Genomic DNA, 72,089 nt, shown 5'->3' with positions numbered 1-72,089 from the left:
ACTAGATTATAATTATGTAAACAAACAACAGGGAAATGTGATTTCAAAAAAATATTTTCTGTATTTTCTATATCTCCTCTATGTAGTGTCTTTCTGAATGAGGATAGTCATTGTACTCTAAATGCAAGTAACCACACATGCCAGAGTAAGTTATTGTCATTGCCAGTGGTTCTGGTGTAAGTTGCCAAACTCCCTAATGTACCTGTCATTAAGTGCACTCATGTGTCCCGTCCCCATGGTCACCACCAGTGGCTGGTGACAGTCTGTCTTCACTAAAAACAAAAGCCACTGCAGGACTTTCGGTTCCTCTGGAGCGGAAAATATCAGACCGCTAATCCATGATGACAAGAAGCTGGGGCTGGATTAATGTAATGTTTGTAAAAACAGCATCTCTTCCAGTGTCGTGTTGGTATTGGAGTTCTCACGTTCAGTCTCACAAAATATCTGTATCAGCAATTTGTCAGAGGTCTCCTTTTCCCAAGCACGCTCACTCACCCTGACTTTCATTAGTGAGATAAATGAGTGAGGAGAAATGTGCCAAACATTGGCAGTAGTAATCGCAAGAATAATCATTGCCCAAGTGCAGATCGCTTATCCAGAGCGACTTCCAGCACAATACAACATAAGTGCATCCATTCAATTTAAACGAGCAACAGTGTCAGACCAGGCTAACAACACTCCCGGAGCAGTGAGTGTGAGCACTTCAAATGAGTCTTACCTGGAAAGTGGAATGGAAGGGGTTTCTCTCTCCACTGTATTTAAAAGTTTATATACAGCCAGCTCTGAGTGTGGAGGGTCCTGAGCTGTGAGGTGCAGTGCAGTCAGGGCAGTGTGGCTCTCTCGGGTCTACCCAGTGCGTGAGGGAGAGGGTTTCTCCACTGGAGTGGGTCCACGCTCTCTGCCTCCACACTGCCCCTCTGGGCAGCACTCCTCAGCAAGCCCCATCCCCGCGGAGAAGCCCAGCGTGGTGTAGCGTGTGGGGTCGTCCCGCGTCACTGACACAGTCGCTCTCCCTCTGGAGACCCAAACGCCGCTCTGTCCTGCGCTCTACCAGCTCCTGCCTCTGCCGTTTCCCCTCTCTGGTCCTGGCACACGTCCCCTCTTTACTGGGTTTTGTTTTTCCAAGAGGACGAAAAGTGGAGTGGAGAGGGGGGGAAAAAAAAACTTGCCTCCCCCCCTTTTCTGAATGGATTTCCCTGGCCGCTCTCACTCTCTCTCCCCTCCCTGCTCTTGTGGCTGTCCAGCCGAGTGCTCTTTATTGATTCTGATTTCTCCAGGCGCGCTGGCTCTCCAGCTCTCTGGCTTGGAGCACAAACGCTGTGTGTGTGTAATGTGTTGTGGCCTGGCTTTCATTAAAAGCCTTCAGTGCAGCGGGGGCTCACAGCGCTCCAAGTCTCTGGCGTGCTGCCTACTCCCTGCGGTCTGCCTTTCACTAGGCGAGCTGGCTGTGTGTGTGTGTGTGTATGTGTGTGTGTACTTCTGTGTACATGTGTGCGTGTACGTGTGTGTGTTTGTGAGTGTGTGTATGTGTGTGTGTGTGTGTGTGTGTTTTTGTATATGTGAGTGCGTGTGTGTAAGCGTGTGTGCATATGCGTGTCTGTGTTTATGTGTTTCTATAACATGGATATTGCTAATGTGGAGATTGCTAGGGATGTTTGTCTCAAAATTTGTTTTTGCACTTGCCAATAATTGAAATCACATGTCAGAACAATCCTGTAAGTATAATGTCCTGTCCTGTTTGTGTTCCATGGTCCAGCATGGTTTATAGAATTTGAATGGTATGTTCATATTAACAGTGAGGAGTTTTCATCCTCTGCATTTCTAACTGAGGATTCCTTGTTTGAATCCTTGGAGGAATCCCTCTGTTATATCCTTTGGCAAAGTCCTGAACCTGCACTACTTCAGTAAATATCTAGGCCTGTTAGTGGGGCACTATATGAAAGTCTAAGCTGTGTGATTCACTTTGGATCAAGGCACATTAAACTCACATAACGGATAGCATCAGTTGCTCAGGAGGGGCCTCACAAGATGGTCATGTGTTATTCTGGAGATCCTTTTGCGTCATCTCAGAAGGCCGTGGCAGGCCCCTGAGCTCAGAATCAGTGCAACGTAAAGCGGTTTGAGAAGCACTGATCTCACATCTTGTAAAAGCTGCTCGCTGTTCATTTTCCACTCACTTACCACTGTAATGGTGGCAATAATGAGCAGCTGTAAAATGCTTCCCCACTGGCACTACCCGTCACCAGCACCGGCTGTTCACCCTGCCCCGGAGACAGTGCAGTGGAAATTGGAACGGATTCAACGCGGGGCAGTGTATTGATAGCTGTGACAGCACTGTCCTATGATCACCATGCTGTGAACTTCGGCAACCTCTGAGCCGTGCTGCCAAACTCAGGAACCCCCACACAGCCGCACGTGTGGACAGCTGAAGATGTATCCCCGCTATGACCTGAACAGGAGAGGATAGGTGAGCAAGCAGAGGCGCACTAGGGGGGTTTGTGGGGCTCTGCAGCGCGGTGAGTTTATGTTCAGCAAACTAACACCCCACTCCACAGCTGCTCTGTAAAATGATTGATGGAGCAGCTAATACTGTGGACACATTAGCGTGGATTCTGCTCAGTGTGAAATTACTTTGACTCTTTTCTGAGTTTTACACGCTCATAACAGTACCCTTATTCTCCAGTGTTGTTCATCTTTGAAGATTTTTGACCTTCTAGAATTTTTTTTTCAGCTTTCAAGGTTTCAAGTAGACAATAATGATGGCTCATTAGACCTCATACAGTAAACGCTCCTTCTCAGTGTTGCATAGGAACACAATATTCCACCTTATGGAGACAGGTTTGGGGCAATTTGATGCCAAAATTGTGTAGCAAGTACAAGATAGTAGAGGAGCCATATCATATAACAGTTATATGACTTGTCCCCATTGGATTTTTTTCTCATTGCCAAAGTATTTTATCCATTTTTTACAACACTTTTTTTTGCCACCAGATCTAATTCGTATAATGCCTCCCATTTTGTAACACACCCTTCAAAAAAGGCTGGCTTTTCATTTTTCGTGTTATGCTGTTTAGAACAGTAACAACATTTAGTTAATAAATAGCTGTTAGCTAAACTCAAATGGCCGAACAAAGCAAAATGCATCTTTGAGAGAACAGGCTGTCTTCTGTTAGGCCTCATGGAGCTCTGCCTCATGGAGGCAAGATGAGCCAGCCAAAGACAATGACTGTCATTGATCCATACTTTTGCTGGACTTAGATTTCTTCAGTTGTGAGTAAAAGCCTTATTGTACACAGAGAATAATAATTTTATTGTACAAGCAGGGATTCAGGCCGCAGATGAAGTGCGTCTTGCTGATTCGTCCGTCCCTATTACAGAGTGCGATTTTTCCGACTGGACATCCCACAGATTGTGGACTGAGCGACTTCCTGGGAGGAAGTGGCGTTCAGCAGAAAGTGTGGCGCGTGGCAGTGGCCCTTTCAAATGTCAAACACAAAGGGTCCGTGAAATTGAGATCTGCGTGGAAATTTGAGCTCATCGATAAATTGCATTTGCGCGGAAGGCTAATCCCGCGTTTTTGGAGGCGGGCGAGAGTTTGCCGCTTGAGGAGCGGAAAATATGATTGGGGCCGAGGCGTGCCGAGGGATGAGGTGATGATTCGGTTTGTGTCAGCAGTGTGCAGAATATAAATGTGAGGCTGAAAGGAATCTGTGGCTTCAGCTGCGTGTTCCCCAACCCTCCCGCTACCTAATAGGAGTTAATCTCGTTCAAGGCTGATGTTAGAAGTTTGCACTTTGTGTTCTGTTGTTGTTGCTTTTTTTTAAATCTTAGCAGCACAGTAGATCTTAGGAGATAAAAAGCTTTAGTAAGCTGGCCTTTACACATTGTAAAGGGAGGTGTGTGTATGTGGCACCTGTGTGTCTACCTGGTGGTTGCCATGGCGCCAGGAGCTCATCTTTCTTGCGGCCCGCGGGGCTCCTGACGGCTGCCCAGACTGTTTAATTTCCTCCAGCCGTGTTTGTGTTTTAGAGAGCACATGGCAGAGCTCCACAGAGACGGGTGCTAAATGCCAGGAGCTGTATGCTGCTCCGATAGTGCGCAATTACAAATCTCCCTGTACCTTTTTCCTTTAGTAGTTGAATATCGTGAAAAAATTCCATATCACGCTCATATAGAATGTAGTAATTACCTTTTTTCCTGACACAAAACAGTAACACATCTGGGATTGGTGAAAGTGGCACTGTTCCACATCTGTGTCTTTCTTACTCATTTTTTGCAGGATCTTAAACAGCTTTCCACCTACCATGAGGAGTATGGGCTATAGTATTTTGGATTTGTGTTTTCATCCACTTCTCCGGGAGAGGGCTTACATTTGAATGCCTAGATTCACTAGATTTACTGCCCCAATTATCCCCATTCCAATCCTGACAGTGCATGTGAAAGCAGTACACAAGCTGTTGTCCTAATGTTTTTTTCCTTTCCAAATTCATGTGGTTTCTGTTAGTTTTTATTATTTTCTGCATCATTAAAATTGATGATTAAGAAAGGCACATTTGCCTTTTGTGTGGAGTAAGGAGTAAACAGTACGATAATTGTAAGATAAAGACTAATAAGCCATCTGATTAGTCTTCAGTCTACCGAATGCATAAAGAACAGAGTGATTGTAAGAATGGGATTGTTTGCTAATAGGTGATCACCTTTCATGAAATGAAAAAAAAGTGCAGCATTAAGATAAGATTGTAATCCTATCATGTGAGGGCAGCTGTGATATTCTCTGTGGAGGCCTCTATATTTCAGGCATTTTTATCTGATGGTCAACAAACCTCTTGAATGCTGGGCTTTGTATGCCTGCCTTGTATACCCCTTGGCATTACCACATGTGAGAAAGCACATATGAATCCAAACACTCCAACAAATATCCGAAACACTTCATGCAGAATGTCTGCTTTGGGGCATTTTCTTGAGACAGATCATTTGACAATGAATAACTGGTAATTAGTTCATAACAGGACTTTTGAGGGACCTTATCAGTGTGAGTTACTTTGTAAAAGTTCTTTGTAAAATAGTTATTAATTTATTGTCCACAGAAAATACATAATAAATTTTGCCTCAGAAAGTGCACTCTCGGTCAGTAACACTCCTGACGTGAAGTGCTGCCAAAATCATCTTTCTTGTTTGTTTTGTGTTTTATCTTGGTCTAGGTCATCTTCCCCTTGGTTTGGCAGTGGTGCCAAGAGGAGCTCTTAGGTTGTTTACAAAAGTTGTTCAGTCAACCTTAACACATTATCAGCTACGCAATGTCCCTTCTCTCATAATGTAGCATCTCAGTAATGCCATCCTCCCCCTGCTTCCCACATGCAGTGTCAGCTTCAGTTCAGCTCATATTAATGACCCTTCATACTTTGTGGTGCCTTTGACATGACCCGGTGCTTTACGTGTGTGCCCATGTGAGCACTTTGGGATTTTAATCTTTTCTGTGTTTGTCTTGTGCTCTGTAAAGATAAAGTGCTTTGAAAACAGAAGGGAGGAACCCCTCTCTCTGAGCGCTGCGCTAATGTGGAGTCCCATGCTAAAGTCTTGGGCTATGTTCACTTATGTGAGTTTGCTTAAAAGGGAACTCAGAATGGTCTCTTGTGTTCATGGCAAATGTGATCAACAACCATGGTTTGCTTCTGAGAGGACAATGCCAAATTGGTTTAATGCAGGAGGTAGATTACAATTATTTGAGAGCAATCATGTTACATCCCCCCTTCCATTCTCATCTGAGAAAATAATTGGTTGAAAGCCCTCAGTATCATGATAATTCAAGTGGGAATGTGAGCATTGTGTTTGTGTTGACGTGAAAAGGGGGAATAATGTTTGTTCCTTTTTGCTCAACTTCTTTCCTTATTTGAAACCTCTATATATATATAGGGCTATATGATACATACAAATAAATGATTAATAGTTAGTCAGACATTAATCACTCTGTACTCCCTTCCTGTTGTATCTTCTGGGCCTTTGGCATGCGTTGTAGAGTTTTGGTTGCAACATAAATTATTTTAATAACCTATAAGGGAGACACATCATGGATACTGGGCATAGTTAAAGTCAGCTTCAGCTGAATTAGTGTTTTGTGTGTGAGAAGAATTTGAAGGTAAAAATCCCCAAAAGTCGTCCCTCTGTATTTAGCAGCAATGCCCAATCCATATGTGAATGTACCCTAATCTCTGAGTGGAGTGCTAGAATGGGGCTGCCCGATGAAGTGCCAAGGCAGTGGAAAGTGGGCTTTCCTCATTCGGTCCCCTGTGCAGGGACTCAAGTGCACCCAAACACAAACTCTTGCACACACACTCACACATTCACAAACACAGACTCAAGCACTCACTCATTCATACACATACACGGACTCAACCACACTCACACACGTTTGTGTGCACACATACATGGGGCACACAATCAGATACACATGTATATGCACATATATAGATATAAAGACAGATATATAGATTTGTAGATATATTAGATGTGTTTCTCATTCATTGGCTTGCGTTTCTTTGTGAACTGCTCATGTTTCACAATCAGTTGTCCTTTAAATTACCAGTGGAGATGGCAGGTAGGTTTGGGTGGTCGTTCTGCACATAAACTCTTCTCGGCTCAACGGGAGGTAACAGGAGCAGTTTACTGCCCACTTAAAAAGTCCACTCTAATGAGCTCTTCTCAGACAGCCGCACAGCCCAGCCCCCCAATGGCTTAGACACGTGCGCTTCACACTAACAAATTGAAACGCCCATGTTGTGTTTCCTTTACCTCCAGGCTATTGCCTGCTTTGGACCGTGAAATATCTGTGGTTCATCTCCTGATTTGATTTTCAACATGGTGAATCTGGGCTGAAAGGAAGTGTCCGTATTTTATTCTATTTCCTCAATTTCCTTGAAGAATGAGAAAGTTTCCTTTCACTCATACTTCTTGTGAGTGAACGACGTGTAAAAGAAATGCATTTTAATTTTGTGAGAAACATTAGCTACAAAACAGATGGAAAGGCATAACCATATGATTTGGTGGCTTTTGTTTTTCTTGTTTCGTATTTTAATGAATGCAGGTTTTGTTATTGGTTCAGAACGCAGTGTTGCTTGAATGCTGCATTTGGACGTGGGGACATGCCCTATAGATACATACAGATGCATAGTGCTGTTTAATACTGAGCAGGGGTAGAGTGTGTTAACATAAGGTCAAGGAATGGACACACACATAAGTATTAATGTATTAAGGTGGAGACTCACTCAAGTTCTAGCTGGATGAGCTGTGGAATTAAGGTTACACGCCAAAGTTCAACAAAGGCACAAAAAATATAGACGATATTTTGAACAGCTCCAAGCCACACCTGGAAAAGGCCAGGCACACCTGAATGTACCAGCGAGAAAAGAACTCCCAGGGTGAAAGTGAAAGATGTAGCTGTAAGCCAACCCCTGTGGTGGCAGGTGGGTATCCAACAGTTGCTAACAATCTTATCACTTCTGATCTTCACTGGAAACCACCCCCTGTGGTGTCAGAGCAGCACGGCAGCGAAAGACACCGGATTTACTCAGTACTGCTTGTTACTGGATAGGCTTTCTTTCGGCAACCAGCCACAGTGTGAACGCTTGTGTTGCCGTTGGAGAAGTAGAACATGGGGCTGACTGAAGAATCTCATTAAATCACTGCTCTCACCATGACTGAGACATATGGAGCTTTCCTATTTGTGTAATGCATTCAGAATTGCTTAGTTGTAGATAAGCACTTACAGCTATGCGGTTGACAAGCCTCCCTAATGGAATTTTAGAGGCAAGTTTTTTTTTTTCCCCCCGTGAGGGTTTTCAGAGCTGATGTTTCACCATAACTGCATTCATCTTGTAAAGCATAGTTGTTCTAACACACATACTATTATTGAGACATGTGTTTTTGGTTTCAGAGCAAGAACAAAGCAAATTTAGATGTGTCGTGCTGCAAACCAAGAAAAGTCATGGTGACTGGAACTGTCTTGACTGCATGTCATGCGTAATTTTGATGATGTCACTTATTTATTTATTTATTTTTTATAAGCAAGGTCACCTGATTCCCTCCTGATTCTCACCTTGCTTTTTTCAAGTTAGTAGTAAATGCTACTCATGGCCACGGCTTTGTAATGACAATCACGCAGGTTACAAGATATTGTTGATATTGATATTGTCTAATTTTTAACTGTGGTTTTATATCACAATTCTTTGCATCCCTGTTTGCTATTGTAATATTTGTACCATATTTCCTTTGAAATATGTTCTTTACCTATTGCAATGTGTGTCCCTGCAATCGCCTACGCAAGCTGTAGTATATCAGCGAATGCTACTCACGTACTCACAATCTTCCATAGTCAGACAATAACCACCGATTGCATTTAGAGAGTAATTGCGTTTCTTTTGTCAATTTCTCACTAAACACTTCATGACAACAAGACACACAATAATTTCCTGTTTTCAAATTTCTTATCTGAAAAAATTATCATTCTTGTTGAGGACAGGGACAAAGAGATCAGCAGATCAAGTGTTATGCACAAAGTAGTTATGTGAGATCAAGTTCAGGTCTTTTTCGGTGACTGGGGAACAGTTTTTTTTTAAGAAGTAATCTCGGTGATTAACAGTCAGTTCCAAACAATATATATATATTTTTTTTGGGAACATTTGTAGGTAAGTAAATCTCTTTTTGGGATCACCAAAAGCAGGTTGCATTTAAGGTAGTACTCCAGAAGTCACAACAGCCATTTATAGAAAACGCACCAAACTTTCGGTTTCGCAAACAGGCAAGCCAAATCGTGTTCACCCACAAGTAAAGGAATTCCCAACTTTACACAACACCCCTGTAATCACTTATCGTAACTTGTGTTTGTTCCACCCTCTCACTTCTGCAGGCGGTTCAAAAATAGGAGTCAGGGCTGGATATGGATCTGATAGAAGCATGAAGCACCCAGCATGGGAGATAAGACTGCAGCCAGAGCCCTGATGGCTGTCTGCATTTCAGGACAGTCCTGCTGTGAAAGGGAAGCAAAGGCACAGCAGGTGCTCCGGTCTGAGGTCTGCTTTACGTGGGGGACAATGTGGGTGGCAAGATGAAAGTTCACCAGACAGGGCTGGATGCCAGGATGTAAACGGAGAGCAGAAACTTATGAAAGATGCTGGGGAGGGCGGGGGAGAGAGGGAGCAGGAGGGGAGGGGACTGGATGAGAGTGTGTGAGGATCTGACCTAGCTGAGAGGGATCAGTCCCTCTGGGGGCTGTCCCAGCAGTCTGCTATCTCCTGCCTCATATGGAGCATCCACAGGGCTGGCCATGGGGAAAAGGCCACTTATATAACTAGACTGCCATTAGCGAGGGTTTGAAGATGACAGAATATGCATACACATGTCACCAAATGAAAAAAATAAAGGTGGATGCATTTATGATCTGAAAGTGATTAATAACCTGACTATTGATATTCTTAACGTTCATGCTCACAGCACAGTTGCCAGTGAGGGTGAGGTAGGTACAGTAAAGCGGGAGAGCGAATGGTGAGCTCATAACGAGGCCTGTTTTGTGAGGAAAGGAACAGATCTCTGATGTCAGTGCCTTCGTTCTGTCAGGAGATAGAAGGACAGAGACGTCTGTGTCTGTTCTGGACAGAGGAGACGAACAAGAGTCTGTTTCAGTGTGGAGCTCATTTCTCATTTCAGAACAGCCAATAAACACCCGCTCCCTTTCCAAATCTGTTTCTGTGATCGTTTAGCCATGTTTAAGAACATTGAGTTGTTTTTCTTAAATTCATTGTGATGTAATAAATTAAATATCATGTTTAGATCACTTTGGATAGAAACAAATAGTGCAGGAGCAAAGCCGTGTGAGTCTGAGATCTACTCAAAGGTGAAACTTTCATATTGCTATTTATATCCATATGGATATATCCATGCATGGTACTAGTATATCAGCAATTTCAATGAATCTGTTTTTCGCATCAGTTAAGGTTGCCTTAGGGCCAAATGTGTTTAACCCCAGAACCAAGCTTATGGAAATGACTAGGAGTATTTCATTTTCACCGTGATTGATTTGAATGACCTCTAGCCAGTCTCAGTATACATTGAACGTACACTTCTGAACATTGCACAGAATGAGTGCGATACCTAAAATCAGCGGTGAGGCTAAAACGCTGCTGTCCTCTTGCTTGGCTCTCATTCGTGCTGTCAGCAGGACAGTCTGAATGCGCCTCTCTCCCCCTGTCAAGTGAGCTGTCACAGGGCTCCCCTTTCTGCACCCCCCCCCCCCCCCCCGTCTCCATTGTTGTGTTCCTGGCTGCCTGGTATGAGGCACGTCTGTATCAGCTCAGCCTCAGCACAGCCCGTTCCCTCCAAACCCTAAGCTGCCCCGACCTCCTTTCCCAAACAAGCAGACGCTTAAATACGACCTGAAATAATCCCAGCGCCCCCAGAACAGGCGGCACATGCCCACACGCTCCTGCTGTCTACCCATGGTACTGTTACCCATCCACTCCGTCAGGCTCATTCTTTCATTCGCGCTTGTAATCCGTCACTCTCGTGAGCTCCCTCATCAGACAGATAGTGTGAGTGGGCAGAGATTAGGCTTTGGAGTGCGTTCAGCAAATAAGATCATACTGCCCAGGGGGGGCAGCTCTGTTGTTACTGATGATTTAGGTTTGAATTGGAACACAGAAATAGGCTTTTTGAGGCCTCTCTAAGTTGTCAGCTAAGGTGATGCTTATGTCTTCTATGGTGTTGGGTTACATCCTCTGTCAACGCACCTAGTGGTGTGGAAAGTTCATTCAAGTCTCAAAGCAGACAGCACATTGTTTTTGTGTAGGGGCAGAGTGGTCTGTTTTATCCAGAGCAGTTCATTTTCGATTGCTGCATTCCACAGCTCTCTGTGTTACGAGTGCTCTGTGACACAAGCTCTTGCAGGGTTAGAGTGCTGAGAAATGGCTGAGGCTGGTGGTGGGTAGTGGTGTGGCAGACCCCCAGAGTAATGCTGTCCTAGAGTGGGATAAACTACACTGTGCTGAGTGTGTTCCTGTGCTGGGTCAGGCAGTTTGAAAATGACCTGCTAGATCCCGGCGTGCATCAACCAGAACCAGAAACGCAGGGGTGCTGTGTGTGTACACACGGGTGTGTGTGTGTGTGTATGTGTGTGTTTGTGTGTGTGTGTGTATGTGTGAGTGTGTGTCCGTGTGTGGGCATGTGTGTGTGTTTATGTGCCTATGCATGTAAATATGTGTGTGTGTGCGTGTGTGTGTGTGTGTGTGTGTGTGTGTGTGTGTGTGTGTGTGTGTGAGTGTGTGTGTGTGTATGTGTGTGTGTGTGAGTGTGTGTGTGTGCGTGTGTGTGTGTGTGTGTGTGTGTGTGTGTGTGTGTGTGTATGTGTGTGTGTGTGTGTGTGTGTGTGTGTGTGAGTGTGTGAGTGTGTGTATGTGTGTGTGTTTGAGTGTGTGTGTGTGCGTGTGTGTGTGTGCGTGTGTGTGTGTGTGTGTGTGTGTGTGTGTGTGTGTGTATGTGTGAGTGTATGTGTGTGTGTGTGTATGTATGTGTGTGTGTGTGTGTGTGTGTGTGTGTGTGTGTGTGTATGTGTATGTGCGTAAATGGCTGGGTATGAGTGCATATTTGGCTCAGCAGTGTCTCAGGGGAGTGGGTTGGGCTCAGTGCAGTGAGGCCAGAGTAGGGATGGGGGACAGATGTGTCGGTCTGGATGCTCTGCAAGATGGTGTGGTGGGATCATTAGCTCAGCCTCAAGTGGGTCATTAAAGCAAACTCAACAGGGCCGCATCAAATTAGGAGCCGCAAAATGTTACCAAAATTTGAAAACATACCTCTGTGTGGTTTGAGAGAGAAAACATCCCAGGTGACATGATCTATAGACACCAACAGGTGAAAACAGTGATACAAAACATACTAGGGGTATCTCTATCTCAGACATCTCAGACAACAAAGACACTGCAGATGTTCACTATTCATGAGGAGGTTTGAGAGTAGTTGCCTTTCATCAGAATCATTCACCTGACTGAGGATCAATAGGCAGGATGCAGTTTGCCTTGACTACTTTGTCTTCCATCCAATTCATTCTTAATGGAAATGTTTTAGGTAAAATTTCACACATCTTTCTCTCCCTTTGCATCTCTGTCCAAGACAGATTCCAGCTATACTAGATGCATGCTAGAGGGGAAAAGAAAGGCTTGACAGCTTTTTGGGCCTTTGAAACAGACAGGGAAATGGGAACCAGGTGGAGAGGGAGGTGGATCTCCGTGCCTGGAGAGAGAGCTGGGCCGTTCCCACGGCGCAGCATGAGGGCTCTGGAGCCAACAGGCCACAGTCCAGCCAGTCCTCTATAGAGGCCTTGGACCTCTGCCTGCGTCCCACTGCTCATTGTGTCAGATTAGAACAAGTACAGAGAGCGGGAAAGGGGAAAGGCTAAGCATTCCACCGCAGCCTCGGACAAGGAGACCTTTGTTTGTCTGACCTATCTGTTTATTGTAATTGATTTGCCGTGGTGGCATGGAGAGCAGGGCTTGCATGCTGTTTATTGGATGGAGGAGGCTTTGGTCCTCTGGGCTTAATTGGATCACGTAGGAAAGGGATGTGATTAAGCCCCCAAATCTTCTCTAATTAACAAAACCCTCCTCCCCCACAACACAAAGGACCACCCGGCAGTGCCACACGGCCGGGACGCTTGGCAGGGAGGCTTTTTGGGGAAGGGAAAATGGATTTCACCAAGCAGAACCCGTCCCAGAGGCTTCTGCTGGAGCACAAGAAACATTTAGAGAGGAGATTTTGGAAAGCGCAATCAAAGGTCATTAATAATCAGTTCTGTGATGTTCTTATCAAACACAGTGTGGGTGCAAGCGTCAAGCATGTTTTGAGACTCATTTTGTGCGTCAGCAATACAATTATTATGTTAGTAGAATTACATGCCTTATTAGGATTTTAACTGATGTTTGAATAAGTGAACAAACATTAATTACTAAGCATGGTTGCTGTCAGCAGGCAATGGTAGCATAGTATGTTTGGTCTATGAAAAGCTATTGTAAAAGAGGTTCAGTTCAGCTGGCTTGATGGCTTTCTTGTTCTCTCTTGTTTGTTCAGTTTAGCTCACAATGCAAGCTGTCAGCATTTGTAGTAGGTCTTAGCACTTTAACTTGAGTAATGACGCTGTTAATCTCTGTGTGCTAGCACACACATCTGTGGCCTGTGGGTTAGTTTTCTGGGAGGGAAAATTATTGCTGCAATGAAAGGTTCGGAACTCAGAATCCTCTCCCGTTACCCCTCTCAGTGGTTAAGTCTGGAGAATATGCTGATTCTTCTTGCAGTGAATATTGACTCTGTCTATTACTGTCTGAATGCATGTATAAAATCATGCCTTCTAACAAGTCTCGTTTTCTTCGCTGTCTGTATTGTACCCACAACACTTTTTTTTTATGGCAGCACAGCAGTAGAGACTTGCAGAACCTGGGGAACCTGGGGAAGAAAATAAAACAAGCATTTGAGAAGCAAGAAGAGAGGGGGAGGCTGATATCAGAGGGAAAACACAAAGGGAAGATTGAAGTCTTTAAACATCTCCTTGCCTGAAAAGTTCCTGTAAAAAAAAAAAAATGCATTATATTATTTTCATTTAGTAGATTCTGTTATCCAGACATCGGTTACAGTTTTTACACATTAACCATTTATACAGCTGGACATTTACTGAGGCAATTCAGGGTCAGGTACTTTGCCCAAGGATACAGCAGCAAAGCCCCAGTAGAGAATCAAAACCACAGCCCTTTGGCTATACGGGTCCTGCTCCTCACCACTATCCTACACCGCTCACACAACAATATGAGCTCGTTATCGAAATGTTATGCAACACTCGCTTAAATGAGCTATTTTATGGTCAGCATGAGATAGATGGGCGATGGATTGATGTGTCAGTCAGAGAGACCCTGTTAGGAAAGGTGGAGCCATGCGGCGTAAGGAGTCATGAAAAGGAGAGCCAGCAGCAGTGGTGAATCTTTAACAGCAGAAGAACGGCCATAAAACCATGATGGCAGATGGTTGAAAGGTTCTGTCTCCAGGGCAAAGCTCTAGCTTAGGTTCCAAAGCTCAGAGCGTGTGTGAGTGGAAAATAATTATAATAATCAGAACACGCTCTGTTTCCCTAACTTGCAACATAAGGGTTATAATTACTCTCAGAAAATGACTGGGCTTTCCTATTTATTTACTTGAGGCCTGCAGCCTTCAAATCCCTGTTTTGGAGTTTACCCAAACTTAGGCCTCATATATTTCTTCTCCGCTTTCCTGTCTTTGTGTTAAATTAACTCATAATTGTGTTCTGCCGCAAGGTGATTTAATGTTATGTGACCAAGGGCAGTAAAATAACTGTGTACTTGCCTTCACTTGATGCAGCATTGCTCACTGATAGGGCAAAGAGAATGAATTAATAATTTTAATTGTTTGATAATTCCTGGTTTACATTTATGGGCAGCAGTGATTCCTATATAATTCCTGGAAGTCTGCATGGCCATTCTTGATGGGGGGGAGGGGGGGGGGGGGGTGTCCACAGCCATATCTTTATTAATCAAGGTTTTTGATGCCAAGCTTCTAAAATTAAATGACTCATCCATCAGGAGCGACTGAGTGCTGCCAAGTGTCTTCTGATATTACATTAATCCCCTAGTAGCATGGTCACAGCTTTTTAATGTATTTCATTTCACCTTTATTTTTCTAGGTTACACCAAGATAAAGCATCTGTTTTTCAAGGGAGATGCAGCTAAGATGCAGCACAATTAAAGCACATACAACACATAAACAATACAAATAACACATGTAAATTATGGGGATCATAAATACAAACTGGAAACAAACCTGGCATAGCATTGCATGTGTAAAATGACAAATGTACACCCTGAAGCAAGAGCAGCTTGAGTCTGAACAGCTTGAACAGAGAGAATTTCAATGAACTTCCATTTCAAATAAGAAAATAAGACCAGGAGCTCATTCCAGGACCATGGACCCTAATAAGACCTTCTTTGCCACTTTGGTTCAATACTTTAAAGTGCAGCCATCTTTTACATCTAAAATTGTGGCCACTGCGTGAGAATAAAAAGTGCTGACACCTTCAGACCTTCAATGCGGTTGCCTGAAATCAGGAACCTGTATTTGATTTTATTTGATCATGGGACATGAACATTTGATTCCAATATGATGAAACCTTTGTGTGACACAGTTAATAGTTAGAAGGCAAGCTGTGAAGAAGCAGTGCCTCTGAGTCAGAGAAACTGACAAGCCTATTTTTTTTTTTTTGCAGTTGGTGAGCATCTGGAGCCAGGCGCATCTCCATTGCCAAGAATGTACAGATAGATGGGAGTCAGAGGGGGAAAGACTGGGAAGAGAAGTGTACTCTTCCCAGAATGGTTACTGTGCAGCAGGGAGAGAGACGCGTGTTGGCACCTTCCCCGTCTTGCTCAGCTGGCTTCAAAGCGCTCAAACGTCGTGGAAGCAGAGGTTGAACCCCAGTGTCACATGGCAGCGTGTTGCTTTTCTTCAAGTGCCAGCCTGAGGCCTGAATTTGTGGGAAATCCATCTTGAATACCCAGGGATTTGATCTCCCTGCCTCATAATAACACACAGTCCCAATAAAACTGCCTGGATGAATAGCCCCCCTCTCTCCCCCAGAGTGAGACTGCTTGGGAGTGTGCTGTGTGATTTCTGCTGTGAAACTTTCTGACCCTCAGGGCACCTGTGCTGGAACACTTTCACCTGGGTAAATATTTTTCATAACACTTTAATCTTTATAAAGTATGATTGCAATAAGATTCTTCCACACATGTAGTAAGTTTGAATGCTTTCATTGTGAATATACACTGAGCCAATGCCTCCATAAGAGAGTTTATTTTTAAACATTGAATGCATTTTCATGCATTGGATGGAGAAAAAACAGTCATTGCACATAATTATTTCTCTCACTGTAAGCATTACTCATATATTGATATGACAGTAACAAGGTTTGTTCATTCAGGAGTGCTAAGGCTGCAGCTTGGTGTTCTGCTGGGAAGGGCTTGGTGTATGGGCTACATACTGTATCTGTGGCCCAGGGTTCAAGCCTGAGAGCTCCACTGGAGACTTTGAACACCTGGGTGCAATCAGGACATAGAGGGACAATGGGACTTGTTGGATTCTGGGCCTATTTTATGTGGTTTCTTGAATATATGGAAATACTGTACTGGAAATACTTATGCCTCCCATAATACCACACCAAAAAACTACTGAGAGTGACGGGCAGCCCCATGGGACAGAATAGGACAGTGTAGTGCTTGTGTTGCCAGACAGCAGGCCTGGATACAGTCCCCCTCAGGTTCTCACCAAGCAAACCACTACAGTTTAAGGGTTGTGCCTTTGTCACAGATGGACTCATTTCAAAGTAATCTCAATGACACTTTCCTCTGGGGGAAGGATTTCTAACCACCAGTCAGCATTCATCATTTTAATAAAATTTAATTTGGATAGAAGAAGGATTTAAATTCATTGTAAGGCCTACTAGTTCAACCTTGAATTTGTATGACCAATATTTTGAATTACTATTGAAACCAAGCCTGTATTGAATTCAATGCTGTCTTTTAAAACATAGATAAAAGTAATCCAGACTTGAATCCAGAATTAGTATGAAACACAAATCATACTGAAAGACCATCCACTAATAGTGAAAATATACTTTGATTTGCTGTCTTTATCTCATTTTATGCAGTTACCTAATTTGGACGCAAGCTTTCTTCAGGGTCTGAATGCAGACAGTTGTACGTATGTGAACATATCTCTAATGAGGGCTTTTTGGGAAATGTCGCCTTACTCAAAACAGTTTTCATCGAGAAAAAGCATGGGTGTAAAAATAAACAGTATATACAACGTTTGAGGCTAAAAGTTTCTAAACCTCCTTGAGATAAATTTTTTTCTGCCTTGTTGTCAGCCCAAATTACTGTATGTCAGATTCAGAGGGTGTGACCTGGCAGTGTTCAGAGCAGTGTTCATGTTTTAATGTTCTGGGAGCTGAGGGCCAGACAGGGACCCATTTGAGTGCAGCACGTGCCCGAACAGAGACTCCGCCGCCAGCCGACACCTTTCAACACTCCCCCCCCCCGTCTCCCGCCTTGCTTCGGGCTGACACCGGGTCTCACCGAAGTGAGAACGAGGACGGTGAGCATCTCAAGGCAGGTGCTACCAGTTGTAACAACCTCAGCTGGAGCCTGGGTGTCTCAGCAAACAGAGGAAGCGTTCAATCATGCCTCAGGGACACACTGGGAATAGTTACATGGACAAGCGATTCCAAATTGTATAAAGCCTGGGACAGAGGGGGGCGGAGCACTCTCGCACCTGTTACGTGTGAGGATGGCTCTACAATTAGCTGTAGCTGTAAATAAAGGCTTAATTCCGCTGCTGAAGAAGAAGTGTGCTGTGATGTAAGAGAGGGAAAGCCAGAGAGAAGCACCAGTCCCGTCGCTCAGTGGTCGGGAGGTCATCTGGGGACTTGTGTAACCAGTTTTCATGGTATTCAAGACAGCTAAAAGACGTCAGAAATGTCCTGTGAATGACAAAAAAATGTTAAGATAACATTTTAACAGCTGCTCTGGCTCATCAAGTTTCTCACACATGTTCCCCGAGACCCCTGTCTCCGTGTGGTTAGCGCTTAGAGGCTGGGGCATGGGAGAAATGGCCAAAATGGATGGTGGCCACGTACTCACACACTGTACCCACAACCCTCCTGACCTCAAGGCCGTTTCAGTCCCTCACTTTGTGTTCCAGTGGGAAGGGTCTGTGTAGGCATTCCCACAGCCTCTGCGTGATGGGCCGATAATGAGCCTGACAGGTCAGAGGTCAGAGGCTTGGAAGAAAGAGGCTTTTCTGTGTTTGTGCCTGGCATGGGCGTAAATCAGTTTCATTTACCACTGCAATATTTCATTGGGGAGGTTATCTCCGGTTCTGTGTGTTCTCTGAACCTGAAAGTGAGACACACATCCCTACACTGCTCTTTTTCAGTTCATTGTGTTTTGTAAGGATAAAATCAAAATCTTTTGACTGCAAAAATAATGACACACATTATCTGAGGTATGGGAGCATTTTTTTAAATCGCTACTTCTCAAAAACAAAACAATTTGATTGTTACTTGTTTCATCTTCTGATTTCTCAAGATCTGAGTAAGCAGGTGTAACCTGTGTGGCCTTCGGGTGAATTAAACCCATGGCCCTTGCAACCACATGGCACAATTCCCATTAAGAGATGTTACTAGGTAGCTGAGCTAATCTTGTCCTGTCTGTTGTGAAGAATGTCATCTCCGGTAGTGGACCTGTATACACTTCTGAGCTCTGCTACACACATATCCAGTTCTTATATGTCAGAGAGATCCTGGGAAATGTGGATGCAGAACAAGAGAAAGAGAGAGAGAGATAAAGACAGACAAATAGATGGGGTGAAAAAGTAAAGAAAGAAGATACTACTATTTACTTCAAGCTGTCTTGACTCATCATGACTATTATGCTGTAGACTACATTCATGTTAACTTTTGATCACAGCAAATGCAATAATGCCCACCAGTAATATACAGAAAGAGGAACAAAGTTCAGTAAACAAAACAAACAAAACATGGTTTGAACAAGTTACGTGTTCAGTAACAGTCTGCGAAACATACCATTGGGGTGCCTATTATATATGGCACAAATCGGGAGAAAGAAACACCTGAATGTGCTGCTGTCTGCCCTATGTCTCACAGCGGTGGATTGGATGAGAAGCCCTTCACACGCTCTGACTGGCACTCGGCCTGGTTGAATGAATAGACTCTCGGCTGGCATCCTCCTGACTCAATACAGACTAATCAAGGCCTTTACTGTAGCACTGATTCATAGCTAATACGGACAATGCTAGATTTAGTGCACTCTCTTTGTATCTCTGCCTTTTTAATCTCTTGATTAATGCCAGGCTTGTTACCCACCCCTATGTTTCTAGGCGAGAGAGAAATTCCTGTTACGACTCTGGAATCAAAGGCAGGCCTTTGAGACACGATAATTCACCAAATGTTACAGTGTAGAAATGTGCTTACACAGCTTGATTGCATTAATTACGAGTGTCATTCCCAGCATTAGCAAAGCGTGCAGCGTCTTATTTGATTTGGGAACTTGGTGAAGTTTGCAGACCTTTAATTGAACAAGGAGACTGCATCCATGGCAACTGGTGGCATTCTTCTTCTTTCAGTGCTGGAAGTCATGGTTACTGTGGTCTTAGCCACTTACCAGACTCTGAAGACATCAAAGGCAAAGATTTGTGGGTACTTGGGTTTGGGTGGCTAGCCTGCTGGCCAGTGGGCACTGAGCTACCCTCCCTGAGAGTATTATGAAATCATACTTCCAGAGAAGAGAGAGCTGATTTCTTAGCCCTTGATAAAAACTACTTGTATACCCCTTCACCATAGCATGCTTTGCATACTAAGACAATATCAAGGTGAACAGAAAAAAGGTTTGCACTGCAAGTGCATCTCCAGAAAATCTGGATTTTCTGTGGAAATTCAGAGAGTGATGCTGGGAAGCATTCATGTAGAAGGTCTGTTTGCTGCTTGAGAAATGTCAGACTGTATAATATGTGCATTAGCAAGGCAGCTGAGAAAATCACATAATCCCGGAATGCGGTGTGGGGTAGAGAAATAAAGGATTCATGTGGCCCAGACCTCCCACAACAATGGATATGTCTACAGCCACCCTATAGAACAAACCATGGAAAAGTAAATGCATCTGCTGCTTTATTGTAGTGTTTTCTTCAGAAAACAGTGTTTGTCTCAGACTTCAAAAGGTGCTTTAGGCTTTCAGTTAACCCCTTTTTCAAATCTAAATGTCATTGAAGTGCTCTGTTTTTATTTTGTTAGAGTCAGCATGTTGAGTTGACTCTATCTAGGCTGAAAAGGATAAAACAAAGATACTAGTCAATCCAATGCGATCACTTGTAGCAGAAAAATTGCAGGATGAGATAACTGAAGACCATTGGTAGTGGTTGGTAGTGACTTTTCTCATCTCATAAAATGCATACAAGTCAGACAAAGTTCATGCGATACTTTGCTTGTGCCTCTACGTGTTGCCTTGCTTAAAAAAATCGTCAGGTTTAGATACAGATTTGAAGGTATGGCCCTTTCCATAGAAAGCTCATGTTCATTAGAAACAATTCAGTGTTTCAGTGACAAAATTTTGTCCCTCTCTTTTCCCCAAGGGTTGATAGATGGGATTCATTGTGCTTCATTGAAATGTTGAATATGATTTAATCTTACAGCTGCTGAGAATACTGGATGTAATACCTAGAACACGCAATATGCTAATCTTCCTGCAAAAGGCAAATTCAGTTTAACTGATGTTGCTAAACTGCAGGAGTTCCAGTGATGCCTGTTTGTGAGTTTTGTACCTGCTGCTGGCCACTGACTTTCAGCAGGTTAGGTTTAAAAGTGCATACAGGAGAGAGGCTCAGGCTTCAGGCTGATGGTTCACTTCCTACAGAGTCAGAGTGGCCTACTACGCCAGGCCTCTCATGTGAAGATCAAGGTGGTGATTCAGCAGCTTGCCGGGAGAATGTCCAGCCCTGGGGATGTCAGGATGCTTTTAAAGTGTTGGCAGATGTACCTGGCCCGGCCAGTGGCCCCACCCCTGCTGCATTCCTCTCCGGGGGTGGGATTGCCTGATATCATTTTGGCTGTGATGGGACGCAAGGTCACAAAGGACCTCTGTTCACCCCGGGCCTCTTGCCATCAGAGGGAGAACCTTGCATTCTGAAGCATGTAATCAGCTGGACGGCACCTCCACTGTAGCCAGACTCTGTCCTGCCTGCGGCCCAGCACACACAAGCCCTTCCCAGGTGTCAAAGAGGCCTTCCATCCCCAGCTCTGTGGGAAGGACTTATCTGTGGGAATTACATGAGGGTTAGTTTCTCTTCTTTGTCTTTTAATGGATGTGTATGTACAATGATTGGCGGCTCCAGAGGACGTCACAAGCTTCAGCACAGGCCTCTATTCATTCAGTGCGCTTTGTCCCTAACTTTCAGTGACACATCTAAGCAAACCTGGCTTTTTTGACAGTGGTACAGCCATTAAATGTCAATAAAATCAATAAAAAATATATCAGAGATGAAAAGACAGCCTTTCTTACATTCTTAACTCAGATTTAACAATGAAGGTCATTGTCCTTAGATTAAATCTGAACGAAAGAGTCTATATGCCTCCCAAGAGTAAAAGTCCTCATGTACAGCTAAAGGAGTCTCTGCTTCTGTACTAATCAACGTGAAGCCTAGTGATCACGCAGTGTTGACGAAAGAGATGCCAGGCAGGCACATGTTGATTGAGTTGATGCGTAAGACTGAGATGTGGCGCTTGGCGTCTGATCTCAGTGGGAGATTGCTGCCGTGTTAAGGAAGATAAGAAAGCGTGGGATCACAGGTAAGCTTAATCTGCATGACACTACCAGCCACCCTCTGAGCAGAGAGCTGTGCCAGCGCTCCTGGGGAAAGCAGCGATGCTCGTTTGTGCCAGCATTTTTTTTTTTAACGGCAATGAGGGATCTCAGCGGTGGTTGCCTAGAGAAACGGTTAAGGAAATGGGCTTGTAGCCACGTTGTAAGATTGCAGATTGGATTTCAGGGTGCCGTTTGCCCAACAGTGCCTCAGTAATTTGATTATTTTAAAAGATCGGTTGATATTTTCATTTTACTGTGAGTACAACAGGGCAAATATAATTGATGTGACACAAAATACAAAGAGAATTCAACAGCCTTGTCCAGTCCTGCGAAAGTCATTTCCTACCTTTGGAGGTTACAGCACTGCTCTCATAGAGACATGATGCCGTTTGATGATTACACGGTAGGATATACATTGAAACGAAACAGATTCAGCATCTGGCCGAGGTCCATCAAAACCGTGTTCCAGATGTACGCCAGAAATACAATACAAAAATAAATCTATGCTACCTTTCATCCCAGCAGTCCATGGTACAATGACAACTCTTTGACAAGGATGTGGTGTGAGCAAGCCCTGTGGTGAGGTGAAAATGAAACTATACTTCAGAAAAATAAACCATCTCCCCTCCAGCTTCCTTCCCTCCTCTCTTGCTTTCCCATTACAATATACTGTTTCTCTTGATGTCTCAACGGACAATATGATTTTGAAATGTGATGTCTGGCTAATGGGCCTTTTGGACTTTGAATGTATCCTTCCAGGTCATCCCCTGTCTATGACTTGCTTCTTTGTTTTATAACCCGGGTTTGTCATGTCTCCCCATGGAAATGTCTCTTTCATGTGGGAGAACTGTAGCTCTTGTATATTGATCTATTGACAAACCTGCTTATTGTCTATGGAGTCTGTTCTAGGGGTTTCATCATGTGTTCCAGGCACTGGACAGCCCATTAATGGCTTCAGGAATAGTCGTTGTATCCTTCATCCTGCCAGTTTGATTACTTAACAGGACCATTCCATACTGTGGCAGAAACAGATGCTGGCTGTGGTTTTCTTGAACAAAAGAAACAAAAAACATAGGTAAGTATCAGCTTTCTAACCATGTATCTAACTATGTATATCAATCCATATATTTCAGCTACCTGCCTGCTCCCTACATTAGACTGTACTGTACGTTGGGATAACCGACAGCCTAAATAATCTATCCAGTATTTTTTTTTGTCATTTTCTCCTTTTTTTTGGGGGGGGGGGGGGTGTAATTATGGGGGGAGTGTGGCGCTTGTACTGATTAGGTTGTGGGTTCAAATTACCAGTGGAGTGCCACTGTTATACCTTTAAGAAACATGGTGTTTCAAAGCAGGAATTCCAGCTGTATAAACAGAACTGTGAACTATGAGTTTCAATTATGAGAATGGCTGCGGAATATGACAATAAAAACATGTTTATTGCTTTAGATTGCTTTTGAGAGGTTCTTTCACACTCAAAGTCAAGCAGCATATTTCATGTTTTTTGCAACAAGTCAAGGCCACATGTCTGTTTATGTGGTTATCTTGGGCACATAAAAGGAGGTTGATTGCAATATATGGTATGATCACTTCTGAGATGCTTCTTGGTAACTGTTGATTTATTCACATCTTTTTTACTTCAATAGACAGTCCATATTTTCCCTCACGCTTTGGTTCACAATAACGTTACATCCACTGTATTTTCTCTGATGAAGCAATCACATTGTACAGTGATTAATATTTACACACTTTGGGGCTTATATGTTGATGTGAGAAAAATAGGATATTTAACTTGGCATTTGCTTTGAAAGAGTATTAATGCATAAGTCGGTGCCTGGCAAAACACAACCCTCTAATTTCCATCAGAGGGTATTTCTTTTTCTTTTTTCCTCAAACACTCCAGGCACAAGTATTATAAAACTAGATACAAATGCAAATACTTAAGTGTGAAATGAAATTAGTTTCTTGGATTTATTTGAGCATAAATCCTATTTATTTCCTGTTCATTTTGCAGCCAGACTGGAAGTGCCCCTGGGAGTAGTTTATGATGATTCAAACTGTGGTAAGTCTTTGTGGATACAGGCAGCACTTCCATTCATATGGATGTTCATTTGTGTTGAATAAATGTGACATGTTAATTTATGCTGTCATGCCAGTCTCTTTAGTCTGTTTCAATCATATTCTTATCTATTAGATATAGATGATTTCAAGTAATGCGATATTGCTATGTATCCTCTTAGACACGAGTGATATTGAGAGGTTTTGTAAGCTACACAAAGCTGAGATTGGAAAATGAATGTTTTGTTTGTGAGAGACTAATTGAATTACATGAAAAGTGTTTGGCTTTCATGCCGGTCTAAAGAAAGATCTCAACATAATGTGTTCAGTGATAGTAGGTGGAAATGGCACTGGTAAAAAAATAGAACAATTAAATAACAGTTTAAAAACAAAATATTACTGTATTTTGTAGTAGAATTTGGTTGATGTGAAAGTATAGCAGCAATACCATGCTTTTTTGTGGTTACAACAACAACAGACAGAAACAACTGCATATCAGAATAGGCTTAATACATGCAGTTAATTGTCTCTTTTCATGTCAGCTGTAGCATGTGCATGCATGGTGTCAGTTTGCTTGTGTGTGTACATGTATGTGGGAGGCTGTGTAGTGTGCGTTGGCTCTGTGTCTCTGCAGCTGTTACACACTGTGTGGGCATTTTGCCCGTTATCTCTGTTTTCCATGTCTGTAATTCTCAGAAGTTACTTCTGTAGGATAAGCTCTTACTCGGAGTGAAAACCATACATTCTTTACAGCTTGTGCTGGTCAGAGTGTGTCTCTGTGACAGCATAATCACAACATGTGAAGACATTTACCACAGACGTCCTCATTTCTCTACAAAAGCAGAATACAAATGCGATTAGTAACCTCTCGAAAACATAACCGCCAATGCATTGTTTTGTGTCTAAAAAGCATAATTTCCTAGATGTGTGAAATACTGTATATTTGATAGTCTGTGTTGTGTTTGTGGCACTGCAGCAGGGCAATGTTTTTGTAAATGCTGTTGTAAGTATGACGTTAGACCTCCACCAGAACAAAAACTAGATGACAAAGTGAGTCTGAGGCCAGAATAAGAAGGTGCCTCAGTTCAGTTCAGTGCATTCTTTCTAGTGCTCAACAGTAATCTCCCACTCCAAGCGGGGCCTGGCCACCCCAGTAGAAGTGTATTCTCATGCAGCTTGAGGAAGAGCAGGTTAATAGCTTGATGTTACCCCAGCCATTAACTGCTTTTTTTTCCACTCCAGCATGCAGACAGGGCTTCTGTTTGAGTGGTAGAGCATTCTTGTGAAGCACATGGCCTTGAGGGTTATGCATGGTTTTGCTGCGCAAACCCTAACTGCTCTGAGAACAGCATTCAGAAAGAGATATAATACTCTATTATCTCTACTATCTCTAACAGGAGTATGTGACCCTGATCCTGAGATACAACAACACTACAGGTTTTCTATGTCTGTCTTGACAGTAAGATAGAGTGCCCTGAACACGTGTCCACCTGCACTAATTTACCCTAGTGACTGATCAAATTTAATACTGCAAATCAGGGATTTTGGTGAAACAAATACAAGAGGCAACTAAAGCATTATAGAACCTGGATTGCTCGCCCCTTCTGTAAGAGATGTTACATTACACCACATCACTTTACATTACATTCATTTAGCAGACGGTCTTATCCAGAGCGACTTCCAGCGCAAAACAGAAGTGTATCTCAGACCAGGCTAACAACGCTTCCAGACCAGTGAGCGTGAGAACAGCACCATTCAAACTCTACCACGAGTAAACTTGTACATCCTGACTAAACAAGGGAAGCCAAGTATACTACCATGTAGTAGTAGATGTACTCTGGTGTGTGAGGCTGTGATGTTGGGATGTCACGGAGGGTGAGTCTACAGTGGGAGGCAGAGCTGGAATACTCCATTATAACCCAATAATGAGGTTCCAGTAGGTGTGGGCCAATCAGGAAGCTTATACTTTGTTGACTGAGCGCGATGTGACTCCCCCAGGACGCTAGGCAGGGTTTGCATGGGTGGAATGAGTGAAAGCTGGCATGTAACTCTGGGCCATTAATGCCTATGTGTGGAAGAGCCCTCTGAAACATGCTGACCTACATTCAGGCCTTGTGTCAACCCCCCAGTCTCGCTTCACAGACTTTCATCTGTGGAGAGGTTGGGCACACCGACTCTGAAACAAAGCATGTAAACAATGACCAAATGTAGATCCGCAAAAAAACATTGCGTTTTAATTGTGGCATAATTCTCACACAATTTGGTGAATTTGGGTAGATTTGTTTACCCACAGGGATTTTAGTATACTAATGTACCTGTACCTCTTTCTCTTTTAACTCATTCTTCTCTCCCCTTGTAGGATTTTGGAGGGGTCAACAACTGTACCCTACCAACCAGGTGCAATCCCTTCCTTGGAGAAACCTAAATTAACCTGAAATATTCCCTTACAAGACATCTACCTGTTGAAAAGCAAAAACACGTGTCCTTTGTAAATGATTTCTGTAATGTTATATTGCTGTAATATTGTATAAGTGTAGAATCTATGACATGCTATCACATCCCAGGCCTAATGTTAGTTCAGACAGGTTATAGTTTGTATTCATGGAATACGTGTACCACCATCTACTCTACTGCATCTCTTTGTGTTGAGGCCGTCAGTTGTCATGGTGGCTTTTTGACCTCTCTGACACTTTCTTTGAATGAATATAAATTGAACACAGCAGGACAATATTTCAAGGTGAACAGGGAAAGAAAACAATGCCTTGAAGTCATTACTGTAGTCACAATAGAGCTGAATGGTACTATAACCCACCTGAGGAAAAGGTCAGTTTTGCACCCGAACTGAATTTCCACTGATTGAATTTATATTTTAATCTGTGGGGACACCTAGTGGTCACTCCAATCCACTGGACTGTCTTCGGGTGCAAACCCCTTTCAGCCTCATTTTACAGACTGGTCCTCTTCTGCTGAAATTGATCAAAAGGAACAAATCATTTTTCAGCTTGACTGATATGTGGGTAAATGAGTTCTTATGTATATGTGCATGTTTTTGTGAATGTTACGTTGTGCGTGTGTAGGTGTGTGTGTGTGTGTGTGTGTGTGTGTGTGTGTGTGTGTGTGCGTGTGTGTGTGTGTGTGTGTGTGTGTGTGTGAGCGCACTCGTATATCAGCCTGCCTTGATGCAAGCAAGGTTCCTAGGTTCAGCAAAACCTATTTGATCTTTTTCTTAAAATCAACACAGGAAAAAATGGAATGCATTGCATTAACAGAGTACTAGCTGTAATACCATGACCTGATTTAAGAGCAAGCAAACAGAGGCCATGGAGCAGAGATATGAATTTGAAGAGACTGTTGTATGCTAAAAATAGGACACTGTCAGACTCTCTGATGGGTACACTACATAGGTTTTGACCAGAAGACCAGAGTATCCACCTGAGCCCAGAGCTCATTATATGATTCATTGGAGTATTTGTTTGATTGGACTAGCCCTCATGCATGCTTCTTGCAGAGGAAGAAATGATAGAGACATGGCTTTGATTGGACCATCAATGTGGTGCTCATTCACAGCCTGGTGTATCTTTCTGTGCCAATACCATAACTGGTGCAACACGCTGCCAGATTATAAAGCATTTTTAATCACAGGACCGGCTGCTCAGTTCGCAGCTCAAACCAGTGATGCTTCCTAATTTTGGCCTGACTATCTCATTGTAGGGCTGAAGATGTGTTGGCTTAGAGACAGCATTATGCCTCTGATACCTAATCCTCTATTTTTAAATTCCATTCTTCCGCTGTACAAACAGCCCTGTTATTATGTCTTGTATATTTCATGAAACGGGAACAGAGAAGTGCTTCCTTCACACGTTCCCACCGCTCTTTCTAAAGCCGTCCTTGTGAGAAGGAGGGAAGGGAGTCAGGACTGTGTGGTATGTATGGTGTGAAAGCAGCCTGTTGAAAGACCTTGTAGATGAAGGTTTACACATTCCAGGAGTGTCCAGACGACACTGAACAGCATAAAAAAACTGAAAGGTAGCCAGAATAGCATTAGCATATGAATGCTGTGAATGTGCATCTGGATATTATACTATTTTTCAAAGTGTGGCTGTGGAGCAGCTCCTCCAGGACACCCTTTGCCAGCGACTCAAAGCCAGAAGCCCCATGATAGTGGCACGAATCACCACGGCTGCAGATTATTAAAGGGATGGGATCGTGATGCGACATCCACTCGCTCGCTTCCAGTAACCGGCGGCTGCTTTTAATAAATCTCTTTCTTTCTTTTTTTTTGTCCACGCAGAGTTTGCACAGCATTTTGAACTTGGCTTTTGTTTAGTGGCTGTGCCCCTCTTTCAGAATAATGATACAAGTATCGCTTCTTTGAAGCAATGCAGCGTACGGACTGGTGTATAAACTCGGTGGATGTGATGTGAAGGATCTTCGGGTGATTGCCCAAGGTTGAATGCGGTCTGTTTGTGCCGTAGTGTTGTGGAGCCTGTGGGCATAATGGTGTGGAGGAATTGACCTCGTCTTTTGGGAGCTGGGGCTCTGGGACCCCTAAAACTGGGTAAGCAGCAACCTGAGGCTCAGCAACAGACTCAACAGCCTCATGGGAGCCACATTTGTCTCTGCCTGTAACTCAGAAACCTCCAGGAAGTCTGCCCCTGCCTGTCTTTGCGGTGGAGATGGCCCTCTTCTGATTGGCAGGGTAATTGAGCAGGTTTGGTTTACCATGTAATTGAGCGGGTTTGGTTTACTTAACAGTTGCCCTGAATGGGCTGGTTGTTACTGATGGTAACTGGGATAGAGCATGCCCTGCCTGTGACCTCCCCTGGCTGCCAACCCTACCAGATAGTATACCCTCTCATTCACTAACACCTTTGGATAGCAGCTGAAGAAGCATGCTCAGCTGCAGTCTTAGTCACATACTCTCCTTCATATCATTTTTTATATTCAATTTTATTCACATTTTAATTTTCTCGACACATTTAATATGGCAAGAAAGACCGTTTTTGTCTTGGACGGCGCAGACAAAAAAAAAGTTTACTCCTGTGAAATCCAATTGTTGCATCTCAGCAGCAGGCTGCCAGTACATTAATGTGTATGAAGCTCATGGTGTGGGGACCCAGCTGTGATCTCGTTGTGGAAATGAGAGAGGGGTGGAGGGTTCCTGGATCTGAACCAAACCACACTGGGGCACGCGTGCCTGCCTGTGAATCAGAGGGGAAGCTGCTGGCAGCAGTGAGGGACTTCCTGAGCAGCCAGCCTAGGACAGTTCACAGGTGCCCGTCTCCTCAGAGGGGGGGCTTTGATTGGTCTCTCGTCTTCAAAGTCTCTGCCATATGTGGATACAACCACCATTTGCTTAGACAAAGAAACTGTACAGTTTGCTTCCATTCAACAGGTAGAATAAAGCTCAATTGCACGATATACAGTATGAAATAATACCAGCTTGTGCATGATACAATGTCCCAGGCATAAAAATATATAAAATGGTCACCATGAGTGTAATAGATTATCATCTATTACATGGTCATTCAAAAGATAATTGACTCTGCTACTCTTTACCTTCATGGAGGCCATGGCCTACATTATGACATAAATAATGTATGAGGCAAATAGTCCACATACACAGGCCAGGTTCTAATTCAACCTTGGTTGTGTCTCATTAAGATAAGGTAAAAATCACACTTAGATGCTGAAAGGCAATGTCAAGTATCAACCTGTATTTGAAAACAAACCACTAGCTTACACATCTGGCCTGTAAACCACATTCAAGTCTAGTCTTGCATCCCCTTGCTAATACCAAATTGAATAGCCAGTGTTAAAGGGGGTCTAGACTGGTGCTTTCAGGCCCGTAAGAGCATGGAGGTTTATAGATAGTCTAACCTTTCAGCAACAGTCACCTGTTCACTTTGCAAGTAAGTGCAAATTACTCCCTCACAGTGGGGTGGGTGGACTGGCCAGAGCTGTCTCAAAGGGAGTCTTAACTGAACTAATAGGTATGCCAGTGAAGGCCAGAGAACTAAGCCATGTAAAAATCAATCTTCATAATGTCAGAAATAAAAACACACTACACACTACACTAACAGAAGACACACTCAAATAGTCTCCTAGCCAGTGTTTCAACAACAATGAATGCCTTGGCTGCTAATTGCATCAAACCAGGCAAACCACTGAGTGGAACTCGCTTATTAAGCCACATTTATAATGAACTAAATTAGTTAGCTCTGGAGTTTTATTTGATGGCAGAAAAAAATCATCTGCTGTAGTGTTAATTTTATATCATGGTCTGTGAGCTGCCCTGTTATTATATTGCAGTGCAGTTCACAAATATGAGAACATGGGACAATTGGCTTACCAACAGATGCTCTTTCATTACAATGTTTTTTTTTCAATTAACACAAGATATTTGTTCTTTTTCAAACACATGGTAAAATGTCAAATCAGCTCCTGGGGATCTGGTTATCTCCCCTGACTGACTTGCACAGCATTATTGGAGAATACAAATATGGGAAGACCACCAGCAATAAGGGATGGAGTTGACAGAGACTGCAGAGGGTCTCAGAAGGTCCCAGAATGTCCAGATTAATTGAATAGTGGAAGTAGATTGAGCACAAGCATGGAAGGAATGCCTGAACCCAATATAGTGGTCAAGGATGGGCTGCTGTACACTGCAAACAAGACGCTGCAGGTGGTTACGTCAGGGTGCAGTGGGAGCCTACGACCACACTCCCTCCTTCCCTACACCCTGGTTAACGCATTGGTTGGCAGTGCGTAGCGTTAAGCTGTCTTCCCCTGCGTCGCAGAACTGAGTTTGTGTCAGACGGCCGCTCTTTCCTCCGAGGTCCTTTTCGATGTGGACTCTGGAAAGAGAGCGCTCGAATCTCCACAGACCCAGGCGGCGAGCAGAATCTATTTGTGACAACTGCGTGACTCATATTGTCAGGAGTACCCTATTTACCCAGCATACGGTCTCCCTGTCAAGCTGCGCTTTGTGCACATTTACTTTGTGCTCAGTGCCCTGCGAGGGTGGGGGGGGGGGTGGGGTGTGGGGGGGGGGCAGCACATACGCAGCGAGGAGGAAGACTGCTGGTGGAAAAGCAAGGCTGGAGAGAGTGAGGGTGGTGAGAACATGCGGGAGAGGGAGGAATGCAGGAACGGCGGCTGCGCAAAGTGCAAATGCCATCTGGCAGTGAGCAAAGAGAGGGGACTCAGCGTCTATAGCCTGCATTTATTTCACCTGGAAGTACAGAGGTCTGTGTTGCATCCCACTGACATTTGTAATCCTTGTAGTGTGTTCATCTGAGCGTCTGCATCACCTTTAAATAATCTGGGGGAGTTCAGATTTTGTTTTCAAAGCATCACTGCAGCCCTTTTCATTAAATTCTGTATATTAATATGTACCGATAAATCTCTACTTTACTACACATGCCATTTCATTATAGGCAAAATGGTTTCAAAAGTCACAATAATATATATGTACAGTACATTTTAAAATTGGAAAATTGACAACAATCAACAATATTTTTTATTGTGGGTACAATCACATGTATCAGAAATCATTACAAAGAGGGTCCCACGGGAATGTTTTTGCACGACCACTGTTGTCATGAATACTCATGTCTTCTACATGTTATTTTAAGCATCTCAAGTAGTATATAACTAATGAATAGGGCTACAGTCCTACTTTAAAATGAACATGCTGTCAGCTTCATGGCATTGGAACGCTATGCTTTAAGAGGAGTTCTTTGAACAGATGCCGAGTAATGAGCTTGTGTACCCATGGGTCCACTTAGACATACAAACGATAAAAGTCCCAAGGCTTGATGTGAGAGTGAAGCGCGAAGTGATGCTAATGACTTTTTAAAACTAACTTTCAAAATCACTTCAACAGCACACACAATTTATCTCTCAGAACAATTCATAATATTGAATACAGTTTTTTAGGCAGGGCCACGGGAGCTATGATCCTTGGTCCCAGCAGTTACAAAACGACAGTGGCACAATTTAGTACGGTTCAAGACCAATTAGTTAACATCTACAGTTACAAATGACAAATACAGGTTGTAGCTTTCTGTTAAAGGAAAGACAACCTGAACAGCCACTAATTACTAAATATTAATCAGAAAAAAAATTGCATCATATAATAACAAGAAAGGAACACGTTTATAAGAATACTCTCTTCACAGGTTAACTTTAAAAAAGAAGCAAAAGTTATGCCATGGTTAAAAATGTAAATACAGCACAGCAACAGGACCTTTGGAACTGACAAAAACAATGATGGTCTTTGCTGCTTTTGAAAACATTTTAAAATACACATGTACCAGAATACTTTCTTTTAAACTTAATTAACATTGTACAACAAGTAGAAAAGCACATGTGTTGAGAGATTATTAAAGTACACTCAAATACTGGTAACACCACATTATTCCTCTTCCATCGACTTCTCAATTTCTTTCAGTTTTCTCACTAACTCCTGTGCCTCTCTGTCTGCAGTTCTTGCTTCCAGCATCTTCACAATGGGCTTCTCTGTATCAAGGAAAAGAGAACCCAACCCCAAATTATGAAGATATACAATACCATAGCTTCCACAAGTGAATTAAAATAGTAACAGTAATCAAGAGTCTGTTTCAACATTCATCTTTATTTGCAGTGAGAGGTTAGTGCTGGACATGACAAATGTCACATCGAGCAGACAAGTACAGTCTACCTGCATGTTTTGCAATTTTTTGCGAGCTAAAACTTTGCAGTTGATCAAAACACAACTTGATCAGGAGCTGCTCTCGACAGGGTGGTCACATTATTGGTGTGAATGTGCTGGAGAGTTAACCATATGTCTGGTTTAGGAGACGCAATGGGCACTTTACCGCTGGGCTTTTGTCGGGACAGGTGGAGGATGACTGGGGGAAGATTCTTGCCTCCCGCCGAGGCACTGGGTCTGCCTGGCCAGCAGAAGTCACTCAGCGGGGCGACAGCGTCCCCGGCGAAGTCATTGGTGGACAGCCAATCGTAGTCCATCACAGTGAATGTCACACAGGCAAACCTGTTCCTGTACTGCTCCGGGCTGACATGGCTGTGGCCAGAATAATAGTAGTAGTAACAGTATAGTAAATAAACGGACGAGCAGAATGTGGAATTGAACAGAGCTACTACAAAGGCCACTTAAGTGTATAATTGCTGTTCACATACAGCACACTTATACACAGGGACTACATATGTACTTTCCATATATGATAGAGTATAATAATTTGATTTAATGACCTGATCGCAACAGTAAAATATACAAGAACATATTTTATAGGTGTTTCAGTGCACTGAAATACTGATTACAGGTAAGATGGTAAAGGAATCATCCACATAGATAAAATGAGTCCCAGATAAATGGTTGTAATGCCTGCCTCTCCCCTCTTTGTCCCTGTGTGCTGTGGATAATAGTGGGTGCTGTGTGAGTGGGAAGCTGCCTGCACTGTTAACAGTCACAACACATTGAGTTAATATGGATGTCAAGGGTGCAGGTTTGTGTTTGTGAATGACTAACTGAAGAGTCATCTTATTTTGGCCAATAAACAAATCCTCCCTGGCTATTTATCAGTAACATACTGTACACAGAAAAATCAGGCCCAAGGGTGGGCAAATCCAGTTAGGAGGATACATTCTGCCACCACTATTAATGTTTTAAACTGAAATTATTTGGACAGGGAGTCCAGCTGTGGGAGTCAACTGGTGGATATCAATCAGACACTGAATGTTATCCCTGGACTCATCTAGAATAGATGGTTGGCCCTGCACTACTGTAATAGCCTATACCCTGCCATAGTCCCTTATCTATAACTATATACTGTATCTAGCACTATAGGTCTAGTGCTACATGTCTAGTACCAGGACCATGGTAGCAGACATGCAGTGGGCAGTCACTCACAAGTAGAAGAGCTCATCGAAGACAGGATGCAGAGTCTTGGGCTTAACTTGGGTGCGCTGGCTCTTGGTCATGGGGAAGAGGTGGTGCGGACAGAGCTCCACAATGACGAAGGGGTCACTGAGCCCTACGAGCGAGCGAACAGCAGGCCGAGTGAGGGCAGGTGTGCACGGGCATGCCAAGGCCGCTCAGAGCAGAACGGTGAGTCACTGGTGCACACTCACCATTGGCGTCCAGAGCAATGAGGTCAGCCGCATGCAGGATCTCCACAGTCAGCCGCTGCTCGTGGGCCTCGTAGTAACATTTCACACTGATCCGACCAAAGCGGCTGTGCTTAAGGATCCTCTGGAAGGCAGTTGTACATTATTAATATGTATGTGTTCCCTAAAATTGGCGCAGTGAGGAATGGCCTTTTCACACTTCTGCAAGGCATCTGTGGAAAGGATTACTTAAGAAGCATGCACGTACCAATCAATGGCCCTTACACGGCCAAGATGAACCCAAGTTTCAGTTGCTGTGATCCAGTTTTGAGTAGTTGACATTTCCAAGATTTATAATTTAGACAGAGAATACACGAATCTACAGTATATATAGTATAATTATATAGAAATATTTAATATATAATAGTATCTAATAATACATTATATACATATATATACATATATATATATATATATATATATATATATATATATATATATAATACCTTACTGTGTGGTAAATGACCTGAAATTATATTATTTGAAAGACAGCAAGGGAAAGGGCATGCGTGTAGTCTCCAGTGTTTTTTTTCACAAGGATTGTGGAGAAAATTACAACTGTAGGAGCAAGATAAAAAATGTTAACATTTGGATGCAGTTCATTATCTCTCTGCCAGTGTTCTGCAGTCCTCAGCTGTGACCCAGCTTGACTCCGCTCTACCTGCTGTGCGATCTTCTCCAGGAAGTACTGCTCGATCAGCTCATTAGATGAGCATTTGTTCAGACGAAGCTCCTCCTCCAGGGCCTGTAACAGCAGAGTGGTTCAGTCAGCTGACCTCGTGTGGAGGTCAATGGAGCTTGAAGGCTGGTCCGGAGTGTTGCCGTCGCACTCCTACCTTGTAATCTGCACTCCTGAGATCCTCCAAGGCAAGCCCCTCTCCCTCAGCGTGGAAGAACTCCACTAAGGCCTGAGGGGAGTGCGCAGGTTGGGGAAACACAAAGGGATGTGAAGGAGCTGTAAGGACTTTCATTATGACTTCATCTACTCATCACAGGGAGTATGCAGAGCAAGAGGAATGCAGAGTGAAATGATAAAGCTGATGATGTAGCCAGAAGACGTGTCTTAATGAACAGTCTAGGATCAACCCATTGCTCACTTAATCTTGCAGACCTCTCGGTTACTTTATATATATATATATATATTTGATAAATATATCAATTTCAATTATTGAAATTGAAATTCAATTGGTTTTTATTTCTACCCAGCTTCTTGTGAACGGCAAATGAACATGAAGCTTATCCAGGACAAGGCGCACTTGATCTGCAAGTACACTAGTCAATGCGACTACTTTTCAGGCCAGTCCCACAGTGCACTGGGAGTCAATCACAGAACAGAGGATAGGCACATCCCCCAGCTGTTCTGTCCAAGTACCTCGAAAGTGCTTAAGTGCGTTGGAGGCACCAGTGGCATGACTAGAAAACCCTGGCCAACCTTCAAACCCCTGCACCTAGTGGAAATAAGCCAAGTTGTTCCGGCACTGTGACTCTCCCGGTCAATGTTAGAGGATGACATGACTGTTTTCAAATCCCATATGGTTGTAGAGCTCAGCCTGTGCTATGAGCGGTGCTTCTACTGTCTGAGCCATTTGGGAGCCCTATTTTTGTAAAATATATTCTAATATATGCAGTCGTCAAATTGCCATACCTTTAGAGGGCCAAGAGTTATGCCCTTTTTCAGAGCTTTCCTGTAGAAAGGACCAGAATGACCATGAGGTCTAAATCTTTAGAAATATTCACTTCTGACACATCTAACCTCACTTAAACCCACAGAATTAAGGTACTGCATGCATGTCATTTAGCTACACAGTAAGCTTGGACCATTTTGCACTTTCTCCTTTTTTCCTCTACTTCTTCCTCTCCCCCTCCATCTTAATTTCCCTGCCCAAATTCTCCACTACAATACTTCTCACCATTGGTGTGTCATATCTAGATATGTTGAATTTCAGCCTACAGCGCACTTAAGTAAACTGATTCTACATATGGCTGACGGGTATGTCTGACTTCTGGCACAGTATGGAGTCTGTCCTTACATTTATTCTTACTAGACAACCTGCACTTTCCCCCTTCAAGATTTCCTAAATTCTATGCTTAGTCCAAAGCAGCCATGGTATATCAGCTAAGACTCTAATGCTCTTTCCATTTCTGAATTTCTGAAACATTGGACAACTATGACTCTTCCTTGGCATATTTCACAGTAACTGGCCATGCCACCCGTATGCTGAATTATTCTTTGACAATGCAACAATTGGAAGATTTTCCAAAAAATGTGCATTTCAAAATACACTGCCTTACTGTGAGGGGTATGATTCATGTGTACTACCAGCTCCTTGCCCTGCTACCCACTGACATTCACCAGTTACTGCATTCTTGTGTTCGCTATCTCGCAATTTTATCCACTCCTTCCACAGTTTCCACTTCCATGAGGATTACAATTTATTTCATGCAATTAGGCCTTTTGAAATGAATGTGAATGTTGAATCTGTTGTTGTTGCAATGTTGCAACAACAGCTGCCCAGCAACACTTTTTGTTACGTCTTTATTTATATTCACATGCATTACAGATGTCAGCCACTGCTATGACAAAGCCTATTTTCCCTTGATGGAATGAATGTACAGCAGCATCACAAGTGACACATTCTACACATTAATTCCGTTTAGAATTAAGCTCATTCCTTTCTCATTATCTGTCTCCATATGCTCATTACTGTGTGTATGTGTGTCTGAGCGTTTGTGTGTGCATCTATGTATAGTGTGTGTCTCTCTACATTCGGTTGGCTTGTGCTTCACAATGTCCGCGTGATATGGTACCATTCTAACCCATGACTACATATACCCCATGACTAAAAATACAAAACACATAGTGATGACAATACTTTGGTGCACCTATTTTTTTATAAATATGCATGCACTGACGAAAGTACGATTTGAGATTGAGTATCTTGGTGCTCTTGTACACTCAAAAGCATATTTTGTAGGGAGCACAATTACATTGTACCTTATATGAATACAAAACATACAATAACTACACAGCCACTTTACTTCTGAGTGAGCTTTCCAGATAAGGACAGGACACCTGGGAAGATTACTAGAGTTACCCCAGGTGCCCGGTTGTAAAATATGCATGACTGTGATTTCCTTCCTCATTCCCTTATATTTACAGTACTGGATCAAACCCATCATTATTCATGAAAGGCATGCTCCTAAACAAACATATGAACTGTTTTCAAAAGTGCTGGTGGATTTTAATATGCTGGACACCTGGAAAAATGCATTAACGTCAAAGTTGACAAAGGGAGAGGCTTCTATATCGCTACTGACCTCCATAGTGTAGTGGAACCTTCCATAGAACTCCATCTGCACACCTCTGTTCTCAGTCACTGTGTCAAAGATCATTCTGAGAAGCAGCTGCCACAGGTTGTGCAGCACCCTGGGATGGAGGAGGACCAAAATGGCAAACCACAAAGACAATGATTATTTACAGTACAGTATGTGCCATGTAAACTGCGATCTGAAGTGTGGCGCCAAATATATATATCTACACACCAATATATATGTATATATATCTACACACACACACACACACGTATACATACATACACATACACACAAACACACACGCACACACACACACACACACACACACGCACACACACACACACACATTTACATTTTAAGTTTTAGTTTTGACTACAGTTCACCTTGAACTATTTCCAGCAGTCATGTGGAAAAACTTTTTGATACACACATGCAGTTATCCAAAACAGTCACCTGGCCAGATTCTCCTTTACTAAAGATTGGCTGAGGATGACTAAAGTGTCATCCAAGTACTTCATCAGAGGGGAAACAGCCTGGAAGAGAAGGGAAGGAACAGCCTTTGAAGAGGTGCAAGGAGCCTGCATTCTTAATGAGGTGTGAGATGAGAGTGAAGCTTCACAGACCACAAAATGGGTGAAGCTACCATGTGCTGTAACTGACTCACTGATATAACTAATGTCAAAGTCATTTGATTGATTCACGTTTGATTGAGTCTGTAACTGACAGCACATTGTAACTTCACCCACTATAGGGTTCACAAAGCCTCACTTTTGCCATCATTAGTGACGACATGCTAAAGCACTGACTGAGAGTGTGACTATGAGATGTGACTATGAGAATTGGCTCCCTGATTGAGGAAACCACCAGAACACACACACACAGAAGATTAACAAACGGCAGACTTACATCGTCATTGTTGATGGAGTCTGGGGAGAGGCTGATGTGTTGGATGTACTTCCTCAAATCAATAAGCATCTGCACATGGAAATGAAAGAGAATTATTATTAAAATTGCTATTGGATTTAAAGTTCTAAATGTATTTAAGCGTCCTCATCCAAGATGGCTCACTGATCTTAAAAGGCCTCTGGCATGATTCTCTCGGGAAAATTATACCCAGGAAGGTTTTTTTTGTTGGATTAAGTCATCCTCATAATGGCTATTTTTGAGTACATTTTAAAATACTTCCTGACATTCTCCCTTAGAACTGGATGGTGAGTACAGAGCCCTAATTACAACCACTATCTTCATCAGTGAAAATACCTTCCTGGACAAACTGAACACTTCAGCTCAATTTTTTGTGAGCAGAGTTCAACAGAACATAGCTGAGGTTGGTCTACATACTTTGCAATGACCATACTGTAAAAACGCATGAAGGTTCTTCAAGTCAATACATATATGCCACATGTATGACTGAATGTTGTACCACCATTTCTCTTTTTCTCTTACTTTCTTACTTTTTCTCTTACTTTTACTTACTTTCTTTTCTCTGCTCTCAGTCTCTGTCTCTCTCTTCCTCTGTCTCTCTCACTCTCCCTTTATCCCCCTTGCTCTGTCTGTCACTCCCTCTCACTCCATATCTTTCTTTTTCTGTCACTCACTCCTCTCACTCTGTCGTCTGTACCTTGTCGGTGAGGTGCGTGATCATGCGCTTGGCCTCTCTCTGCAGGTCCATGTCCACGTTGTACAGCTGGGCGTTGAGGGCCTTGTTGACCTGCTCCTTGCCCTCCGCCCCGCAGGACTCCTCCATGGCCTGCTCCAGCCCCCGCCAGTCCAGGTCCCGGGGAAGGTTCCCCAGGAAGGTGCGCACATGCTCAATGTTGTTCAGAGCAATGCACAGCTTCCAGCAAGCACAGGACAGGAGGCAGGAGAAGGCAGAGACGAAAGTGAAAAAGGGAAAGACTAGATAAAAGTAGATAATGAAGAAAAAGAATGTAGAGAAACACTTTTCTGAAGACAAGGTACACTGGAAACATATTCACAAGATTCCCCAAATGCAGCAAGCTACTCCACTTTCTAAAATACCCCGGATGTGCCTGTATTCAGAGGCATTACCTGGACAGTGAGGGTCTTGGGGTCGTGTCCCAGTTGAGTCCTTTCAATTTTCCTCTTGATGAGCTCACAGTAACACACAGCAGCACTGCAGAAATCCTGTAACCCAGAAACAGCATCCCTGCTAGGAAAATAGGCCACCTGCAATTCACTGTGCCTTTTCACTCACTGCTTCACTTGCTTATTTTCACGTAATGAGCACATTTCTTCTCCTCCTTAATGCTGTAATAAAGCCAAAGGTATTCATGACACACCTGGTGAGTCATTCAGTGTGGCTGATCCCAGCAACATCGTTCACGTGTTTTGAAATATAGTCTCCCCTTTCTAAAACTAAACAGGAACTGAATCAGTGCTTCGCAGTAAATATTTGTGCGAGCTGAGAACTGGGCTGCAAAGACAGCTATCACTCACGTCCGTCAGGCGGGTCACGAAGATGAAGGCCCCCGCGGAGTCAGGCCAGGCCAGCTGCACCCAGAACTCCCGCACCTGGCTGAAGCAGGAGGTGACTTCCACAGCCGAGCTGCTGTGCTTGGCCAGGCTGTGCACCGGCCCCAGCTGCCCCAAAGAGAACCGCATACACACACACACCATTCACTGACTGACCTTACCGCTGACACCCTCGCGCCACACCCACCTACACGCATGAATAAACATGCATACACACACACACTCACTCACACGCAAGCAGGCACACACACACACACACACACACACACGCACGCACACACACACAATCCCACTCTTCAGCAATCTGCTGGAACTAATAACCAAGACATTTAAATCCAGGTGGGAGTAAAGTTATTTAACTGACTCTCCGGTGGGAGTAGGTAAAATGCCATTTACACTGGAAAAAAATCACTTCATAAAATAACAGAGATTAAATGGGTAATTTCATTGGCATATCAATTTTCTGAGACTTTCCATCTCGATAGCTGTTTTTTACTCACCTGATCCACCTCCACGGCCCGACGGATCCGGTCACATGACTTCTGGTGAACTATCTGCAACCACTTGTGAATAGAGGTCTTGAACCAGTTATGAAAGCCCATCAAGGCCAACATCTTGGCATCCCTGCAAAAAAAATCAATGCAATTGAACTGCTTGCAAAGCTGTGCACATCAAAGGTTACTCTTGAATAGACTTTGGAGTGGCAAAGATCAAATGTACAGCATTTGACTATCATTTACTGAGACTCTTTAGACCAAAAACACAAGGAAAGAAAAGCTTTGTTTTTCTCCATCTGAAAATGGAGGGCACAGAATAGTATTTGCATCATATTATGGTCCTATACGAGTTTTCCTTGGTTAGATAAAACAGAACTAAGGAAACTAGAATTACTTCTAGTTATAGTTCTAGTTAGTTCTCTTTTATCTAGATTCAGGCCAACACTCACTTGAGGGGCAAGAACTCCCTGAAGTGCTTGAGCGTCTTCAGGGAAATGTAGAGCTCAAACAGCGTCTCCCCCATGGTATGGGTCAGCCGGGAGCCCTCCTGTTCCAGAGTCCCACACACTTTCTCCATGGTAACACTCACATCATCTGCCACCTGAAGGAACACAAGAGGCTCATATGAGATCAGGGGGTTGCTGAGAGCCAATGGACCCAAACATAGGTTTAATAACACTGGACATCATATGAAGCTGTCATCAGTCACTGTTACTAGACTGTAAGACAACATGTGAACTCAAGCCTTTCACAAAATGTCATGTTGCTACATTCCACTGAAAATGAACTTTTGAAGATCTTGAGAAAAAGAATGCTTAAGTTAAAAATAGCTTAATGAACATTAGTGTAGACGTACACTTTTTACATGTATAATTTTAAGGCAACAATGTAGTTAAATGTAATGTAATGTAAACTATGAAAGCTCACAGACCTCAGTGAGCAAATTCTTACCAGTTTTTCCAACTGCCGATAGGAGATACTGAAGAAATCCACTTTCAAAGAACTGAGAACAGCAGACAAAAAACAACAGCAGAGAAGAAATGAAATTCAGAGTTTGATATAACAAGGTGACTCTACAATCTATTTAACACCAACCCACACTGACAGAGCCCTTCTCCCTTTCACTCGTGGCAACGCTGTTAAAGATTTTGACGGTTGGCGGAGCACGGAGAGGTGTTTTTTCTCGGGAATGGAGCTGGTCTGTGGGGCAGGTGGAGCTAATGAAGCCCTGGTGGCTGAGAGGTGGGTACCTGCAGAAGAGTTTATTGTAGACATTCTGTGCTCTGTGCACGTCGGTGCACACCGTGTCCACCACCAGCACCAGACGTCTCAGCTGCTCCTCCAGTGTCTGCAACGGCACAGGGCCCAAAGGTCAATCGGAGAGAGCGGATTGCTCCATTTATTCAGTGCCACGCAGATGATCCGCCAGTGCTGAGCCTTTGTTCTGCTGCCTTGCCTTTTTCCTCTACGAATTCATAAAAAAGACATTGCCTGGACACGGACACGCGTATGCACAAACTCACCCCTTCGTCTGGTTTGAAGTGAGAGACTGTCGCCCCATACCACTCCACTGTGCCCTTCTGTGGAAACAAGAAAGCAAAAGAAAATGCAGACACTGAAAGATCTCAGCTACAAAGAGCAGTGATAATAATGTAAAGTGATGAGAGCATTTGACTGAGTATTTAATTTAAATGCTGTACCTTTATCACAGAGGCGATTTCCAGATGTATCTCATTGCGGAGAGGACACACTGTTTTAAAGACCTGTATGGAGTGAATGTGTCCCAGGCCCCTTGATCCCAAATAGACAAGAGGACACGTCATTACAAACATTAACTCAACAACCCAACCCCCCGCCTTTTCAAGCAGTGATTGGTGTTTTCTGTTTGCATTTTTGCTCATAAAAATGTCAATGGGTTAGTAACAGGTTTACAGTGACCAGCAAGCAGGTGGGTGGGTTTTAAGGAAATTCAAACCATGGTCTTTTTAATCTAAATCATTTCTGAAAGGAAGCAAAGCATGCCTCCCAGGGCAGCAATATGGAAATCAGTTGCATATCAGACAACTATCAGCTCTGAGCTCTGCTGTCTGAGCTGAAATGGAATGAGATAGAATGGCGGGAGGTCAAGGGGTTAGGAAGGCCTTTCTTGAGTGAAATATTTGAAATAGTATTCTGCGTGGTTACACATAGAGGACATATTTACCCAACAACGGAGTCAACGCAGCTTATAAAGATTCCCTTTTCAATTGGACTGTGATCCCACCTCAAATGCCCAACCAGATCTTGAATGCATTCAACAGCTACTACGGCGGACACAAGTCATTTTTATGTAGTAGAAATGTAATGGATTGAGCACTGAGAAACAAATTTTCATTTCCCTGGAGGCAACGGTATTATTTTACAGCTCTGGAGAGTGGTCTGGCTTACTTTAGCATGAGCTCACAGCGAGTGACGGCGGTGGGGATGGAGCCGGGGAACACCTTCCTCACACTCCTCAGCAGGGACAGACAGTACTCAGTGTGGAGCCTGAAACTCTCCGCCAGCCTCTCCTCCTGCACATGCAGCCAGGGAACAGTGAGCACATTTCAGAATCTCAGGGCTCATGTCCCACGCAGCGAGTGTCTAGTCAGTACCAGTCAGGCGATTGACGGGAGGTGAATCAGCCAGTCAGAGCTTACTAAATTCGAACCATGTGGAAACATATGAACCGTACTGTGTGCTTATATTGTGGGTAGATTCCTCTCCGTTCACAGTTGGCTAATTCCATGACACTGATAATGACTATATTTAATATTGATCCAACAAAGCAAGGTTATCACTTCAGTGTACCATGTGACCCCTATGAGAAGCACTGTGCAGAGAGGGAGGGTTGAGGGTTGATATACACACCAGCTCCCCACGTATGGCGTCAGAATCCCACTCCTCCTCAATGGTCTTCACGAGCCCCAGCAGGAAGGAGTAACACATCCTCTGGGATCGGTGGTGGCTGCTGTAGCACCGCCATCGTCTGCAGACAGGGGGCGTACATTGGAGATGTGGTCATTGCTTTGCTCAAGTCCTCAGGACCCCAAGGACGTTAGTCATGCTTCCATCCAACTAAAATTGACTTCAATGTGAGTGCTGTGATACAGTCCTGTAGGAGCTATGGAAAATCTGTTTAACATGACTTTAAGCTTGATCACTGGTATTTTGAACTTACCTGACAGAGGTAGTGTTATTGTATCTTGAATTAATTCTTTAACTAGCAGAAGTTGTGGAAAGTACTTCAAGAGTGTATTTGAAATCCAAGCAAAAATACACATTCCCTAAAAATCAAATGCTTCTTCCTTTTTAGAATAAATATGGGGTGTGGCCATCTCTACAGGTGCATTGATGCTAACCAGTCAGACATCCATTATGGTATCTGGAATAATGATGCAGGCAGAACCAGGAGGGAATCAGTGTTTTTAAATCTGATGGAGCTTTATGGAGGATTAACCCTGTCATTGGCTGATGGATGAAATATTGCAGCGATACTGTAATGTTATCTTTTCACAAGCGTACATGATGGCTTGCTGGAGAGGTGACAGGTCAGTCTGCACAGCATGATGGGACAGCACCGTCCACGCCGCCTGGCATACTCGCCCATCCCAGTTGTATGGCTCTGTCTGGAGCGAAAATAACATGATCATACACTCTCTCTTATTCATTTGGCAGACATTCTTATCGTTACATTACATTATTGTCATTTATCAGAGGTTACAGTTTTTTACATGTTATCCATTTACACAGCTGGATATACACTGAGGCAATTCTGGGTTAAGTACCTTGCCCAGGGGTAAAGCAGCAGTGCCCCAGTGGGGAACCATAAACCTTTCATTTACGAGCTCAGATCCTTATCACGATGCTACACTGCCACACTGTATGTGCCACTTACAAGGCTTTACGACTAGTGTGCCATGTATATCACTGTGTTATATTGTATTTCCTCTTTGATTGACCTCAACCTTCTGGCATGGACTGAAACATGAATCACCGAGGGTGGGCCTGGTAGCTTCACCTGGATGTGACTGTGCTCGTACTCCAGGATCTGACTCAGGATCTTCTCATGAATGGCCAGGTGGGATTCCCTCTTACTCAGGGTCGTTTCCCTCTGGAGAAACGGAACGGAAGGTTGGCCTCAGCACCGTGTCACAAGACCGGATCACATTACAAAGCAGCTGGTGATCTGCAGCGGAAGGGGGGGGGGGGTGGTCTGACTGAGGCCCGCTCAGTGGGCCAGGTGGACAGGCAGTCTGAGAACCACGGTACACTGCACCTGAGGCTCAGGTTCTCCTGTACCTGGGTGGTGAACAGCCTCAAGATCAGGTGACACTCCCCCTGGACTTTAGAGGCGCTGGACCGAGGCTCCAGCTTGAACCACTTGTCATATCCGGCCACCGGGATCTCCTGGATCAGAGGAGAGAGACGGGAGGCCAGACAGCTGTAACCTCGACGGTTAGCAAAACACCCCACAGTCGTGGTACTTTTATGACGTCCATAACAGCAACTCACACTGATGGGGATGTTGAGGCAGCCCAGAAAGTCATCCGCACTCTCCTCTGCTGCAGTCCCATTGGCTCGCACTGACTTGGCGATTTGCTTGAAATACCTGGCGTGAAAATGCGACGCTCAGTGGTTTGACTCGAACTAAGGGGGGGGGGGGGGGGGGGGGGGGGGGGTGGGGGGGGGGCTGAGGAGCCGGCGCTACATGCGAACACTCTGACATCCTCTCGTCACACCACAACCACCAGCACACCCGGCTGACATGACACACGGTACTTCAGATCTGCTCTGCTCTGGTGAGTGCCGATTCGTTTGAGATACCATAATCACATCCACGCGGATCACCTGCCCATTCCCCTGAATCCACTGACTTCGTTCAGCTTCTTGCAGGCCTCTGCAACGGAGACGTCGTCATCGTGATCCCTGAAGGAACACAGAGGTGAACATCTGTGTTGTCCGGTTCTTGTTTTTTTTTTTGGATGCAAGGCAAGGAATTTCTTGACTTGAAATGAAAGCATTTTAGCCTGCTCCTGAATATGGCATTAAATGCAATGACATTTGTTCTTTGTGAGGCAAAGGTTTGACTGGATTTACAAATAGGCCTTTTAAGAGACATTGATTTGGTGTGTGCTTGGTACATTCAACTGAACACATTCCCAGAAGGTCCTTTTCAAATACTTGCTTCCTGAAAACTAATTTTATGTAAAGCTCCAGCTAGGTATGCCTGAAAATCATAATCCCAAGGTAAGCCTGTGATGTTTATTTAAACAAACATATCAATAAGTGTGTTTTAAGAGGAACATTTGTGAAAAGCAAAGAAAAAACATTCTCAGCTCTACATGTCTCTGATAAGCAATTCCAGTGGAGAGAAAGTTCTGACTAAATTTTGTGTTGTCAATATGAGAAGCAATACACAAAAGAGTTTATGCTATAGTTGAAAAAATGTTGGGGATTAGCTGTGTCCCATTGCTACATCTCACCATATGTCTAGGTGTAGCAGATCACTGGAGACATCATCAATCTCACTGTAACAGACACAAAGATTTATAATTAAATGTCATAGCTTAAAAACTACACAGAGCAGTCTTCCCCAAACACCAAACACTACCATCAGATCTGATTATTCCCATAGTACACCCGATGAGTACTTTGAAATAAAAGCCACAATTATTTTTACCCAAAATCAAACTATTTCACAGCGTGTGATAAATATTTAACTACTTTGCTCTTTAAAGGCTAACGGGTTCACTATGAGGAACTGACATGCTTTGTGTGTTACTGTAGCCAGTTTGGAAAAGCACAGAATGCCACCAATTACAATACAACAGCATTTTATTAGGTTGCTCTTCATTTTTTTTATGGATATACATATCAATCACATAAGTCCAAAAATGGCTAGGGTAGGTCATTCTACATGGAATGTATCATGTTTGTAGGTAGAAATACAATCTTACATTCTGTTTGCCACCATCACAGTTAAAATATTGAATATTGTAAAATACTGCTACCAAGCAACAGGTACCTGACAATGAAACATGTTAGAGACACCTACTACTAACTCTTTCTTCTGAGATCTGTTTCATTTGCTCATTTATTTTTGATAATGCCATCATGAGAATGATTGATTGAGATGAGAAAACCCATCTGAATCCCAACTGCAAGGAGGAGTCAGTTGTTCATATTTATAATTTAGATGAGTTACATTAGCCATTTCAGGCAAAACAGAAATATCAACAATACTCACAAAACAAAATGCTCATTCCACACTGGGTTGAGGGTCTCCGGTTTGACTTCTGTGACATGGATGGTCTTGGCAGCCAACACCTCCTTGACACTAGGGCGCTTCTCCAGCTTGTCTTTCTTTTTACGGAAACTGAACTTCCTCTCCTTCTTCTCCTCCGGCTCCCTGGGGCTTTGTCCCAAGAGAATCCCCAGCATGCAATAGGGATCACTGTACCCTACCAGGAGACACAATAAAAGGTCAAACTAGCAGGGCTTCCCATTTCATCGAAAGCACTGATAAGACGACAAGTGACAATATTATCTGGGTGACTGGAGCAAGCACTGCAACCCTCTTCTTTCCTCACTCATTCACATTGTGCGATTCCTGCTTTTTTGACCCAATGAATATTTCATAGTAATTTAAAGCAAGTCAACACTCAAAAGATGTGTACTGCTTATCACAGCAGACAAATTCAAATGTCAGGCAACCGTTACAGTGCAACACTGCTGATAAGAATGTGCTTCTCAGTCTCAGATCACCATATTACAACAAAACATGAGCACTGAGTATATAAGGTGTACACAAGGCCAAGAAACAATTTACAGGGACTCCAATGTGCCATGTCCCTAACCCTGAGAAAATATAATTATTAGATTTTATTCATATGTCATTGTTTTGTTCATCTGAGATACAGCACCATTAAACCACAGTGTAAGAAGGGTCAAAATGCTTTACAGTTAGATTCAGTCTGGTCCTCCACATTAATGGCCAAGAGGAGCAGGAGTGTGAATGTTTACAAAGAATGTAAGGCTATTTTGATAATGCTATACTAAATCCACATAGTAGTAATGCAGTATTCACACAGCACCAGTCAAAAGCTTGGACACATGTAATTAAGATAATGGGAAACATGCATTCAAAGACATTTTGACATAAAAACATATGCTTAAATGCTTGAAATTTGTTTCTTAGACAAAAATGCCTATGTATGAATTTCTTTCCAAAAACAAAAAGTTAAAATTTGAAAAATATTTTTGCCTACTTTGAACAATCTAAAATCTAAAACGCTTTTGCTTTGTTTAACACTTTTTGGTCACTGTGTAATTCTTAATTTACTACTATTTTAAAATGTGGAAAATAGTAAAGATAAAGAAAAACCTATGAGTAGGTGTGTCCAAATTTTTGACTGGTACTGTATATCAATGTGTCTGATACAGTGCTGCGTAGAATCAAAATAAGTACACATACTGTGTATGCACCATATCTCACCGTTAGCATCTTTAGCCATAAGATTTTTTCCTTTCATAACAGAGACCCTCAGTGAGAAACTCGCTCTCTGCAATACAGAAGCAGAGTTAGAAGGGGTAAAACATCTTAGACAAGAAAACAGACATAGTGTGAATTGAAACAGACTGTGAATGCTAGAGGAATTAGGACATTGCAAAAACCTTGAATAGAATGAAAGCAACACTACTGCACATTAGAGCATAAGGCTTCTTTCCCCCTGGTGTGGAATATTTCACTCTATTAAGCCTTTGCGTGCGCTCACAAATGTTCTTACAGACTGGGAAAATCAATGGGCATTCTTTTTGTCAGATATTTAATTTGAGTGTTTTGTGTGTCGCTGGAGTGGAAACAGACTGCTGTGCTGGTGAAGGTTAGGACCATTGTGAGGGACATTTAAATGGCACAATATTTTCGCTCCTACAGAGGCTTTTAAAGGACACTAGCTTTCAGACTGATATTTGCCACTACAGAAAGGTCCCTGGTCACAGCAGAAAAAGACAAGAAATTGTATAAAAATGTTCCTTTCAAATATTTTACTTCTCAAAATACAGAGCAAAACCTTGTCTCTTCACCTGATGCAGGCTTTGATGTTTTTTTTGCTGTTTTGGAAGTGGTATAAGATGTGTTCTCAGCTCAATACATAAGACAACAGAGCAGAACATTTTTGGTTTTTCCAGGTACCCTCATTATAAAGATTTGTTTAATGGCTTGTTGCCTTTTATTTTCTTTAGACGTTGTGCACTATTTTGTACATGTGCTGACAGGATGAATACTGAATCACCAGTCTGATAAAAACCAGAAATGTATTTGCCAAAAGAAGGAAACCAATAAAATAGAGCCTCTCACCTTAGATTCTTGGACTCTTTGTAGAATGATGTCATGTTCTTCGGGACCCATATCAAACACCTAGGCAACAGAGCCAGCAATGAGAACAGTGTTCTCTACAACATATGGATCTCAGACCACAAGTGTAATCTTCCGCTGTGCCACTGAGGGATCCAAGCTTGTTCAGGAGTGCCTTGGAAAGCCATACGCAGCCACAAGAGCATATTTCAAATATAATCTATAGTTATTAAAATGTTGTTTGTTATGTGACACTGAGTGCAACGATGAAACCCTCAGGTGGTTCAGGTAACGGTTTTTCATTATTAAAAACAAACAATCAAGCCCCTTGCAAGGTGAAGGGAAAGGAGCAACGTGAGTCTGTCAGACTCATCACAGTCCCGTTCTCCAGTGCCAGCCAAACCCAGCACAGGAGTGACTGTGTCTAAATGTCGGCAATATCCGACCTGAACACCCATACCCGCTGAGAACACACTTTGATGCTTAATCGCGTCTGAGACAAATGCATCTGCTCAGACATGGATAAGCCATCTCAAGGCAAATGCATGCCTTTTATGCTTTTAAGCTTGGTTTCTCTGATCAATGCTCGCACAGAGGGGTGGCCAGAAGGCTGCAGTTTAAAACTGGACTTTATAATAATTAAAGGAAAAGGCAGCTTTTCTGTTGTGGTTGAATGACATTTCTTGATGAAAGCCTTTTTTTCATTGCTAGGGTTCTGGAGAGAAGAGTTTATTCAATCACTGCTGGTTATTGGAGTGAAAGTCAAAATAAAATGAGCTCCATTGTTGGAGCTGTAAAACAGGTGATGAAGGAAAAATGTGGACCTTCTGTAGATAGCTGAAGAGCTCTCCTTCATTGGTTACATATTCTGAAGAAGGCACTCCCACCCGATTCACCACTGTATAGACTGCTTCTTCATACAGTAGGTCCAGCTGCAAGACAGAAGCCCTCATCAACAATCACACACACACACACACACACACACACACATTCTAGACTTGCATAGACACAAGCTCAGTCCTAAATTTTGTGTAGGGCAATTTCATACCTGCTATAACATGCACAGTATATTCAGTGTATTTCATAATGCTCTCCTATGTTGAGCCTCCTATCCTGCTTGAGACAGCGGTGTTTTGTTAGTGCGTGTACACTAACTGAGCTTAAGTTTCAACTAAGCAGCAATGAATTAAGCCTTTTCAGTCTAAACTCTTGTCCTGTTTCTTTGATCTCATTCAGCAAAACCCCTGGGATACTCACCTCTCTCCTGGTCACTTTCTCTGGAATGTAAGCCCGATCAGCACTCTCTGGAGGCAGGGGGGTGCTGCCCTTAGCCTTGCACTGTGAGAAAAAAGAGTCCAACACCTCTGACACCTGCTCCCTCAATATGAGCCATACTGACATATATTTGCACACCTGCTTCCCTAACATGAGGGTTTTAATTATGGTTGGAAATAGTATGAAGGTGAGTCACTGCCTACAGAGGCCATTACCCACGTCAAGCCCTCTGCTTCGAGTCAAAGCACCGAATCGTTAGAAAGTAAAATTAGCGGTGACTGTGTCATTGATTTTTCTGTCCTTCCATCACTGTATTACCCGAATGCTGAAATAAATAACTGCGCCGAGATAAACATCTTAATAGATTTCATTCACCCAGGTACTTTCCTCTTGCGTGGGTGTGGGAGACAGATACTGAGAGTGGTAGCCACATGACAGCACTTCTAAGTTCTCTAATTAACCCCAGTTGTCTGTCCACACATTTGCAGTCAGGATATTTTACACTGAGCTCCTCTCAGCCAAGGGCTTTTACCTACTGCACACTGAGGTTCAGGTTAAAGAATATGTACACAGAGCAGAACAAGACAGATAACCGTCCTGACTGCTCTCACTGGACTGAACCTCCCTTACCCACGTGAATGTTCTCGCTGAAGTGAACCGCAGTTACCTCGGTCTGGGCGGCCCGCTGCATGTTCTCCTGCTTCTGAAGAATGTTCTCCATGCGCTTGAAGAACTCGCCATTTCCTTCAGCGGTCCTGTGGAACGCAGACAGTCATAATGACTTTCAGTCCCAGGCCCATAGCGGCTCAGTATCACTGGGAAATATCGTGCCGTATTGCAACTGTCTCGCCTCTCTGTTACAACAGGTTGAACAGCTGTAAGACACGGTCCTACTGCTGTGCCAGCTCTGCACCTGCTGAGCAAAGGCAGCAATGCACAGCAATGGTAATATTGCTGGGAGCCTCTTTTTAAACGAGCAATCTGGCCTCTGTTGAATTAGCACCGTATGAAATTTGTGTTCTTTTTAATGCTTTTTCCCCCCCTTTGTGCAACCGTGTTTCTGGATTGCCAGTTGTTTTCAATGCTAGGCTCACCTCAGCATGGCAACCTCTGCATTCATATAGGAGTGCTGAGGTGAGGTAAATGCAAACCTTCAGTGAACTCACACACAGCCAGCAGCTTTTTCTGTAATGCAAGTCATATGGCAAAGTGGGCCCTCACCTTACCTTGACCTCAACTCACAGGTTACCAATGAATCAGAGGGTGCCTGAGAGACAAATGACACCTGCTAATATACATGTCCACTTGGGAGGCATAAAGCCAATCTGTTCCACTGTTGTGGGCTCCCAGTCATCATAGCAGTGCTGGGACTGAACCCCAGCAGCAGAGCTCACCCTGAGCTCAGGAGGAGCACCTGAACCACTGAGCTACTTGAGAACCTCCCAAAACCCATGTTTTTTCTATGCTAATAACAACTCCTTTCAAAGGCACTTGCATTTGCACACAATGAAAACAGGCACACTGTAAAATGAGTGGAATATCCACTCTGTCTGGTTCTTATGATCTCATATCTAGGTACAGATTGGATAGGACAAGCACACATGTTCAACATGGTCAAATATAAATGATCATATATTGTCTTTAGTTTCTGACGACTACTTACAAAAAGATTTGGACTAGGTTTGATCAGGTAAAGAAACATGCTGACATTTATTTAATAATAAAAACACCAACAGGAAAATAAATGTAAAATGTATGAAGTCTTCGGCTTAGTCCTCATACAGTGCTCGAGTCAGACATGGTAATGCTTGTTTCCTCTTTCATAGAAGATGAAAAAAGACAGAGAGCGTGTCTATTTCTCCTGGCCTGTCATTCACAATCAGCACCAAGCAGAATAAATAAGTCTGGGGCTCTCCAATAGACGTGCCAGACAAAACCCAACTGAATGGTATGGGATTTCAATATCACAGAGATTCAGCCTGATGGACAGGATGATCAGAAAGCATATCCACTTCTGCTGGCCTGAATAAACAGAATAGAATAATAGCCTATATCGACACAGCTGTCAATGGGGACAGTGTGTGTTTTCCCGGAGCGCTGAAGGCATTTGTGCATTGGCGATAGATGTGACATTGCCGCCGCACACCTTCAAAACGGTGAATTGGAGCCCGGTGGCCAGATCCACAGCGTGGCCTTCCTTACAAATGAACAGAACAGACATGGTGGTGGGCGGTTAATGAAGGAGCTTTGTCTTCAAAACAACGGCAGAACAGACTACATTTGTGCTGGGGCGCAACTTGAGCAAACGACTGCATTTTGCGAACGGAGGCTCAACTGCGGCAGTTTCGACTGACCACAAAGAGAAGATCATGTGAAGAAAGGGCGAGCGCGCTCCCCCCGGGGAGGAGGGTGAACTCGGGACTCGGACCGACTGCTGATTTTTTTCACTCCGGTTGCCATGGCGATGGAGACACGTTCCCGGGAGGAATTCACAGGAGCGGCGGTGGACCTTGGGAATTTCCCAGTGACATGAGAGAGGGGGGGACGCGACAGATCGGCCAGCGCCGGCCGCCGGCCGCCGCTGCCGCCTCTCTCCATTCTGAATGGCCCTTCATTTCCCATTTCACATCCCTGTTTCATTACTCCCGGGAGGCATGTCCGTAGGACCCTGTTATAGTCACTCACATCCAGCCTCATGGCAGACGTTCGGGAGGCATCTCTGCCCAGAGTGCTCCAGTCAACATGTTAATGAAAACAATTTTGCAGAAATGGGAAAGCATGGCAAATTGGTAAATAATTGACGGTGAGTCATTGGCTGCGGGCAAAAGCAGGCGCTCAGGTCTCTTTTGGGCATCTGTAAATTCAATGAAGTTTGAATCATCTGCCGGTGCCTTAATTGCCAAAATTCATCTTTTCTCTGAAGCGTAATTGCCTGTACAGACTGCCGTTGAACTCGTCTGTTTGGTCTGACAGAGAAAGAGTTTGAGGCGGAACTATCATCACTCCAGTGTTCTTTCCACTTAGTGACCCCTGCTGCCAAATGTTATCTTAATACTCATTGTAATAAATGTAATATGTCATAATTTAAGAATTAACCCATACACAGGTAACACAATGAAACTGGTAATGGCTGACTTTGATTTGAACTTAACAACCATTTTCTCCATTTCATTCTTAACGGGTGTTTATTTAACACATACCATTGCAACAGAATTTGCGTAATCATATAACAGCAACAAAAGTAGGAACTAAACCCACAGCTCTGTAAAAACATGTTGACTGCAGTGATTTTAATCAAGTTTTTGAGACCAAGTTGAGAAACTTCCAGAACAAGCAGAATTATGGGTATGTGCGGGTTTACAAATTTCAGGTTTTGTCTGGAGTATAGCAATTGGAAAATACTCTCTCCAGGTGATATCAATGGCAAAACATAGAGCACGAGTACAGTATAAATTTTAAAGAAGCAATGAAAAGGATTAGCAGTTAGTCCTTAAATATTTTTGTGATGATTTAAACTTGTGACTTCTGTGACTACCAAACTACTGTACAGAAACAGTGATATTCAAGTTTAAAAATGCTCATTAGTGAAAGATATTAAATGTGTTAATAAAACTGGAGAAAAAAAATAAAAACACAGACAGAGGACAACAAGAACAAAACACTCAAGCCTTATCATGCAAGGAATATTTACACTTTCTCATAAACAAGTTCAGTAATAGTTTTGGTTTCCCAAGATATATTGCACTACAGATGGAGACAGTGATCTTCATGGTCAGAACAGCAATAATAAAATGTTATTTCAGTGACAGTGATTGAAGCAAGTACAAGTGCTTGAGAGTTTTCTGATCACATTTACTAAAAAAAAACATTTGGCTGATTCTTTTGTCCAAGCTACAGACATGCTCTAGAACAGAGAGCTAAATGCCTGAGTGAGAAACAAGATCATTTCTGTTTCTTTAACTTCTGTTTCTTTAACCTTCTTCACAAACTAGCTAGCTAGATACACTATATGGACAACAGTATTCGGACGCCTGACCATTACATTGTAATGACACTGTATTCAAATACATATACTTTAATATGGAGTTGGTCCCCCTTTTGCAGCTATAACAGCTTCCACTCTTCTTGGAAGGCTTTCCACAAGATTTTGGAGTGTTTCTGTGGGAATTTGTGCCCATTCATTCTGTAGAGCATTTATGAGGTCAGGCACTGATGATGGACGAGAAGGCCTGGCTCGCAATCTCCATTTCAGTTCATCCCAAAGGTGCTCGATGGGTTGAGGTCAGGTCTCTGTGCAGGCCAGTCAAGTTCTTCCACACCGAACTCATCAAACCATGTCTTTATAGTCCTTGCTTTGTGCACTGGGGCACAGCCATGTTGGAATAGAAAGGGACCTTCCCCAAACTGTTGCCACAAAGTTGGAAGCATAGCATTGTCCAAAATGTCTTGGTATGCTGAAGCATTAAGATTCCCCTTCACTGGAGATAAGGGGCCTAGCCCAAACCCTGAAAAACAGGCGTGGCCAAATACTTTTGTCCATATAGTGTATCTGTTCATCAAAGAGCAATCACAAATCATTTGGATATATTGCTACATCTGTCATTAGCTAGTTAGCTAATGTTGCTGCATACAATCAGTTACTCAGATAGCATCAGGGGGCTACTGCTCCCAGTTCAGGGACCCCTGACTGACCTGCCCACCACTATCCCCAGTGGAACAAAGCTGTTCAGCTGATGAGGAGCCCTGGTCATTGTGGATAGATGACATAGTGGTTTCCATCCTGGGCTGCTCAGCTCAGCCCTCAGCCTGCATTTGAAACAAATGTCTCTTGCTGTCTGAGCCACTCTGAGCACTTACTCTGAGGGATCTATCTTTTTTTACACTAAGTGAACACTATAGATAGACACTATAGATACTACACTATAGATAACGTCACTTTCATGCATCGTTATCAATCTCTATGTGTGTGTTATTGTGATGTGGAGATGTTGCTTGTATGGATAATGGTTAGGAACACAATATAGATACTTAAAAACAATTAAAATTGTGTGATTATATTTTACCACTTTAGTCTCACTGTTACTGACTGCTGTTCACATTTTTGTTTTGATCACGTATTATATATTCAATGTACCCTGCTATGAATGCTTTATAAGTGGCTCTAGATTACATTACTGTCATTTAACAGACACTCCTATCCAGAGTGACGTACATAGGTTACAGTTTTTACATGTCATCCATTTACACAGCTGGATATTTTCTGAGGCAATTCTGGGTTAAGTACCTTGCCCAAGGGTATAGCAGCAGTGCCCTAGCTGGGAAAGGAACTAGCAACCTTTTAGTTACTAGCCCTGCTCCTTATCACTATGCTACACTGTAGCAGGAGATAGGGCGAGAAGTAAGGGTATTTGCCACTATCTGATAAACAAATAAATAAATACTGATGTATGGATTCTGTAAGGACTGCACTTCCCACTACCACTGCTGTTTACACATGTGCAGTCAATGATTACACATGTGCAGACAGTGGCACACTCACACACACACACACACACACACACACACACACACACACACACACACACGCACACACACACACCTGTACTCACACAGTTACACATGTGCACGCTCTCAAACAAAACCACCTACCCTCATACCCTCAGCACACCTTCTATGCACACAGACACAAACCCACACACACAAGGATTCCCTACAAATACATATCACACAGCATGTGCAACAACCCTATTGCACGTTGCTAGGAAACAGCACCCTCCAACACTGCCTCTTATTTTATTTTATTTTTTTTAACTTAGGCTTATTTTAAAAGATCAGCCCATTATGTCTTAAATGACAATGGCTTAGGTGAAGCAGGAAGGTTGAAAAACACATACCTACATGCATGCATGAAGGTATGCACACACTTGCACATATGCATGCGTGCACACATGCGCGCACACATGCACGCACACACACACACACACACACACACACACACAAAGCTTGGCTGATATACCTACAAAGAAAAGTGGAACAACACACTTTGTTGGAGGAACGATCTGCTAATTATACAAAATACAGACACAACGTCTTTACTTTGCTTGTACCTCAGTAATAATATATTTTATGATAAGCTTCCATATAAATATATTTGAATTATGATGCTTTCCTTTGCATACAGTACAATTCACTGGGAACATCCAGGACAAATGTATGGTGATGGCTGTCCACCAAAAATAGAATTCTTCATACAATTAATAACAGCTTTAGCAACGTTACACACCATACTGTAAATGCTTTTTTCAATTAGAAATCTCAAACATCAGTGAAAACAAATTGCCCATCTCCCACTGGTGTCTCCACTTCACAGAATCTAGCAGATGGATGACAAGATCAATCCAATCAACCCAATTTAATGCAGTATAGCGTTTGTCATAAAGGAGCTGTCACATGTAAAAAGCCACACAGAACAGTGATTGTAAATCATTAAATACAGTATAACAGTTATCAGACCACAGAAATAAAATGATTAGATTTTGGCTCTCTTTTTTAGAAAACAGGAACAGATTATAGATCAACTTGCTTTTTGGCAGAAAAAAAATATTATGCTGGGACATTTAGATGTACAATCTAAACCCACAATAATATCAGAGAAGGTCAGGCAAATGTGTCTGATGTGGCCATATGCTATAATGCAGAAATGTGAGGACGTTATCAGTGCAAACTAAGGTGCCATGTGTGGAGTGACAACATTGACTTTATAGCTACAATACGCTATATATATATACTATACAAGTTTCTTTGCTGATTTCAAAGAAATTTTAAACATGTATTTTGTTCACTGAAAAAAAAAACACTGCTGAGAAGAAATGCTTCTAGTTTTACTATATATTAGTCTGCCTCTAAAATATTGTGCAGTCGATGAGCCATCATTATACAGTAATTACAATGTCCATCCATACTGTATCAAAGGCCATGTCAGCATTTCCATCTTCTAACCAGACCAAACTGGCAATGCAACATGAAAAGTCCTTTCTCCACAGTAGTGCGTTTTCAGCCACACTGAATATGATTAAACCATGAGAGCAATGTCCAGATGTGTCTGTGGCAGTTCTGAAAGCAGGAAGAAGAACATATTACAAGGCAATAGTGTGTGGCACAGTCTTAAAGCAGTGGAAACCAATTCTCACCTGAAGTGGACTAATCTACTAAAAACTATTTTCGATGTCAATGACATAATCAATAATACAATAAACAAAGAACAGGTAGAGTACTGACACACACCCAGTCAGTAGCCAATCTCAGTTTAATATTGTGAACTGAGGCATGAAAAGTGATCTTTAACTTGCATTTTGTACTGGGCACCCTACAGACATAATTTAATAGAAAAAGATGCCCTTGAGGTTCCCACTAGTGACCCAGTGATTTCTACTCCTGATCAGGAGCTCAAATATGCAGTGATCAGAGTACCTCTGCTGGGCCTTGCTCACCTCCACTTAGTAAAAACTGCGTGGTGCAAAAACCTGGCTACTGCTCTGACTGCTTCATTTACATATCACAAATCGCCTTGAGATGCGGGTGCAGGCATTAGCCTTCTCTGCTCTTAATTAAGATGACACACAGCTTCCTGGGGCCCTAATGGCTGTTGCATGGCAGCTTGTGGGAGATGGAGAGGTGGTGCTTTTTCAGGAAGGAGCAGCTTTAACGCAAGGGCAGATACTTCACATTTATCAGCCCTCTGCCTCGTTCACCCCCGCCCCCCCCCCCCCCCCCCCAAGATACTGTTAAGCAATAAGGCAGAGAAATCCAGGTCAAATCATCTAATCAAGATCTTCTTTGTTTAACGCGGGACATTCCACACAGCCATGGAAGACAAATACTCATAGGATTTCCTTCAATCAACAACAAATGGAAAGGACAGGAAATTGTATTATTTAGAGTCTATTTTTTATGTACTGTCACACACATGGCGGTGCAACATGCTTGGCAGCTTAATCCAATTTAAGAAGGTTTGAAAAGATAATAACGTAATGATTTACATTTACATTTTGCCTGAAGACTCATCCACACTGTGATCCTTTATGTTTGGTACAATACACAACAGGTGCTTTGTCTAGATAAAATAGGTGCCATGATTAAAAATAAAACTGTTCAGGTTATGAAAACGTCTGCAATAAACCAACATGCTGGGGTTGCTATAGAAACCTTAAGAATCACTTCTGCGTTACTTCTGGCTTTGACTTCAGTCGATGAGAAAACAAAACAAGACTTATTGTTAAAGGACAGTCGGTAAAAAAAAAGGCTCAATATTCCTATCCCCTTAACCACTGCTCTCAATCACAAATGGTTGGGAAACTATGCTAATTTAGAAATATTCTAATTAACTGCAGGTTTGCATTGTATACAGCTGTGAAATCAAACCATCATTCACACTGAAAACATTGATTTGCTTTTTTGCTTTTTCTTGGTTAGATGTTGCCAAGACAAATTTGACAGCACAAAATTTGAGAAACAGGAAACTTGATACAAGTGAATGATACAACAGCACTCTCAAGAATAAATTTTGTATCTATTCACATTGGCTCACCTAGGTTGATTACGTTGCTGAATTTCTTATGGGGCACTATAACTACCTTACATTATATAGAGAGATTGGCCACAAACATCATGTAGGTTCCTTTGCGCTATGTACTCACTTCTTAATCCCAAGAGGAGTATTATCCAGATTTTACTTTTAGGCAACAGCTGTCTGCCTACTCCCGCCCGAGGGCTAGACCTTTCATCTGGTGAATATATGTGGCGCTTGGTATTTAGGATGGTTAATGTTTCCCCAGTGAGGACCAAATTGGTCAAGAAGGTCCCATTTCCAAAGCAGAGGAAAAGAGATGCTGGGAACACATTCAGTCAGTCAGACAGATTTACAGACCCCAGCTCTGCCAAGCTCCCTTTACAGAACCTTTGCAAAAGATCACCAGAAATGAATTATTAAAAAAACAGGTTATAAAGACACCGGTAATGCCTTCCAAAACTGGTTTCAAGTACTGCATCCAGATCTGGCGAACACAAGAATTCAAAAAGCTAAAATTAATAGAAAAGCTCATACTTCCATAAATCTCTGTCTCTGTTCACTCAAGTTCAGCGTTGTCATTAAAACTGAACTTAAGAGATATTGGTTTGCTGATCCTAGCTTAAGCTGCCCTCGAGTGGTTAAAGCTTTACACATGTTCCATGTAAAACACAGGGAACCTGTGTGTTGTAATTGAGGAAGTCTTCCAGAAAAGAAAGAAAGCCCTGGAAAAAGTAATTTGTTATGGATTTGACAGAGTTTATGCATGCAGTGCAATTTTGTCCAGGATTCACATCTAATCAGCGTTAGCTCAAATTTAAATTTCCATCATTTTCCTTTGTGTGATTATTAACTGCCAGCGCAAGGGCTTTTCTAGAGCCCCCCCCCCAGAGGGGTCAGTATTCTGCCTGCATTGGTCTAATTATAAAGCCATTTTATACTGAGCAAAAAAAAAAAAAAAAAAGAAGTGAAAGCATGTTTACAGCTCCTGGATACGGCCGTATAACGCTGCTTTTTTCCTTTTTGATCATTTCATTATTGAGTTCTGAGTTCCCCTTGTTTGTGCCATCTGTTTGTTTGTACAGGAGGAACGTCAGGCAAAGGTCTGCCCGCGATAAAAGGAAAGGAGCCCAATTATTCCTCTGCTCTGATGACAACAGCTGCTCGGCATCCTGCAAACACCACAACCTGGGAGCCTAAGTTGAAGTGGCAGCTCTGGCTGCATCTAATGCATTGCCACTGCCATCACCATCACTGCCAGCACTACCGCAGTCACCAACAGCGACACCATCAATGGTACCGTCAACGCCATCAGCTCTGTTACCGCTGTCACAAACAATACCAATAACAAAACCACTACCACCACCAACAGCAGCATCAATACTGACATCACTACGAACACCATCACCTCTGCTACAGCTGTCACCGACAACACCAGTAGCGAAACCACTACTACCACCAACAGCATCAATACTGACATAAAAAAGGCATTTAGCAAATGCTCTTATCCAGCACAACTTACATAGGTTACAATTTTTTAAACGCTACCCATTTGTACAGCTGGATGTTTACTGAGGCAATTCTGGGTTAAGTACCTTGCCCAAGGGTATAACAGCAGTGCCCCAGCAGGGAATCAAACGAGCAGCCTTTGAGTTACGAGTCCTACTCCTTACCACTATGCTATGACATCACCATCAACACTACCACACCTGCTACCACCATCACAACCAAATACAATAACTGGCCCTTTTCTTGGTCAGGCTATGGTAATTTCTTAGAGGGCATCCAGAGAAGGTGAGATACATACCTGAAACCTCAACTACCTAATGCAGTAGCTTTCAGGGATCTAGTCTTATATCCCAACGTTACAGCATCAGATTTGATGTGGGATTCTTATATTGCGGCTGTGAGCAATGGGTTTAACTAAACTATATTTCTGCTGTACAAAGGGATCATATGTAAAATGTACAATGTATGACTGGCAAGGTGGAGCAGGCCACAGAGTGCAGCCCTCAATATTGAGAGGATATCCTTGTCTTCCTCTGTTTGCCCTACATAATAAAGCTGACACAGAATACAGAAGCCAGGGCTTTCCCAGGGTAATGCAGCAATGCTGTCAAAAATTAACCTGAGGCAGATGTTCACAGAAGTGAGTCAGAATCGTGTTGTGTGTGTGCGTTGGGGTAGGGGGTGGGGTTCTGTGTGGGTGTTTAGTAATGGAAAGTAAGAGTATCACTTCTCTGTGAGCCTGGCTACTGAGCTAATTCTATATGCTTGAATGGCCTCGGCCACTGAGTTACCCCACTACTCATATTATACCCTTAAACTGTGTATCAAATTACTTGCCTTGTAAATGTTAAATGGTAGTTCACAGATTTCAGCACTGGCCAGGAAGTTAGGCATATAGCCTTTTAGTAATGTCTGCCAGGTTCTCAGAAGCTTGCTAGTTGCCCAGTTGAGACGCTGAGTACCCTTCTCCCATGTTGTAAATGGAAACTCACTACACATGGACCCCTGCTATGATAACCTAATTCATGAAATCTCATGTGGTAACACAACATTTAAGAAAACAGGCCTCCTGAATATCACATCATTATCCTCAAAGTCTTGTCTTGCGATTGTGTGAAGTCATTATTGGCAATGAGACAGATATCCTTTACCTATCTGAAACATGGATTAAACCAGAGGAAAATAAATGCTTTAACAAGTCTACCCCCGATGAGCACTCTAGCAGCCAGCAACCCCACTTACCAGGTTTTGAAGGTGGTGTTTCTATAATTTTTGCATTGGATATTTTCTTAAATCCTTGGTTTGGTTTTGACATGTTTGAAATACTTGCTTTAAACTACATTATTGCCGACAAGAATTCAACCCACTGCTGTGCTTGTACCTTTTTATTGACTTCCTGGGCACTTCTTAATGTAGATGTCAATTCACTGAATTCCACACAAATGCCTGAGTCATTACAGGCTGTAGAATTCAGATACTGGCATAGCTGATTTTAATGTACATATAGAATGTGTTTGTACATTGATCCACTAAAATGGACTTCTCAACAATTCATGACTCTACTGGCTCAACAATGTGACCTCACCAGATGGTATCTTATATGATTTTCACAATGCTTTCACAATACTCACAACACTGCGTCATACCTTTGATTCTGTTGCACCTCTACGGAGGAAAAAAGCCAGTTAGAAAAGAATTACCCTGTGGTATACTGACTATATACACACTTTTAAACAAGTCTGCTGTAAGATGGAGAACAAATGATGCTCAGCTAAGCATGGCTTACCAAATGGAAAGACAGCCTTTAAACTACAAAAATGCCCTCTCATCTACCCCTTGCCGTTAATAATTTATAAGCTATTTGAAGAAAACAAAAATAATCATACATTCCTTTTTAATGTTGTAGCGAAATAACCAGTGGTCCCACTACAAAACAGCTACTAAAATACATTTTGTTTTATTGATTGATACATCCCACACGCCTGGACCAAATCATCCTGCTTGCTGTGTTAAGCATTTCTTCACTAATGGGCTTTTAGCTTGCTTATTAATTAAGCATATTTAATTAAGTGGGAACTTCTTGTTTTCACCAACCACAATTCTGTTTTGTTTTTGTGCAAGATCATTGACTGAAAAGTCAAAATTAACCACGTAATGTTCAACAGCATCACTCTAACATGTTCTTTTTGTGCTCAGGTTAAAAGTACATGAACATGGTAATCCTATCACAACTATCATGTGAAAGTTTGGTCCCAGTTCTTTGAAATGTAACCATAATACAGAACATTGCAGGTGATGCAATATTAAACTATGCAAACAAAACACTACATTCCACCTTTGTAAACACTTTGTAAACAACCCAGGCCCTGCACTATGGGGGTGCTTAGGGGTGCACTGCACCCCCAGACGGACCTCAGTGAACACCCCAGTTGTCTCCTTATAACCCAATGCATTTGTGACTTTTTATGCACCCTTGTGGATTGCAACTGGACCCCTCTGTACTTTCTCCTGGTGCCGAGCCTGCTGCAATCTTAAGAAAAAAGGTAAAATATCTGGTATCAAAAGCAAGCCTCCAGGGTCATTCTGTGGAAGTTTGACACAAACATACGGAGTTCTACCCAAAAACAGTAATCAAATTTGAATTAAATTCCATTGGGAAGACCAGCAGCCGACCAGCCAAACAATATCCTGACAGCATAAATGGCCGCAATGTATCACATATCAGTACCAGTTTGGTTAATACTTTGTTGAAGAAATTAATTTGATATCTCAATGTTGTTATCCAACAAATGACAGAAAAAAGCAAAAAGGTTTCAAAGTTTGGATTAGAATTAGACATGACAAGTGCAGAAGGTACAAAAGATTTCAACATTAACGCAAGAATAAAAAATATCAGAGAAGGTTAAAGGCTTGATTGATTTAGTTTACAAACAAAATAAGAAGCTCTGCTCCCTCATGATTAAGTCAGTAAGTCACAGGTTTTTAATGTTTTTTGAGTACATCTGCCCAGTAAATTTCAATGCGGTTTACTTCAATCACATTGGATAAAGTCCAGTCCTGCAAGTGCAATGCAATCTAGTCCAAGAGTCCTCTTTGGTCCAGCACAGTGCATGGCAGTAAATTCAGTCCAGTACACTACAGTGTAGTTCAGTATTATACACTATGACTGTCCTGTAAATCTTGGTCAAGTCCAAAGCAATGTGTTCCCCTAAATCTCAGTCAAATGCAATGCAGTATGGTCCAGTTGGTCAGGGGAAATGTAGTATTGTCCAGTAAATCTGTGTCAGTTGCAGTGTGTTGTGGTCGAGCACATTTTGGTGCGGTCTGATACAGTTGATCGTGTGAGTGATACTCACCCAAAGGTTGCGCCCTCGGGGCAGTGTGTGAGAGGGCTGCTGGCTTGGGGGGGCGGATCCCTCCTGGCCCGCAGGGACTGGCTCCTCTGCACCTGCCTCAGAACACTGCTCTTCAGCTCCAGCAGTGTCGACATGCTTATTCACTACCTGCAGCAAGAGGGGAGCAGACGCAGCTTTGAAGCGTTCCGATCACATCGGACGAGAACAGGGAACGGGTTTGGGCACAGAAAGACTGCCAGCTGATTTCTTTGATTTCTTTCTTTGTGGGGGTAAACTACGGAGCATGACGTCTGCTCCACGCGCTTATCTCTTGGCACATCCCCTGTTCAAACTGTTCATAATTCTATTACCAACCGTGTCTGTGGAAGAGGCTTCATGCTCTCATTGGGCAACACTGATTGGCATGGCTTGTCAGTCAGAGACAGAGAGCTACAGGCAGCTGTCAGTGGTATGAACTCTACAGCACGCCAGAATTTAGCCTCAGCGCCAAAACCCTCCCTTGTCTAACCCTCTCTTCCCCTTCACAACAGATAAGAGGAAGAAAAACCCATGGGTGTTTCAAGCCATTTAGTTCTTTTCTTCCTGCTCTGTGGATGCTCTCCTTTCAACTGAGGCGGCAAAGAATTCTCAAGAGCAGGCGCTCAAAAGTGTTACACTGTGGGTGTGAGTCACTCAAGCGTTTACCCCAGTTAGTGGAATGCACCTGATACGAGTTACTTTGAGGGAAAGCAAGGAGAAATTAAAAGCTAGTGATGAAAATGAAAAAAAAGGAATGACAAAGGATGGCAAGAGAACTTTGACTGGCAGAGAGTTGGAATCATGGGAAACGCAGTCACTTTTTATTGCTCGACAGCTGACGTCTTCTTTTGTCTCCTGTCTGTGTTTCAGTAGACAGGGGCACAGAGGACCGGGCGCTTTGCGCTCTGCACTCATTCAAATGGTGAAGGAGTCAAGATAAAATCCAGGTAATTACATCTGAAACAGAGATGAGCTCCACACTGCTGAGCTGGCTGTCAGTCCTCTGGCCATGTCTCATATTTGAGGATAGGGACATGGGAACAGACCAAATCTTACAAATTCTTTGAAAATACTCTTTTTTTCCCTGTAAATCAATTTGGGAGGTCATGAAAGTGACGAATGGCCACAGTACATGTCAGATGCACAGTGCTGACTGGTGACTCACACCAGAGGAAGCTAGTCCTAACAGAGACACAGTACATCTCTGGTTAGCTCTTGAAAATTCGGCCTCTGTGCTCAGATCTGATGTTGCACAGCTCCAGACATCAACCCTGGTAACGTGGAGCCCAAGCAGCAGCATCACGCCTGGGCCTCCTGCTGCTATGGGTAGTGGTACCATAGCCAGGAAAATGCGCGCATCCACCAAGCTAAGGCTCGCAGTCTCTCTACCCAGCCCACAGAACAATGCTGTCATTCAACTCTCACTCCTGTGAGCCTCTGTGAGCTCGGCAGCCAACCACGTCCCACCGTTGGACCGGAGGGGTCTCTATGGTAACGGCAGATGGAGAAGGATGGTAAAATCCAGGTACACGAGACTCTTCCGAAGCTATGCAAAGTGCACATGCAAAGGATTAGTGCACCGGTTTCTCTGTCGGTCAGTCCATCCAGTTACAAACATTTGGAGCATGAGCAAAATTTCCTTGGCATTTTCATTCTAGTTTTTTTTCCATGATTTCCTCCCATTCTGTGAGCTGGTCGAGCAGAGTGGTTAAATGCCATCTCAAGATAAGTATAATAATAAGGTCATTAGACCTGCAAGGAGAGACTGACATCTATTTTCTATCTATCTTCATGAGTGCCTTTCTCTTAAAGCAATCCCTGGTCTACTGAAGTATAATTCTGATATATAATAATTCTGCCTCTCCATCAGGGGATCCTCATACTGCCAATGCCATTCTCATTCCTATAGATTGGCTAACCTGGTGGTTTCCATCAGATGAAATCACACAGGGCTGCTGTATAATGTCAGTATGAGGCAGAAGTGTCAGGCGCTTCTATTTGCCTGTTTTTCTATTTGCCTCGCTCAATCCTCAGCCGACACATACCCCCCTCTGATATGAAACAGGCAGCTCAAAGGAAAGACAACTGCATCGGTGCCTGATATAATGTGTCATTTTAATTCTGTGTTTTTCAGTGACAGAGTGTGAAAGTGCAAGTCATTAGTGAGCTGTGGTCAGTGAGAGCAAGCATTTGCATACTAACAGTTCTCATGGGCTCTAGCTAGATAATATTCAAATGCTAAGCCTGAGCTTTCTCCAATCCATTGTGGGAATAGGATGTGTGTGTTTGTGTCTATGTGTGTGTATGCATTCAAATGTACATATGTTGCTCCCCAGAAGGATTCATTTAATTATCTTTTTCACTATCTTTTACAGTGTATTGTTAGTTACAGCATACTGTTAACTATTAAATACTAACCAAAACCAAAACATAACCTGTTCTCCTTGGAATTTCAGGCAGAGAACTATAAAACCCTGGGCACAAAAATGTCAAGTGCTTTGTTAATTATGATACGTTACAATGAGGCAGGCAGGCAGACAGAAGGGAAGCTGATTTAAATGTTTAAAAATTTATTATAAAACGATAATAATCATTCCAACATTCTAGACCGACAACAATGTTGACCTTCACTTCAGTCTTAGAGTGAACCAATCAAATCAGTCCTTGACAAAGACACAATACTTTCAGGTATCCACAAGTGGCTCTCACTGAGCCTGCATCAATGTCGTGTTTTTTGTTCCCAAACTCAAACTCATTGACGAGCGTTCGCCTGATGAGACCATTGTGTCAGAGGCAGGAGGCCTTTACACCGATTAAAAACCAGGCAGATCTGCAGACTGGCAGAGGCTTCTACATGATTTTTAGGACTTTATTAATCCAAAAGGGAAATTGCTTAATTGCTTTGAAGGGACTCAACCATGCTTAGTCATCTGAGCCGCAGACCTATGTTGTTGTGTTTTTTTACATAAATGAATGAATGTCTCCTATCACAATCTATAAATTATGCAGCTGAGGGGGAGTCAATTGAGTCGAGAAGCATGTGTGAGAGAGACCACACACTAGGTGCTGGGAGGAGGAGCAGACAGGGGAAAACGCCCGTGCGCTCCCTGTGACAGGACAAAGAGGATCTGCATGACAGCTCAGTCCCACCGGCCCACGGCTAAGGTGCCAATCTGTGGCGGAGATCTGCTCCCGTGACAGGTCTGACACGAAACAGACTCTTTGAATTTGAGATCGAATCGCTGTGACAGACCCTAAGCCTTAACGGTTGGAATGAAACCAGGAACAATGAGCCTGGGTAAATCTCTGACGGCAGTGGTGCAAAAAAAAAAAAAAAACACTGTAGTGTAGCATTTTGAGCCACAAGGGTCAACGATAATACTCCCAAGCAAAAAGTCTTACCTGTGCCTTCTCTGCCAACATCGCTTATGTATAACACCTCAAAGAGCATTCTTACATAAGAAACTGGGAGAAGACTATATCTTTTTTTGATGTTGCAGTTTACGAAAACAGTCTCTATTCAACAAACCCCCTACATGCATCGACCCTAACTTTGATTAAAGAATCTGGGCAAGTTTTACATTCTCCCACTCTCTTATGTCAGAGAACAATGAGCTAATTAGTGTTATGAAGAAGAAACCAAAAACGTGATGCTTAAACCCATAGTTCAAAGATAGCAACTGGGTCCATTGCTTTTAGATTTAATAAATCCCTTTGTGTTAACTAAACTGGGCCACACTGCTCTCTTCCAAATGTCCTCTGGGTTCTGCTTTCATTGCTTTAGGATCTACCATGTTCCTGTGGAGTGGTAGGGGGTACAGTGCTGCTTGCCTAAGGTCTATTGTTGGGCCTGCTGTTATATCTCCCATCCTTCAGACCTGGTCAAGCTGCCAGTGACGGCACAGTACAGTCAGGTCAGGTGCAGATATCTTAAATTTCTTGTCTGGTGATATAAGCCATCTGACAATATATTTATGGAAGGGGAAGGTAATGGCCACCAAAGTAAAGATCATTCACCAGGTGAAGGATACTGCCAGCACATCTTGTCAGTCAAACATTTTTTTCTGTTGAGCATCACTACCATTTGGCTATCTCTTTACATAATTTCCTGATTTCTGTCTCTTCCATGCGTGTCTCAAGTCCATTTGTACTAAGCAGTCGAAGCTTGTGAGAATATAACTACTATTCTCCATATCCTCTGTATTGCTAGCTTGAAGATCCAAGGTCACTTCATTAACCGTCTTGTAAAATGCAGGTAATTACTGATCCAAGCTCAATGGGCCCAGAAAGAGAGGATGTATCACGCACATCCCATTCTTTTAGCACATTTATCTCCTTCCCCAGACAGAGACACTTATGTCTGGCATTGCGCGCGACTCAAAAACGGGAAGAAATAAAAAAAGAGTAAACTCTGATTAAAGATATTTTTTGTCTAGCCCAGGTAGCAAGTGCTCACAGGACGTGACTCACTAAGGAAAAAGACGGAGGAATCGAATTCAGCCTCTACCCTGAGGCCAGCAGCTTTGAGAGATTCATGTCCCAGTTGCTAAATAAGAGGTATGCTGATTTTAACTGTCAGTCAGTGAGGGAGCTGACTTCCTGCAGGCTTTGCTAACCATAAAAAGATACTAACAGTTTATTTAATGATCATTTTCAGCATTTATAGGCACATTGTGGTTCTAGTTATATTTCATGAATTTATAATAACGACTGGAGAATGGAGCTAATAAGATAAAAATACAATGTTAAATTTAGGTACAGTATGATAACTATTCAGTTTTATCTACAGTATGATTGCTACTCAATTTTATCAGATTAAAAGGTTTTTTATTTTAATACAGGAAATGCTGTGTGTGAAATAATTATGAATTGTTGCAATCTGAATGTAGCATTTTGGAGATTCCTCTCAATTGGAGGGCCACTTCAAGAAATTATTATAGTAATTCAGAATGAGGGATAAAAAATTAAATTCTGGGTTTAACTAACTACTGTAATATGCATACTTGGGAGTGAGGAGTATGTAAGATGTGAAACTGACAAAAGTTGAATATGAAACACAAACTCAATTTTGTTGAACAAACACCTACACATGGCATTGTGGTTTATCCTAATGTGGCCCACTGTCTCTAAAGCACCTTGCTAGACCTGAATGTATTAATATATGGTGGCTAATCATACCAGTTTAATCTGTGTTCATACAATAATACAACTGTTTACAGAAAAACTCTTCTGTAGGCCAACTACCTTCATTATTCTCTGTAATACTTTCTGTTTATAGAAGCTCTGATGATGGCTGAATAGATTCAACATTATTTCCAAATGCTTACTCTGTTCCATAATTTATATAGGCCTAATGTATTCACAGATGATTTCCCATGTCTACATTAATTACAATTATTAGATGGTTTTATCCATTGTTCTGTTAATCAATCTAACATTGCATGCAGCTAATTTTGCAAATGACTGAAATTATCTCATTCATCTAGAATGTTCAGGTGTAATTATCTATCCTATTTTAAGCGTCTTAATTGTTTTTCAAACTATCACAGAAAAAACACTAAGTGTTTGATAAACGTCCAGTAAAAGTCATATACAATGATTTCTGCATTCACCTTATGAGATACGCCACACTTTACTGACATTATGTATATTTTTGAACAATGTTCTTGATGGAATTTTTAACAATCAATTCACCTTATCAATGTTATTGACTACTGTAAAAACAGTTATATAGTTTAATTTAAAATATTACAAATCCCATGTTTGGCAACATAAATCACTGTAGCAATGACATGCACTCAATGGACTACACTCACTACACCACACTTCCACTATACCCTAAATCTCTCCATGACTCCTAGTAACAGTAACCTAAAATAATCTGTATTGGTACAAAAGAAAATGGCAAGGTCAATCAAATATGGTTTACTCAGCAGTTGCAATAAAATGTGTCATGTCTCAAACTTGAACAGGTGAGACTGAAATTACCACTAAGTACCTGACTGAGCTGAACAGCTGAAACATCACAGTATTGGCTAAGTGTTACAATATGAAAGCATCAGGGGACATGCGGTATACGTAATATGGAAAAACAAACAAACATAGATTGTTACAGGGTGCCAGATTTCAATATCCACCACAGTGGGATGATTAAATGCCATTTAATATTCATATTTTGAGTAATACCTCTCCTGATACAGTGTAACCATGGAAACACCCTGCCGAACCATTTGAGTCCCCTCAAACAGTACCGTTGTGATTCTGACACTTAATGAGCACTTTCAAAATGGATGCATAGTTGGTTGTCTTCTTTATGTTTTGGCATTGTTCCAATGCTCTTAAATTACAAATAAGAAGACATTCAAATGAAATTAAAATGTTTCAGCTCATTTTCTATGACTGTCTTTGTCAGCTTCGTGTCTGCCACACAACATGCCTGAGTAGGTAATTCTGGTCCCGGACTGCCAGACATGCTCCTGAGTTCTGAGCTCTTAACTACATACTTGGACCAATAATTAGTCTAAATTAATACAGGTGTCCATGTTCTCTTGGCACCCAGTATTTTATTGCTGAGAGAGTCCTGGAGGAATCTTGAAAGAAGCCTGTCCAGACATCTGTAGATCCCAAGGAATAGGATTGGAACCAGGAATTAATTACAAATTCAGTGCTCAATAATATGATACAATCTGTCTGTCTCTTGAGTGAGTCACTAAAATTAGATTACTTAAAGATATTTCATCAGTTTGTTTTGCATATACTGCATGAAAGGGGGCATATATCTGAATCCACTACAGTCCACTTGGGGCACACCTGAGACTGTGGCTTTAGTTGTGCTCTAAAGATGCATCTGTTGCTACCACACAAGGCAGGCACTGTGTCATCAACATGGCTGTACATTCTTAACAGACACTGGTTTGAAGCTATTAAACTGGTAGTATTTTAACATATAAGATGTGAAACATCAAACAACAATTGTCTACTATAAAAAGACAACTGACTTAGTTTTGGGTTTCTTAAAATTAAACATTTATATTTTTTTACCCTCTGGCATAGTAAGTGGTTACAGTTTGCAATTCCAAAAACCACTGCAAACTATTGTAAACTATTCATTACCAAATTTGCTTTCATATTAGGTTTGTACACAATATTATACTGAGTGGCCTACTGTTACTGAGGAAATTATTCAAAAGCTGTGATTGCCATACTCATAACAATAGTTAAAAGTGCAAAATATTTGTACAGTAACTGCATCATTTTCAATCAAACCAATCACTTGAACAAGTTATAATGAGTGCAACACTAATTTCCCTCAACGAAGTATATTAAGTCTTGTGTCCTTCTACGCTTCTTCAAACCCTACACTATATGCAAATTAGGTTGAACTGCCCCAGAAACTGTTTTTATAATTAAACTTTCCAAAGCAGTGTTTCCTACAGAAAGTTTAAGTTGACTTACAACGAGAATGTTTTCACATGCAGTCGTAATTTACTCCATTCGTCAAATCTGACGCATCTCTATTTAGGGGTCCGTCCACTGCAATAGTGTGGACGATCGATATATTTTTCTTTCAATCCGAACGGATGCGTAACTGCCGTGGTCAGGACAAGCAGAAAAACCTTAACAGTCAACTCTGATACGTGTTAAGAGAAACTGGTGGAAATGCAATAACCTCTACTTTAATATAATAATAAAAAAGGAAAGCGTGTTAAAACAACGAATCATACGACTGAAGGGTGACACTGGCACAAAGACCGCAGCAAACAAAAGTGAATATGTCAGTAGTAGATTATGTGAAGGATGAGCGTACTGTTATAATGAGACACCTCGTTCAGTATTTGCATTCAACAGTCATTTTTAAAGGTGTATTATTAGCATGTATTCAAGTCCCGACTGTTTCTGTCGATAGAATGAGTCATCCAAAGCCTTTCAAAAACACTTCTTCGCAGACTAAACGCTTTACATGACAAATCCCCAGAGAACAGAAGAATGCCCATAAGAAAATTAGAAGGTTTATTGTTTGTACAGACATCTGTCAAAGTGCACGCGGCTTTCACTCAGAGACAGATGTGGCTTACTCACTGTCGCAGGTGAAACAGGAACAATTATAACTGGTAAGCTGTGTCTGACTAATTGCTTCCAAAATTAATAAAATATATGCAACATAGTACAACTGATAACCGACTGCATTAATAAACCCAAGTCAAACACAGAGAATGTTGCGAAACATGCTAATGCCCTTAATTACAATGCGAATGCAACTCATTCGAAGAACACAAACACACAAAACACAGAGAATACGCATACATATCAACAGGTTTCCCGAAAATACGGACCAGTGTGTAGACTCAATACAGCGCTCGCGAAATGACAGACCGCAAGTAAACGGTATACGTGCACCTGTGGCATAGGCTACCGGGTGCACATCTCCATGCTTCGATCAGTAAAACATAAGTACACAACATGCATGCTCCACATCTAAAGTTTAAACAAAAAAAGGTAGAGGAAAAAAAAACCGATCACCTGTGGACTTTGCATTCACGGCGTTGAGATGTGTGCGTACCGTCGCGTGCGTTCCAGCTAGTTCTCTTTCTTCAGCAGAAGTGATGCGCACGGAGGTGATGTGGCTTCAAGGTTCCAGACACTCAACCGCAGCAATAAATGCTAATTTAGTTTACTTCACGAAAGACAAATCAGTTCTTTTTTTTCTCTCAGATGTTTTCTTCTTCACTCGTGCGTCCCGGCACATGCCATATATGGTCAAGGGAAGTGCGAGATCATTGCTCCTGCCTGGAGCTGTTGCTGAGGGATATCAAATCTCCCCTCAGGCAAGACGAGGGTAGGGTCTCTAGTCTCGTTTTCTGTTTTTTATTTATTTTTTTTCTCCACCTGTGTCTTCTAGCATATTCAGTAATTTTGTGTGCACACGTAACCAAAATAATAAACTATCATATAATTAGGAGCAAAATGATAAGTCTTAATTATTAA

The 72,089-nt window shown here is 42.6% G+C and overlaps 2 protein-coding genes across 2 annotated transcripts in view; both read right to left on the bottom strand.

Moving 5' to 3' along the window:
* The window catches only part of LOC118794535 (probable G-protein coupled receptor 146), a 25,054-nt gene extending 23,751 nt beyond the window's left edge, over positions 1-1,303 (bottom strand). Inside the window, exon 1 of the mRNA XM_036552795.1 lies at positions 719-1,303. The gene's annotated coding sequence lies outside the window, so the exon portion shown is untranslated. The remainder of the gene's footprint in view (positions 1-718) is intronic.
* A 30,641-nt stretch (positions 1,304-31,944) lies between these two features.
* baiap3 (BAI1 associated protein 3) lies at positions 31,945-63,100 on the bottom strand (the record flags this gene model as incomplete). The annotated part of the gene is made up of 33 exons (XM_036552845.1): positions 31,945-32,048; positions 32,387-32,592; positions 33,439-33,562; positions 33,660-33,780; positions 34,357-34,440; positions 34,532-34,603; positions 37,014-37,122; positions 37,464-37,543; positions 37,917-37,985; positions 38,632-38,847; positions 39,063-39,158; positions 39,471-39,614; positions 40,007-40,130; positions 40,453-40,604; positions 40,955-41,006; positions 41,254-41,351; positions 41,527-41,583; positions 41,704-41,794; positions 42,431-42,555; positions 42,893-43,010; positions 43,547-43,650; positions 44,043-44,135; positions 44,324-44,431; positions 44,537-44,633; positions 44,873-44,950; positions 45,508-45,552; positions 46,272-46,485; positions 47,520-47,586; positions 48,384-48,443; positions 49,205-49,312; positions 49,638-49,718; positions 50,323-50,410; positions 63,087-63,100. Coding segments are annotated over 33 exons (3,399 nt in total), but the record flags the coding sequence as incomplete, so codon positions are not given.
* Positions 63,101-72,089: the final 8,989 nt, after the last annotated feature.

Source organism: Megalops cyprinoides, chromosome 19 (assembly GCF_013368585.1).
Source record: "Megalops cyprinoides isolate fMegCyp1 chromosome 19, fMegCyp1.pri, whole genome shotgun sequence".
NCBI classification, from domain to species: Eukaryota; Metazoa; Chordata; class Actinopteri; order Elopiformes; family Megalopidae; genus Megalops; species Megalops cyprinoides.
Note: the sequence above shows the minus strand (reverse complement) of the source record. Positions and strands in the feature narration are given on the sequence as shown.